Below are 72,089 nucleotides of genomic sequence, written 5' to 3' on the forward strand. Positions count from 1 at the left end.
AGTAATCCCATGTGTAAAAACTAATGATATCTCGAGAATTTTATTGGAAAAATGGTATCTCAAGAATTTCATTGAAAATGATATCTCGAGAAATATGAGAGGTAAGGTGAGGAGGAGTGGGGCGTGTTGGTGACTGGTGGTCGAACTGGGCGGAGGCATGGGGATGGATGGCGCATTATGTCTAGGTTTGTATCTCTCTCACACACACCCACTTAGGTGGGGGCGTGCACGAAGAGAAGAGGTGCACGCACGGCGCACGTACTCCCGTCTCTTTCCCAACCACACCCGCGCGGGTACACGGTGGAGCTCATTTCTGTATGAAAAGGTAGCCCACGTGGTAATTTGACACGTGTACTGGTTGTCCACTTGATGGAGGATCATCTACCATGGGTGAACAAACAAATTGCGACTTGACGCATTATGTTAAAAAAGAGGCAAACCATGTGGGGCCTACCTTAGAGGCAAGCTCTATACACTCGAGATGCTCTGTACGTATTACGTACTTTTGATGTGTCCCATCAACTCGCGGAACGAGGAGAAGCTTGCTTAGTACGCCATCTCCCCCGCCCCCGGGCGCGGTGGCTCGCAGGACGAGATGAATATGAGATCATCTATTAACTAGCTAGACCTCGGTTTATATAACACACCAGATGCCTAGGGTTTTAGGAGAGTCCTCGGCTTGTGCGCCAAGTCTTGTGGAAACCTCCTTTGTATGCGGAATGGGCTTGCCCGAAGTGGCCCATTAGTGAACCGCCATGGGGTTTCTGAGGCCGATCCACCTGGTCGGGATACGACGTGGTGAGTGCCCCCTAGTCCAGGACACCATCACATGGGAGAAGTCATGTTGCAGGTAATCATGTGAATTTGATATTCGTTCGATATTTTGATGATATGTATGTTGTGATTCCCTTAGTGGTGTTGTGTGAATGTCGACTACATGACACTTCACCATCTTTGGGCCTAAGGAATTGCATTGTGGAGTAGTTATTAGATGATGGGTTGCTAGAGTGACAGAAGCTTAAACCCTAGTTTATGCGCTATTCCGTAAGGGGCTGATTTGGATCCACATGTTTAATGCTATGGTTAGATTTTATCTTAATTCTTCTTTCATAGTTGCGGATGCTTGCGAGAGGGTTAATCATAAGTGGTAGGCTTGTTTCAAGTAAGAATAACACCCAAGCACTGGTCCACCCACATATCAAATTATCAAAGTAGCGAACGCGAATCAAACCAACATGATGAAAGTGACTAGATGAAATTCTCGTGCGTCCTCGAGAACGTTTTACTTATTATCAGAGACCGTTCCGGCCTGTCCTTTGCTACAAAAGGGATTGGGCTACCTTGCTGCAATTATTGTTACTATTGTTACTCGTTACTTTTTGCAAATTATCTTGCTATCAAACTATCTGCTATCGACAATTTCAGTGCTTGCAGAAATTACCTTGCTGAAAACCGCTTGTCATTTCCTTCTGCTCCTCGTTGGGTTCAACACTCTTACTTATTGAAAGGACTACGATTGATCCCCTATACTTGTGGGTCATCACCCCCCGGGGCGCCCCCTGAGCTTGTGGCCACCTCGTGGCTCTTCTGGCCTCCCGCCGAAACTTCCAGGGTGTCTTGTGGTCCAAGAAAAATCGTCAAAAAAGTATCATTCCATTTGGACTCCATTTGGTATTGATTTTTTGTGAAAAAAAATAAGGAAAAAAACAGCAACTGGCACTGGGCACTAGGTTAATAAGTTAGTCCCAAAAATGATGTAAAATAGCATAATAATGCATATAAAACATCCAAGTTTGATAATATAATAGCATAGAACAATCAAAAATTATAGATACGTTGGAGACGTATCAACCGGCGCCAGCTAAAAGAGGACGGTGCGCATCGGCTTCCTCTATCGCTGACGGCCACAATGTCAACGCTGCACCTCCTCACCTCCCGCAGCGGACAGGATCCAGTCAGATCTGTGACCACCGGTGAGGAAAGAGATAGAGTGGACATTGTCGTCTTGTTTAGATATGGAGTGGGTGAGAGAGCGAGACGCGTGAAACCCTATCAAACAAGAGGCTACATATACAATAGAGTAAAAAAATCTCCATAACAGTGGTTTTAAATAGAATATGCGCGTTCTCGGAAAAAAGAAACAAAAACTGACGGGCATTAACGTACCAAGAAAGAAAACTCGATCAATAACACGCCCCCACTTCCAGGTCGCACTTTGTATCGCTCACGTGTGGTCCCCGACCCTCCATTATTAAGTGAAGAAATAAAGGGTCAAATTATTACGTAAGCTGCCTCTTCGTGTACAAATGCGCTCCATCGTGTACTTGCGGGTATGTCGGAGGCAGAGTGAGTGCATGTACATTTCTTCTTGTGCGTAGTATTCCATTTATCTCACCTCCTATTGTTTCCCATTCCTATGATATTCCTATCCTAGGAACAAAATGAGGTCGTACTAAGTTTTTGTGTGTGTAGGGAGAACGGGACATCGATGATGTTTATGAGTAGTCGCGAGAGTCGTCACTATGTGTATGTGTGCGTACATAGACATACATATCCGTGTTTACGTAAAATTCTTACTTTCATCTCCATCTCCATCTCCAATCATATTTGTCCAACTGGCACATTATTTTATGTTAATTCAGTAGCAATATTTTGTATGTCCAGCATCTCTCGTTTGCGGTCGTCCGGACCGCTGCCACGCCCTGACCGCCCTGGCCAACCCAAACCCTCTTCATCACGCGCGCGCTTCCTGCCCGAAATGTTCAATGCTGCATTCATGCCCGGCCAGAGAGAGCGCCGCCCGCGCCGCTCCCCGGTGCACGCGACTGCTCCGCGTTCAACGACACCACGGCCAGCCACAACATGCATGCAAAAAAGTTGTTGGGAGTTCGTGCTACAACTAGTTGTCCTCGCCTCCTCGTCTATCTCTTACAGTAGTAGAGTACTAATACTCCATGGCGCAATCCATCGACAAGCGGGCGAGAAAGTTTGTGTTTGTTGGTTTGTGGTGAGTGACATGCCGAGCGACCGTGTGGGGTGAGATGCGAACACGACAGACGTTGGTTTTGCTCCATGGCGCGATCAACCGAAACGAAACATTGGTTTCCAAAAGAATATGTAGTATACTGTACCGCATGAGGGAGAAGCGGATTCAACGAAGAGTGGTGGTTGCTTCGTTCGTCCAACTTATTGCCGGGTCTATGTGATTTGACGGCTCATTGGTCATTGTTACTGCGGTGGTAGAGCGTTGTAGAGTGTCTGCACTCTTTATCTTTTTATTCTGTGATAAAACTAATTTTCTTCACTCTTACACCGGAGGAGTGCAAAACACGGCAGCCTGGTGAGTACATGGCCCACCTCACACTATCACCATATTCCTCAGACATCGTGGGACACCTTCGGTCCCTTTTTCTTTGCGTTTAACACCTATGTAGTAGCCCACATGCGAAGGACACAAGCGCTCGGAAAAAATTACTACACCGGAGTAGTAGACTATTTGCCGCCAGATTTGCTATGGAGGAAATGTTGGATAGTTACGTGCATGCAAAGTATTGGCTCAGCCTGCAACCCTCAATTCTTGTGCACAATTACTCCTCTCTCCTCTTCATCTACATGCATCTCTCTCTCCGGTTTTGCATGCATGCAACTCTCTCTCTCTCTATATATATATATGCAAGCATGCCTTGGGAAGGGACGAGGAATATGGGAGAGAGGGATGGGAAGTATTGTGGTTGCGTGTGCGGTACTATTGGAAAGAGCAGTACAAAGATGCTAAGGCGCAGACCATTGCGGGAAAAATGAGATTATCTTATACGCATACAAAAAAGGACCGGAGAGACTACTACAATGCTATGAAGCTTTCAGCTTCTGTTTCATGTATGTATCTTGACTTCAAGGTTGCCCCGTTACAACATTCCATAAAATACAAAGGAAAACTAACACGCATGCTGATGCATCTCAATGATTCATAGATCATAGCCAATATTTACTTCATAACTAAAGACAAAATTTTTGAGAGTGTGTACAAATAAAGAAAAAAATGATTGATGCAGTCCCTATGCCTTAAACCCTACACCCTAAACAGGCTTTAATTTCCTGGCGAGGTAGAACTTGTCGAAGGAAAGAAGCCTGGAACCCATGGACCATCCGATGATCTTGTGCAGTTTCACTAAAATCGAGCTGGGCATCCCTGTTGGCAAAGATATCGAAGAAGTGTGATTAGAATAATAGTAGTGGCACTAGTTGATGAGACATAAACTCATCACAAATAGAAGTTGGTAGAGAAGTAGAGAAAGATCCACATGGATATGAGCTACATGGGGAGCTGCGGTAGTGGAGCAAGCCGGCTCCAAAAGGAAGTTGTACCTAAGGGACGTCAAGACGTAGCTAGGAAGGCGGTGGGAGGCGGCATCAACCCATACCGTGGGGAGCCCCGATCCGGACGCACCGATAGTGGGTTTTCTCCATCGCCGCTGTCGACCACGTCTACGTAGAACATCCTCCACTTCCCCGGGCGGCGGGATCCGATATGTGACCAGCGGTGTGGCCACCGTCGTTATATGTGAGAGAGTGTGAAGAGAGCAACCCCCAGCAAGCAGGCATGTAGCTTAGGCTCCTGGCCAGTATTATGTTATTATGTACTAGTGTATATGTAATGGAGAACTGTTTTCTTTTTCTCTCCATACCAACATTTTTATATTGCGTACGTGTCATTGAAGAGTGAAATGATGGTTGCTTCGTTCGACCAACTTACTGTGTGATTTGACTGCCCATTAGTCATATTACTGCGATCCTTGCACGTACTCCCCCTACGTGTATGACCGTTCCTGAGTCTCACTTGTACTTATCTCTATATTTTCTTGCATGACACGTGGACCCGGATGATGGATGTCCCACATGTCAGCGAAATGAAGAAGAACGAGTTCCGACGACCAAGAGGTAGTATTTCTATGCAAAATGGTCTTACGCTGCATGAGTTGTTTGTTGTGTTATTGACCAAAATACCCCTACCGCCCTACGTGCAGGTTTGTCTCACTCCTATGTGCCCTACTTGCTCTAACATCCATCATTTCAGCAAGGGGTAATGCCGTCTAAGACTACATCCACGCAGTACATTATGGGATTTTGGCCAAAAGCATAGGCTGGTCGTAGTGGGGAGTATCATATGCATGATACTAGTGTATGATACTACCTCCTTAATGCATAATATCATAGACTAGTATCTTAGGTGGTCTTATTTATTTCCATGCATGACACATACTAGCATATAATTTATTATGATACGGTATTGTAATATGATACTTAACCATCTCTTTCCTGATTTAATTCTATGCCACATCATGAAAATTTCCTAGTTAGCATGCATGATACTAGCTATGATACTCCCATTACGACCAGCCTTATGCGCACTATAAAACGGAACAGAGGGAGTATGTTGCATGTTGTGGCGCGGTGTTTTCTTATGCATGTTCATGTGGAAGCATTGTGAATTAAAACCCACTGATAATGCACTAATGCATGTTGCGTGGTAGAGGATTCTTGAGCATACTACATCAAACGGATGGTAGTGGATCTAGATAGTAATCCGTCTATACCGGGCCCATGTGTCAGTTAATTGAAGAAAGAGGTGTGTAAGCGTAATTTCGGAAGCGTGCTCAACTGGCAGACATGATGGCATTAGAGAGTAAGGCATGCATTGTCACTTCACTGTGAAGACTGGTTGAATAGTTTTCTCTGGCCGATGGGAACAATGCCTCCACGCGCATCCTGTCCAATAACAACAACCACTTGCCAAGGCTCCGGGCACCAATCACGTACCTACTCCCTCCTTCCGGTTTACTACTAGAGTACTAGTAGATGATGAGTCCTGAAATACTTTTTTGTACTACTTTTTTTTACATCTTTTCATCTTTTTTTTGTACTACTACTTTGCAAAAGTACTCAATTCACGGGCTCGGTTTCCTCAAGAAATTATCTTTACCAATGTATTAATATCAGCAATGCATGGATGCATGCGTTAATAACGAATGATTAAATCTTGCATGCAACGTTTTAACGAAGCTTTGACATGTGATGCTGTGAACATGTGAATGTGACGGACTACAACCCTCATGCATGCATGCAACGGTCACACGTATACATGCACACAAAAACGCGTGTGACGCCCTAATGCATGCAACACGCAAACGTACACATGCACACACTCATGCATGCGTACAACACACGACGGAACACAAACGCTCACGCTCAAGTGCTCAACCTACGCGTGCATGCACACACATACACACCTAGTGTGAGCTAGTGACCGTATAAACACCGAAAAATGTATATATTGACCGCAATGAGCATATTATGAAGTCCACTGACCGTATTTTTACAAATATACAGTGACCGTCAGTGTATTTTTCAAATTAAGCCATATTAACCGGAAAGGAGGCAGTACTGGCTAGCACTACTTTGTTGTATCCTGTCAACTCACAGAACGAGGAGAAGCTTGCAGGACAAGGTGAAGCTTCCTTACTATGCCCTCTCCATGTACCACATGCACGGTGGCTCGTAGGACAAGGAGAAGCTTTTGACTAATGCAACTCTCCCTCGTCCAGGCGGTGGACATGCAACAGTTCATTTGATGTCAGATTGCCAGAAGCATACACTGTAGTGCCATCATTGTTCGGCTTCCCGAAGAGGCGAAGAGCCAAGCACAAGGTTTAGTAGTACGAGTAGTACTAGTATTTAGGTACTAGGAACCGCATGGTGGAGCGTCTACACTCTTATTTTTTTTATTTTGTGATAAAGTACACATTTATTCCGGAGAAGTGCGGAAAACGTCAGCCCAATGAAGTGGTACTATTCAAAAACATCGAACATGTATAGATGACATCCATCAACCATGCTCTAATATTTCTTGGCCTCTGTGCGACACCTAGCCCGTCTGTGTTATCGCTCCTCGTCTCTCCCAGAGCCCGTCTGCGTTCTCGCTCCTCGTCTCTCTCAAGGAGTGGCGGGTTGGCCATTTTGCCGTCAATTTAGATTGGTTTGCTCACACTCCGGTCCCACATATCAGTGATATGCCAAGAGGAAGCGCGTTGACCGACAGGCCATACACGCACTTGGTTTTGCACCTTCATACTAGTAGGAACGGATTCAAAGAAGTGTGTATTGATGGATGCTTCATGTGAGCAACTTCTATGGGAAAGGTGGAGCTTATGATTTGACTGCTCATTACTCACCATTACTGCGGCGCAATGACTGGGCTGAGTTTACCATGCGGTTGTGCACACTAATTTGGTGCATGGCACATGGACCTAGATGTTGAATGGCTTCTGGCAATGCTATCAAGCTTCCAGCATTTGTCTACATAATTGATGTACACATAATATTCCAGCGCCATAAAATTGTACGATCCTCTGAAGCTTTCAACGTTTGTTTCATGTGTGTTGCCAGCTAGAAGGTTGTCTCGTTACAACATCAATCAAATAGAAAGGAAACTAGCATCCATGCTCTTTCGCAAAAAAAATTAACTTCCTTGCTAATGCATCTCAATGATCAGAAGACCAGAGCCAGTATTTACATCACAACTGGAGACAAAGTTGTGAGAAGTTGTTATAAAGAAAAAAATAAAATTGATCCATGCCTACATTGGTAGCAACTTTACCGTAGCTCTGTCTAAATCAACAAGACATGTTGGAAAAAAAGTAGTTGTCAGGAGCATGAAACATTTCGATCATTTTGTGCAGTTCCACTAAAATAGAGCTGAGCGTCCCTGTTCCAAAGATATTGAGTAAGTGTGATTACAATAATAAAGGATTGTTGTACAATAAACACATAAATAGAAGCCGGACACCTTTGCAACCTCTCTTAAGACTAACTAGTTAGAGAAGATTAAGCAAATAGTTGAAGAAGATTAGGCTCGGAGTTGGATGAGGAGGATAGAGCAAAACCAATCTCCCTTTTTGTGGTCCCACTGAAATGTACAAACGTTGCCCGTGTGACATTTTAGCAAAACTGCACAAAACAGTGTTAAGAAAAAAGTGATTTGTGCAGTTTGCCAAAAGGTTGCAATAGCAACGAGGTGAAATGGATAGCCCTATTTGCAAAAAGCAGGTAGAAAGGAATCAATTACTGGCCAATAACAGTTGAGACACATACGCCAACAAAAAAGAAGCATATTCCTTGTCCTAAGGGAAGATAGCAGCACGACTGATTATCTAAAATGGTGCGAGGACGAGATTGCAACATGAAAAGTACGCAGGTTGAGCTACGTTTTAGGCAAAGAACTAGGGAAGACCCACATACAGGATTTTCCACATGCAACGATGCGGGAAGATGGGCAGTGGAGCTAGGACAGAGCGGAGGACTGTACCTGGGGGTCATCGAGATGTAACTAGGAGGGCGTCGGTGGGCGGGATCTGCCCTACCGCGTCGAAGCTTGGTCCGAGAGAATGACGGGTACCGCAGATTGGGACGTGCTGTTGGGGAACGTTGCATGGGAAACAAAAAAATTCCTACGCTCACCAAGATCCAATCTAAGCGAGATGACCAACTACGAGAGGAGAGATTGGATCTACATACCCTTGTAGATTGCTAAGCGGAAGCGTTAAGAAACGCGGTTGATGTAGTCGAATGTCTTCGCGATCCAACCACGATCCGTCCCGCGAACGTCTTCGCGATCCAATCATAATCCGTCCCGCGAACTCCCAATCCAAGTGCCGAACAGACGGCACCTCCGCGTTCAACACACGTATGGCTTGATGACGCCTTCACCTCCTTGATCCAGCGAGCGATGGCGAAGTAGTAGCTCGAGTCCTCCGGCAGCACGACGGCCTGGTGGCGGTGGTGGCGGCGGAATCTCAGCAGAGCTTCGCTAAGCACTACGGAGAGGAAAAAGGCTACGAGAGAGAGGAGGGGCAACGCCGTGGCGTATAGATGTGTTCTAGGGTGTGGCTGCCCTCTCTCTACCTCTCGATATATAGGGGGGAGGGAGGAGGAGGAGGCGCCCTAGATCCAATCTAGGAGTGGCGGCCAAGGCAGATGGGATCTCTCCCAGGGTGACTTGCCCCCCAAGCTGGGAGGTGGGAAGCCCTAGGGGGCACCCCCACCCCTCCTGGTTACGTGAGATGGGGTGAGGAGGGCGCTCAGCCCCTTAGTGGGCCGGTTTGCCCCCTCCTCTTGGCCGATGGGGCCCCCCAACACTTGCTGGGGCCCCCCGAAACCCCTTTCGGTTACGCTGGTCATCACCCGGTACCCCCGGAACAATTCCGGACTCCGATACCCTTCGTCCAATATATCGTTCTTCACCTACGAACCATTCCGGAGTTCCTCGTCACGTCCAGGATCTCATTCGGGACTCCGAAAAACCTTCGGTAACCACCATAATGACTCAACTATACTTATATCGTCACCAAACGTTAAGTGTGTAGACCCTGCGGGTTCGAGAACTATGCGGACATGACCGAGACACCTCTACGGTCAATAACCAATAGCGGGACCTGGATGCCCATATTGGTTCCTACATATTATACGAAGATCTTATCGGTCGAACCTCGATGTCAAGGATTCAACTAATCCCGTATGTAGTTCCCTTTGTCTATCAGTATGTTACTTGCCCGAGATTCGATCGCCGGTGTCTCCATACCTAGTTCAATCTTGTTACCGGCAAGTCTCTTTACTCGTTCCGTAATACAAGATCCCGTGACTAACTCATTGGTCACACTGCTTGCAAGCTCATTGTGATGTTGTATTACCGAGTGGGCCCTGAGATACCTCTCCATCACACGGAGTGACAAATCCCAGTCTTGATCCATGCCAACTCAACAGACACCCTTGAAGATACCTGTAGAGCACCTTTATAGTCACCCAGTTACGTTGCGACATTTGGTACACAAAAGGTACTCCTCCGGTGTCAGTGAGTTGCATGATCTCATGGTCATAGGAGCATATACTTGACATGCAGAAAACGATAGCAATAAGCTTGACACGATCATATGCTAAATTCATAGTTTGGGTCTTGTCCATCACATCATTCTCCTAATGATGTGATCCCGTTACCAAATGACAACCCATGTCCATGACTAGGAAACCATAGCCATCTTTGGTCAACGAGCTAGTCCGGTAGAGGCTCACTAGAGACACGTTGTTGTCTATGTATCCACACATGTATTTGAGTTTCCGATCAATACAATTATAGCATGGATAATAAACGATTATCATGAACAAGGAAATATGATAATAACCAATTTATTATTGTGTCTAGGGCATATTTCCAACAGTCTCCCACACTAGAGTCAACAATCTAGTTCACATGGCCGTGTGATCAACACTCATAGTTCACATCGCCATGTAACTAACACCCAAAGAGATTACTAGAGCCAATAATCTAGTTCACATTACCATGGGATTAACACTCAATGAGTTTTGGGGTTTGATCATGTTATGCTTGTGAGAGAGGTTTTAGTCAATGGGTCTGGAACATTCAGATCCGCACGTACTTCACAAATCTCTATGTCATATTGTAGATGATGTTACCACGCTCCACTTGGAGCTATTCCAAATGGTTGCTCCACTATACGTATCCGGTTTGCTACTTCGAGTTATCTAGATAGGTGTTAAATCTTGCATCGACGTAACCCTTTACGCAGAACTCTTTATCACCTCCATAACCGAGAAACATTTCCTTATTCCTCCAAGGATAATTTTGACCACTGTCCAGTGATCCACTCCTAGATCACTCTTGTACCCCCTTGCCAGACACGTGGCAAGGCACACATCAGGTGCGGTACACTACATGGCATACTATATAGAGCCTATGGCTGAGGCATAGGGGACGACCTTCATCCTTTTCCTTTCTTTCGTCGTGGTCGAGCTTTGAGTCTTACTCAACTTCACACCTTACAACTCAGGCAAGAACTCCTTCTTTGACTGATCCATTTTGAACTCCTTCAAAATCATGTCAAGGTATGTGCTCTGTGAAAGTCTTTATCAGGCATCTTGATCTATCTCTATAGATCTTGTTGCCCAATATGTAAGCAGCTTTACCCAGGTCTTCCTTTGAAAAACTCCTTTCAAACAACCCTTTATGCTTTTCAGAAATTCTACATCATTTCCGATCAACAATATGTCATCCACATATACTTATTAGAAATGTTGTAGTGCTCCCACTCACTTTGTGGTAAATACAAGTTTCTTGCAAACTTTGTACAAAACCAAAAAGCTTTGATCACCTCATCAAAGCATATGATCCAACTCCGAGATGCTTGCTCCAGTCCATAGAAGGATCGCTGGAGCTTGCATTCCTTTTAGCATCCTTAGGATCGACAAAACCTTCTGGTTGTATCACATACAACCTTTCCTCACGGAAACCGTCAAGGAAACTTTGTTTTGACATCCATCTGCCAGATTTCGTAATTGAAAATGCAGCAACTGCTAAGATAATTCCAACAGACTTTAGCATCGCTATGAGTGATAAAGTCTCATCATAGTCAACTCTTGAACTTGTCGGAAACTTCTTTGCGACAAGTCGAGCTTCACAAATGGTGACATTACCATTAGCATATGTCTTCTTCTTAAAGATCCATTTATTCTCAATGGCTAGCCGATCATCGGGCAAGTCCACCAAAGTCCATACTTTGTTCTCATACATGGATCCTATCTCGAATTTCATGGCTCCTAGACATTTGTTGGAATCTGGGCCAACCATCGCTTCTCCATAGCTCGTAGGTTCACCGTTGTCCAACAACATGACCTCTAAGACAAGGTTATCGTACCACTTAGGAGCTGTACGTACCCTTTTCGACCTACGAGGTTCGATAGTAACTTGATCCAAAGCTTCATGATCATCATCATTAGTTTCCTCTTCAACTGAAGTAGGTGCCACAGAAACATCTTTCTGTGCTGTGATGCTCTCTGGTTGAAGTAAAGGTTCAACAACCTCATCAAGTTCTATCTTCCTCCCACTCAATTCTTTCGAGAGAAACTCTTTCTCGAGAAAGGACCCATTCCTAGTGGCAAACACTTTGCCCTCGGATCTGAGATAGAAGGCATACCCAACCGTCTCTTTTGGGTATCCTATGAAGACGCATTTGTCCACTTTGGGTTTGAGCTTTTCCGGCTGAAGCCTTTTGACATAAGCACCGCAGCCCCAAACCTTAAGAAACGACAACTTGGGTTTCTTGTCAAACCACAATTCATACGGTGTCGTCTCCACGAACTTAGATGGTGCCCTATTTAAAGTGAATATAGTTGTCTCTAATGCATAACCCCAAAACGATAGTGGTAGATCGGCAAGAGACATCATAGAGCGCACCATATCCAATAAGGTATGATTACAACGTTCGGACATACCATTACGTTGTGGTGTTCCAGGTGGCGTCAACTGTGAAACAATTCCACATTGTCTTAAGTGATTGCCAAACTCATAACTCAGATATTCTCCCCTTCGATCGGATCGTAGGAATTTAATCTTCTTATTACGATGATTCTAAACTTCACTCTGAAATTGCTTGAACTTTTCAAATGTTTCAGACTTATGCTTTATTAAGTAAATATAACCATATCTACTCAAGTCATCGGTGAAGATGAGGAAATAACGATATCCACTGCACGCGTCAACACTCATCGGACCGCACACATCAGCATGTATGATTTCCAACAAATCACTTGCCCGTTCCGTTGTTCTGGAAAACGGGGTTTTAGTCATCTTGCCAATGAGGCATGGTTCACATGTGTCAAGTGATTCAAAATCAAGTGACTCCAAAATTCCATCAACATGGAGTTTCTTCATGCACTTTACACCAATATGACTTAAGCAGTAGTGCCACAAGTATGTGGTACTATCATTATTAACTTCACATCTTTCGGCATCAATATTATGAACATGTGTATCACTACGATCGAGATTCAATAAACCATTCACATTGGGTGCATGACCATAGAAGGTATTATTCATGTAAACAGAATAAAACCATTATTCCCTGACTTAAATGAATAACCGCATTACAATAAACATGATCTCATCATGTTCATGCTCAACGCAGACACCAAATAGTATTTATCTAGGTTTAACACTAATCCTGAAGGGAGAGGGAGCGTGCGATGGTGATCACATCAACCTTGGAAACACTTCCAACACACATCGTCACCTTGCCCTTAGCTAGTCTCCGTTTGTTCTGCAGCTTTTGTTTCAAGTTACCAATATCAGCAATTGAACCGGTATCTAATAACCAGGTGCTACTAGGAGTACTAGTAAGATACACATCAATAACACGTATATCAAATATACTTTTGTTGAAGTTGCCAGCCTTCTTATCTACCAAGTATTTGGGGTAGTTCCGCTACCAGTGACCATTCCCCTTACAATAGAAGCACTTAGTCTCAGGTTTGGGTTCAACCTTGGTTTTCTTCACTGGAGCGGCAACTGGCTTGCCATTCATGAAGTTTTCCTTCTTGCCCTTGCCCTTCTTGAGACCAGTGGTCTTGTTAACCATCAACATTTGATGCTCCTTCTTGATTTCTACCTCCGCGGCCTACCGCGAACAGCTCCGGGATCATCTCCATCCCTTGCATGTTATAGTTCATCACGAAGTTCTAGTAGCTTAGTGATAGCTAGTGTCTGGAGAACTCTGTCAATCACTATCTTATCTGGAAGATTAACTCCCACTTGATTCAAGCAATTGTAGCACCCAGACATTCCGAGCACATGCTCACTGGCTGAGCTATTCTCCTCCATCTTGTAGGCAAAGAACTTGTCAGAGGTCTCATACCTCCCAACATGGGCATGAGCCTGAAATACCAATTTCAGCTCTTGGAACATCTCATATGTTCCATGGCATTCAAAAAACGTCTTTGGAACCCCGATTCTAAGCCGTAAAGCATGGCGCACTAAACTATCAAGTAGTCATCTAAACGTGTCTGCCAGATGTTCATAACATCCACAGATGACGCTAGAGGGGTTGGCACACCAAGCGGTGCATCAAGGACATAAGCCTTCTGTGCAACAGTGAGGACAATCCTCAGACTACGACCCTAGTCCGCATAATTCCTTACAATATCTTTCAACTTAGTCTTTCTCTAGGAACGTATTAAAACAGGGAGCTACAGCGTGAGCTATTGATCTACAACATAATTTGCAAAGACAACTTAGACTATTGTTCATGCTAAATGAGTTCAACTAATCATATTACTTAAGAACTCCCACTCAAATTGACATCCCTCCGATTATCCGAGTGTAACATGATCCAAATTTACCAACCCAAGTCTGATCATCACGTGAGATGAGGTGGTTTCAATGGTGAACATCTCCATGATGATCATATCTACTATATGACTCATGTTCGACCTTTCAGTCTCTTGTGTTCCGAGGCCATGTTTGTACATGCTAGGCTCGTCAAGTTTAACCCAAGTGTTCCGCATGTGCAACACTAGCTTGCACCCGTTGTATGTGAACGTAGAGTCTATCACACCCGATCATCACGTGGTGCTTCGAAACGACGAACTTTGGCAACAGTGCACACTTGGGGAGAACACGATTTTATCTTGAATTTTTAGTGAGGGATCACCTTATAATGCTACCGTCGTTATAAGTAAAATAAGATGCATAAAAGGATTAACATCACATGCAAATCATAAGTGACATGATATGGCCATCAACTTGTGCTTTTGATCTCCATCATCAAAGCACCGGCATGATCTCCATCGTCACCGGCATGACACCATGATCTCCATCATCGTGTCGCCATCGGGGTTGTCACGCCAACCATGCTTCTACTACTATTGCTACCGCTTAGCGATAAAGTAAAGCATTACATAGCGCTTAATGATTGACACGCAGGTCATACAATAATTAAAGACAACCCTATGGCTCCTGCCGGTTGCCGTATGCATCGACATGCAAGTCGATATAAACTATTACAAACATGATCATCTCATACATCAAATATATTTCATCATGTCTTTGGCCATATCATATCACAACATACCCTGCAAAAACAAGTTAGACGTCCTCTAATTGTTGTTGCATGTTTTACGTGGCTGCTATGGGTATCTAGCAAGAATGATTCTTACCTACGCAAAGCCACAACGGTGATATGCAAGTTGCTATTTAACCTTCTACAAGGACCGCCTTTGTCGAATCCGATTCAACTAAGGTGGGAGAGGCACACACCCACCAGCCATCTTTATGCAACAAAGTCACATGTCTGTCGATGGAACCGGTCTCATGTACGTGGACATGTAAGGTTGGTCCGGGATGCTTCATCCCACAATACCGCTGAATCAAGAAAAGACCAAGGAAGGAAGCAATCTGAATATCAACGCCCACAAACTCCTTTGTGTTCTACTCGTGATGTCATCTACGCATAGACCTAGCTCATGATGCCACTGTTGGGGAACGTTGCATGGGAAACAAAAAATTTCCTACGCTCACCAAGATCCAATCTAGGAGATGACCATCTACGAGAGGAGAGATTGGATCTACATACCCTTGTAGATCGCTAAGCGGAAGCATTAAGAAACGTGGTTGATGTAGTCAAACGTCTTCGCGATCCAATCACGATCCGTCCCGCGAACTCCCGATCCAAGTGCCGAACGGACGGCACCTCCGCGTTCAACACACGTATGGCTTGATGATGCCTTCACCTCCTCGATCCAGCGAGCGATGGTGAAGTAGTAGCTCGAGTCCTCCGGCAGCACGACGATGTGGTGGCGGTGGTGGTGGCGGAATCTCAGCAGAGCTTCGCTAAGCTCTACGGAGAGGAAGAAGGCTATGAGAGAGAGGATGGGCGGCTCCGTGGCGTATAGATGTGTTCTAGGGTGCGACTGCTCTCTCTCTACCTCTTTATATATAGGGGGAAGGGAGGAGGAGGAGGCGCCCTAGATCCAATCTAGGAGTGGCAGCCAAGGCAGATGGGATCTCCCCTAGGGTGACTTGCCCCCCCAAGCCGGGAGGTGGGAAGCCCTAGGGGGCGCCCCAACCCTCCTCGTTACGTGAGATGGGGTGAGGGGGGCGCTCAGCCCCTTAGTGGGCTGGTTTGCCCCCTCCCCTTGGCCCATGCCCCCCCAACACTTGTCGGGGTCCCCCGAAACCCCTTTCGGGGACGCTGGTCATCACCCGGTACCCCCGGAACAATTCCGGACTCCAATACCCTTCGTCCAATATATCGATCTTCACTTCCGGACCATTCCGGAGTTCCTCGTCATGTCCAGGATCTCATCTGAGACTCCAAACAACCTTCGGTAACCACCATAATGGCTCAACTATACTTATATCGTCACCAAACGTCAAGTGTGTAGACCCTACGGGTTCGAGAACTATGCAGACATGATCGAGACACCTCTACGGTCAATAACCAACAGCGGGACCTGGATGCCCATATTGGTTCCGACATATTATACGAAGATCTTATCGGTCAAACCTCGATGTCAAGGATTCAGCTAATCCCGTATGTAGTTCCCTTTGTCTATCGGTATGTTACTTGTCCAAGATTCGATCATCGGTATCTCCATACTAGTTCAATATCGTTACCGGCAAGTCTCTTTACTCGTTCCGTAATACAAGATCCCGTGACTAACTCATTGGTCACACTACTTGCAAGCTCATTGTGATGATGTATTACCGAGTGGGCCCTGAGATACCTCTCCGTCATACGGAGTGACAAATCCCAGTCTTGATCCATGCCAACTCAACAGACACCCTCGAAGATACCTGTAGAGCACCTTTATAGTCACCCAGTTACGTTGTGACGTTTGGTACACACAAGGTACTCCTCCGGTGTCAGTGAGTTGCATGATCTCATGGTCATAGGAACATATACTTGACATGCAGAAAACGATAGCAATAAACTTGACACGATCATATGCTACATTCATAGTTTGGGTCTTATCCATCACATCATTCTCCTAATGATGTGATCCCGTTACCAAATGACAACTCATGTCCGTGACTAGGAAACCATAGCCATCTTTGGTCAACGAGCTAGTCCGGTAGAGGCTCACTAGGGGCACGTCGTTGTCTATGAATCCACGCATGTATTTGAGTTTCCGATCAATACAATTATAGCATGGATAATAAACGATTATCATGAACAAGGAAATATGATAATAACCAGTTTATTATTGCCTCTAGGGCATGTTTTCCAACACGTGTTGCCTCAATGCCATCGAGCGGAGCAATGATGCACGTCCTCCCTTTCCGCCGGCGGACGGGATTGGGCCGGATCAGTGACCATCGATGAGAGAGAGAGAGAGGCCACCACCGTCTTGTGTGAGAGACTGTGAAGACAGACCGACCCCAGCAGGCAAGCTCCATTGTATATTGTGGAGCGGATTACTTTTTTCTCGATAACAATCGTTTTATATTCTGTACGTGCCATTGAGTAATATAACTTTATTGAAAAATAATGCGCCAATGCATCAAGTCGAACTTTGGTTCGTGCACGCGTGGTACACGACCCTTCGTCAAGTAAATAACGGCTGCACGCTCACAAATTAGCACGTGGGCTGCCTTTTCGTACAGAAATGAACTCCGTCGTGTACGCGCACGCAATTGCCCGCACGGGTGTGGCTGGGAACAAGACGTGAGTACGTGCGTCGTGCGTGCACCTATTCTCTTCATGTAAGTACACCACCTACGTGTGTGTGTGTGAGAGAGAGAGATGGTGTGTGGGTTCGTGAGTGTTTTTTGGGGGTGTGTGAGAGATAGACAGGGAATATGTGTTGATGATATCTCAAATAAAAAATGTAACATATGCAATGTGTGTGAAACAGACGCCTAGATATATCATATATAGAGGGGGCGATCCACGAGAAGAGTGTGGAGGGATCATCGGCGTGAGATATTGATAGAATCAAAGAGAGGGATGAAGTGTATGGGCGCGCGATTGATAAAGAGAGCCAACTAAATTATGTGTGCCCACGTCAAAGATATAGGGAGGCTTGCCTACTGGAACATGAGAGGGGAGAGTTGCAGTTTGTCTGTGTGGCATGGATACCTACCTACAACGTTCTACTATCGGTGTATGTGTGTGTGTGTGTTGGGGGGGGGGGAAGAGACCTAACTATAGAGAGGTAGATCGACTGGTATATGTGTGAGAAGGAGAGAGACCTAGGTATGTATTGAGGGAGATCGATCGACATCCATGCATATTTGTAGGAGAGGAACAAGGTTGGGAGAGAGACAAAGCTAGAGTGTCGGAGGGTTGATGGTGGAGTTGCTTCTCACATAGGGTGGGAGAGGCCTGCTAGACAAACGGAGGGTACGACTGCAATAACAATAAGAGAGGGGATGCGTGTTTGTGTGTGCACGTGCATGTGAGAGACGAGTCGGGAGGCATGCATGGATGATGAGAGGGGCCGATATGTCCGTGGTAAGCACACCTAACTACATAGGTAAATCAATCGCCGTGTATCGGAGAAAGTGAGAGACATAACTAGTGAGGTAATCAATCGGTGCGTGGGGGAAAAAGAGTTACAGTCGACCTAGCTATATGTAGGGAGATTGACCGGTATGCATGCATCTGTTAGAGGCAAATAAGGGTCGGGGAGACGGATAGAGAGAGAGAGGTATGCGGCTAGGAGATGGTGCGAGAGGCCTACTATGTCGAGAGGGGAAGGAGTGTACGAGTGCGAGATCGATGAAATGAGGGGCGAGAGTGTGCATGTGTGTGGGACCGTATTAGATACAGGGAGGCATGGACAGTGAGAAGAGAAGAGGAAAAGCGTGTGTTTGTGGTAGGCAGACCTGGCTAGAGAGGTATAACGATCGGTGTGTGCCGAAAAGAAGGGGCCGAAGACACTTGCAAACACCGTGGGAGAACGACCTAAAGAAAGATGGAGATAAAAATATATTAGCTTTCACTCAAAAAATATTTCTCGGGTTGTTTTAATGAGGTGAGGAAGGGATATGGTTGATTTCAGGATATTTTCAGGAAATTAGAGTAGAGAAGTGAGGTTTTGTTGCAACAATGTCACAATTTCGCCCATAATTATTAGGGAAGTGTTTGTGGCCGGGGCGCCGGCCGAACCGTTGCGCCGGTCCCGCGCGAGCCACTCGATCGAGGCCATCGTATGCCTCGCGCGAGCCCCTGCCCCCACCTTATCTTCTTTTCTCCAATCCCCTTCTCTCTTAGCCGCATCCACGCACGGGGGGTCGCCGCGCTCCTGGTCTTCCTCCTTCGGGGGTAGCCGTGCTCCTGGTCTTCCTCCTTCAGATCCCGTTGTCGCCATGGATGCGTCTGTCATCATGCCCGCTCCCTTCGCCATGGCCGTGCGCAACAAGGCCAAGCACCGGGATGCCTCTGACAAGCAAGCGGTGCTACAACCAGCATCCAAATATGCTACGATCGGTGAGCCAAAGTGCTACAACGGGCATAATTTTTGCTACTACGGACGGTGACCGCTGTGACCACACCTGCAGATGCTGCAACTGTCTGGCTAGATGTTGGAACCGGCATGATTTTTTGCTACTACAAGGTGGTGACCGCGGGGACCACGTGCCCACAGATGCTGTACCCCGCTCTCGCTAGATGCTGGAACCGGCAACGAAAAATGTTGAAACCACGGTGTTCATTTGCTGGAACCGGCGAGGTGATTTGCTACAACCGAAGACCATTTGCTACAACCGAAGACCCTAATGTTCACGACTTGCACGATGACTACAACTAGCGGGCGACGACCATGATGTTCTTTTGCTACAACCAGGGATTAGGATTGCTGGAACCGGCGCAGTGTTTTGCTGGAAGTAGCACCAAAAAATGCTTCCATCAAAGTCTTCTTTGCTGGACAAGCAATTGTTCGCTTCATCCGGCATCTTTTTTTGCTACACCCGGCATCGTTTTTTGCTGGAACCAGTTGACTGTCCGCTACGAACGCCAACGCGATAGAAGCTGCAACCAGGGTAGAGAAATGCTACAACCGGTGTATAAAGTTGCTACTAGCGGCAATGGAAAAGCTTCTGAGCGGCATGAGGAGAAATCTGCCACCGCGGGAAAAAGGCTTCAATGGTGGAAAAAGCTTCAAGCCGCAGTGGAAAAGCTTCAACGGGCGGAAGGAAAAGCTTCAAGAGCTAATGACAAGAAAAGCTTCAACCAGGGGTGCCGGGCGGCGACTGGGGGCGAGGCCGGCGATGAGGACGGCGACCGGGGGCGAGGACGGCGACCGGGCGGCGACGAGGACGGCGACCGGGCGGCGAGGACGGCGACCGGCGGCGAGCTGGTGATTCTTCAAGGCCAGGCCTCGCAGCGTCCATGGCGGATGGATGAAGGCGATGCTGCTGTTCGTGCGTGCGAGAAAGGGGCGATGCTGCTGTTCGTGCGTGTGTGATCTAACGGCTCCAGGCAAAGCGATCTGACGGTGGGCAGGCGACCGGCCGAATCGTTCGGCCGGCGCACCGGCGCAGATCACTGCCCTAATTATTAGATGCAATCTGATGATCAGAAATGATGGATGACAGACATACTATCATGAGCAATTAAGTGTTTTATAGGATAGAGAAAAGATGAGTATATGTACTTATGTATAAACGTTTGTGTGTGTTAGAAAACACAATTATTCTTGATGTAAAAAAAAGTATTCTTCTTTAGAAAAACAGGCCATAGTGTAAAAGCGAGCCCACATTTTCGAATCGATCCCCAAATCCGAAAACGCGGAGCCTTCACTCCCTCCGAAAGCCGAAAATTTCCGAATTCCTCCCGCCCTCCCTGCTGTCGCCGCTATCCCTTCCCGCACAACAAAACACCCAAATCCAAATCCAAGTCCAAACCCCCCTCCGCCATTCCTCCAATTTTCCATTTTCGATATTCATGCTGCAATGGTGCGTGAGCTCCGCGCCGACTCCTTCTACGCCCGCCTCCGCGCCGCCGCCGCCGCCGCGGCAGCGGTTTCCTCCGCCTCCGCCTCCCCTCTCCTGATCCTCCCGTCCGCGGCCGACGCCGACTCACTCTGCGCGCTCAGGATCCTCGCCCACGTCCTCTCCGCCGACTCCGTCCGCTTTTCCGTCTACCCCGTCGCCTCCACCGCCGATGCCGCCGAACTCCTCGCCTCCTTCTCGGGCGCCACTGCGTCCTCACCCCTGTCGCCGCCGCCGCTCTGCGTATTACTTATCAACTGGGGCGCGCGCTCCGACCTCCTCCGCGGCATCCTGCCGCGCGGCTCCACCGCCTTCGTCGTGGATTCGCACCGCCCCGTGAACCTCCGCAACCTCGCCGCGGGGAACGACCGCGTCATCGTGCTCTTCACCGCTGATGACGAGCGCGCCGCCGACCTGTCGTATGACTTCGACGCGTCCTCCCTTGCCGACGCCTCCGACCTAACGGCCGAGGGGGACGCGGACGACGACCACCTCCGCGCCTCCGAGGAGGAGGAGTCAGATACCTCGGATTACGATTCCGGCGCCGAGGGCGGGAGGAGGAAGAGACGGTGGGCGTCCGATGACGCGGAGGCGGACGGTGACGATCCGGTGAGGCTGTTCGGGAGGCTGCGGCGGGAGTACTACCGGCTCGGCACCTTCCACGGGAAGCCGTCGGGGTGCCTCATGTACGACCTCGCCCACAAGCTGCGCAGGAACACCAACGAGCTCCTCTGGCTTGCCTGCGTCTCCCTCACCGACCAGTTCGTCCACGAGCGCATCACCAACGAGCGCTACCAGGACGCGGGCATGGAGCTCGAGCAGCACATCAACGGATCCGGCAACCTCGATCCGTCCGGCGTCGGCTCCGTGGTCACCCTCAAGGACGGGACCAGGATCCGTGCGCCCGAGACCTCCCGCATCGCCTACGAGGACGAGCCGAGGCTTATGCTGCTGCGGGAGTGGACCTTGTTCGACTCCATGGTCTGCTCCTCTTATGTCGCGACGAGGCTCAAGACGTGGAGCGACAACGGGCTCAAGAAGCTGAAGCTTCTTCTGGCGAGGATGGGGTTCCCGCTCGCCGACTGCCAGAAGGGGTTCCAGTACATGAGCATGGAGGTCAAGAGGAAGATGCGCGATGAGTTTGACCGCTTCCTGCCGGAGTATGGGCTCACCGAGTTCTACTACAGAAGCTTCCTGCGGGTGCACGGGTACAAGTCCAAGGTCTCTGCTGCGGATGTTGTGTATGGCGTCACAGCTTTGCTTGAATGTATGAGTGCCGAGTCCAACGATTCGAAGGAGTGTTCTGCTGCTGAGCAATTCTGGGTTGCATACTCTGCGCTGTCTCCGAGCAATGTGGATCAGCTGCAAAAAGGAATGCAATCTGCAATTGAGATACAGAGGGCTATATTGAGGCAAGGGAGCTCGGCAATCACCAAGAGCGGCTTCATACGGAGTGCAAAGAAGTTCAGGTGGGTGAAGCTCGATGACCCAGTGGACACGAGCAAGCTGTGCCACCCTCAGGCGCTTACCAAGTTCTGCTTCTTCCTGATGGATGCACTGAAGGAACGGGGTGCAAGGACGAAGCCACTGGTGTGTGCTTGCTTAGGGAGGGAGCCTGAGAAGGTGCTGGTAGTTGGGGTATGGGGGAAGCCCAGGCTTGGGGCAGTTCAGGGGAATTCGTTCGGTAATGCATTTAGGTCAGCGGCAGGGGAGATTGGCGCAGACTATTTCCATGACATGTTTGAGTCATCATGGATTGTTCTTGACGTTGTTGCTGTCAGTTCTTTCATGATTCGGTTAACGGAGAAGCTGTAATGATGGCATGCGCTGTCTATGCTAGTTATCCTTTTAGTCCCAAAACAAGAAGGGACTTGAGGCTTGATTCTGCCTCCAAATATAGGAGCTTCAGTCCTGGCGGTACATGACATGTATTCTCTCCTTATCCACCTGAACTTTTTCATGATCATGTTTTGCAGCGAGAAAGGAGGTTTTCCCACTGTTTAGCCAATTCAATTAGCAAATGATAGATCAATAAAATTCAGATGCAAACCTTGTCACAATATGGAGATGGACAAGGTATATGGTACTGTTGACCTGATAGTGTACCTTGTATCTGTGCTTGCATAAGTACGTGCCTTCTGATTATAGAAAAGTGTCGTCTCCTCTTTTTGTGCCACTAGAGTTACTTGAAGTTCTTGAAGTGTGTAAACTAACGAGCCTTTTTTTGAATATGTGGTGTTAATGTGTTATTAGCACAAGCTAACTTAAATGCATATTTGTTTTAAATTAAAATCATGTGGATGCATTTGGTTGTCTCTTGATCAGGATAGATGTTAATAAATGTATAATACTTCTGGTGGTTGATTTTACATTAATATCCTTCCACAAATTCAGTAGATCATTGTAAGAATTTCATTTACCCAATCCTCCTCTCCCATATATTTCTTAGTTCTTACAATGCAAAGACGATGCTATGGAAAACAAAGCCCTTCTGTTGCAGCAAATAATTTATTTTGTTGTTCCACAAAGATATAATCAATTTGTTGAATGCTCTCACTCAAATGTGTTAGTTGTTGCAAACTTGATTAGTCTGAAAGAATAGACTTCAATTTTTTTTATCAAGCATGAAACTGTGTGATTCAGACCATGTTGGTTGATATGCCAGTTGCACTGCGCTAACCAAGTTCCATAATATGGAAATCTTGGCACCTTAATCAACTATATTACAAATTCATAGGCCCATAAGGAGTACAGTATAAAAATATATACATGCAGTGTTTGTTATCTGTGTGGATCATCTCAATTATCTATGACTTGATAAATAAGTAGATGATCTTTTTGTACGGTAACTCTTGCATCCTATGTTGACATCTATTTATAAAGAGAGAAAACGACTGACAGTCCAGCACTCCCACAAGACTTGTGAGTTGTGATTAAGGACCTTGGGTTCTTCTTCTCCTAGAGCGTTTCTTGTTCAAAGTGGTTATGTGGGTTTGCTTCTTTGCAATACACCATGTTTGTATGTAATTTTGCCATCTGAATCTGAGTTTTATTTGAATTTTAACTCTTCCCTGGAGGTGTCCCAGAACAGCTACAAGTTAACAGAGCCTTTTCTGCCTTTCCTGACGTAGCCTGCACCCATGCTCAAATCCTCAATTGTAAGTTTCTCTTCTTACCATACCTGCTTGATTTTGGGTTGTTAGGAACAAACAGATCTTCATTTGTATCACCACGTCAGTATTACAAAATTTACAGTATTCTCAGGTGAATTTTCCCTCCCCTTTTACTGCGGTTCTTTGGTAAGTCAGGCTACCAGGGAGTAAAAAAACATTTGGTTTTTTCGTCCTTGCTCTACTGGTTTACCTAAACAGGCCATGCACTTTACAACCTCTGCCTATTTCTGTCACGTGCAACACATATTTTCCTGTACTTAGGTCAAGTTAGGAAGTTAGAATGGCCCATCAACTGTTGACAAAGGTCAAGGCGTGCTGAATAACCATTTAACTAACTTTGATGCATTCTTCCATACAACTGCATTACTTCTGGAGTTAATGCATTCACTGATTCACATGGGCGATATGAACAATTGAAGTTTGACAGCGGCATCAAATTATGTCTTCTTTTTCGAGAAGGGGATGACCCTGGCCTCTGCATGAAACGATGCACACAGCCATTTTATTCAAAATGAAAAGTCAAAGTCACTGAGTACCAAAATGTTTACTGCAAAATACGACTAAACTGGTAAAAAACAAGATTACTAGCTCATAGCTCATCCACAATCAAATTATTTATTTTGTAATGATTACTCCATCAATACTTCATTCTAGTGTTTTCTTAAGGAAAAAGTCTAAATAAAAAAAACGATATCGACTGCTGTTGCTATCAGATTGTATTGTTTTGATTTGAAAGAGTGAACCATTTCTGATCACATCTTGAAGAGAGAGCTTTGTACTGTCTCTGTTCAGTTTGCACCTATCAGAAATGCCACTTCAGAGTTCCTTACTAATATATCGACATGTAACTTGTTGCCTAGGGTTTGCTTCTGTGGCAGTGTTGCCTGACGTCCTTAGGTTAAGCCTGTCCTTCTCAATTACCGAACCACAAAAGAATTGTCCAATTTCATGCTTTTGTTCCTGTAGGTATTGCAATCAATTGGTGGACCCATGCCAATTGCTTGTGCCAGAATAGTTAGTGTGATGCAACCCTTTTATTTCTGATTAAGGCTACTAAAAATGGTCAACAACAGAAGCTGCTGCTATGAATTGGTATTGCACCTCTGACTCATTTTCCGAATGAATATGAAACTTGTCATCTACCTTGCTTGCTTCATGGAAATAGGTACTGGTTCCAAATGCAGCTAACCTGAGCATAAAGCCACACATACTCAGATTTCAGACTGACCGCATGAAAACTATATAAGGGGTTTGTCTAGTGAATAGTCATCAACATGAATCAACTTCCATTCTTGCTGAATCAAGCAATCAATAAGATTAATCCTTCGCGACACTAGATTTGCCCATATTTCTGAAATTTCTTTTCTTTGCATTGCTGCTTCAACTGATTTCCTTTTTATGTTCAGTTGCAAAAATAATCTTAAGCATTGTTCAACCTTTAGGATTTGCCCTCTTAAAGGCATGCTTATAACAATCTCATGGGAGCTTTGCTTCAATTTCCAAATGAACAGTTCAATTCCTGCATTCCATGTGTTGATGGTTCCAGAGAAAAGCAGTAGTGTTATTTGGAATGATTTGAAGACAGAACAGTATGAAAATTAGAGTTTACCACAATTCATTGTGAACTGAAGAGATATTGGCTTTGTCTTCCATAACCTCAACAGGAAATTCGAAATTGATTTTCCTGACCGCTTACAGCATTTTAGACTGCTATCATAACTGGCAATTGGCAGTTACTTCCCCAGATTTTCTTTTCTAAAAGCGTACAATAACTGATGGAGCTGCATCTCTCATTAATTTTTTTTAAAATATGGACCTGGAACAACGAGTTCGCATTAATTTTCCTAACAGGCAGATAGTGCTACATTTCTGTATGAGTGAATATATACCCTAAATCATGCCAAATGAATTGGCATCTTAATCAAGTCCTCTGATGTAGCATAGGGCCTCTACACATTGGCAGGAACGCATGGCTGGCAGTGTGACATGTTGCATAGCCTCTTGTCCACCATATCAAGGGGGCTTACTGATAGCACACTTGTGGGGAAAATGTTCATTAAATAATTGGTTACAATTCTTTTTTGCCATTAAATGTAGACATGCCTATGATGCGACAGGTAACATACAATTATGAGGATCATGTTGTAATTTTGTTTGTTTTTATGTGTGCATCACTGAGTTACCTAATGACGTTTCTCATCGCTCAAACAGTGGCATCCTGCATTGGACTTGCTATGTGACTGAATGAAAGCTCTGCAATGATTACTGGTATTTCAGAGGATTTAGGGGTGTGAATAGCTAAAAGGCTCCTGGTTTGCTTCTAATTCTAGGTTTTAGTTATATTTTTTTTGCACAAATATCATAGCAGGTGCATATTTAAAAGAATCCAAATGAACGTGCTCATTTTGTTTGTATCCTCTTGATGCTTCATTGTGTCAATAAATCCACCCTTTATTGAAAAGAATTGCCAGGGAAAGTATATAAATGTAACTTTTGGTTAAAAGTGTGATTATTTGTGATTTGTGCAGAAACAAAAGTAAATAGTAAATATGTTACTCCCTCCGATCCATATTAATTGTCGCTAATTTAGTACAAAGTTGTAATAAATCAGTGACAATTCATATGGATCGGAGGGAGTACCTTTTTGGCATAGTAAACTGTAAAATTTTAACTGAATTTTAGATACCCCCTCCGTGACTACTTTTAAATACAAATTCAATGGCATGAATTTTGGTTAAAAATGTGAATATTTTAAAACACAAATTCAATGGTATGTTATTGTTGACAGATAACCCAAGTTTCTGCTCTTTTTTCTTCTTCAAATAGTAAGAACCCAAATTCACGTCCATGAGGACTTGAGCCCAAGTGGTGGGTTTGTACATCCAATTCCCCGACCAAGTGAGGGAGTGAGGCAAGACAATTGTTTAGGGGCGCACATTTGACCTTTTTCTTTTTAGTAAACTTTACAGCTATCTGTAATTTATGCATCTCCTTTTACACTATGCTATCATTCATACAGATATATGTGAGGTCCAGCAACTCGAAGCAGCTACTGGTGTAAGCACTGTACCCTGTAAATAGCTACCTTTCTGTCAGTCAGGAATATATGTGCACCGTTATGCTGCAATTTGTTGCTCTGTGTACACTTATAGACTAATCTTCTGAGTTTGATAACATTTGTTAGAGAATGGTATCCATCACATTCTTGCCACAATAAGATGCAAGTAACAGGTGTCAAGTCTCAACTGAAGACTGAGGGCATTGCCGGTGGTGCCTTTGGGTCAAGTCCTCAACTACAAAAGAGTTGGCTGGCTGAGGTGGTCCTTGTGGTGTTGATTTGGTTAGTGGTTGGGAGGTAAGCAGCTAACTCTGTGAGCTGATCATATTGTACACTAGTACTTTCATGTGAACTAAGATATGAACAAGTTAAAGCACTGTTTAGGGGTGTCCTTTTTGTGACCACCTTTTGAGCCATTAGCTCTGGTTGTTCACTTGTGAGTAATGTGTATCCCAGGCTCTTTAATTTTGTATCAGCAGCTGCGTATGGTCTACACAGCTGGTTCCAGTCTTGCTTTTGATTAGATGAAGTATTCTATCACTGGAAATCCTTTTTTTTACACAAGTAATTAGTGCTTTGGTTGCAGATTAAATAAATGTACAATACTTTTTAAGCATTTAAGTGTTGATACTCACTAGTTTTAACCCGCGCGGAATGTGGCAGACATTGTTACATCTGTCTGTCTACACGCGTCGTTTTAGTACTACCTAATCAAGTCATCTACTGTCATGTGCCTGTGCAATGTTTCCTCCTTATATCACCTTTAATCCAAGGCAAAATCTGGACCAGCGAGTACCTATTGCACTAATGGGTCATTAGTACTCTGACAGAGATATTTGGAAATAGGAATTCTAAAGCGCATACTATTCGGAGCAGAACGGTAATTTCTTGAATGAAGTAGGTGACTGTAATTTGTCTAATAACCACGCAGGCTACTTTAATCAATGTTTCCACTTTTCTTTGATTAAATGGTTCAGTTTTGATTAGTAACTCATTAGATTTTAAATATGATAGTAAGAAGTTGCAACGGCGCTATGTGGCGTTTGCACAAATTCCTTGATTTTCTAGCATAGCAGGTGTTGGGACTTGTCAAACAAGAGCTTAGTTTCCATAAAAGTATACACAGTTATATGAGATACTTTGGTTGGCATAGTAAACCAAACCATGTTACATAATTTTTGTATTAGAAAACTGACAAATACCCCCTCCGTTCCATAATAAGTGTCGTGGTTTTAGTTCAAAACCACAACACTTAGTATGGAACGGAGGGGGTAGTAGTTTTAAAAAACTGGAAAGCGAAGTTTCCTCCAGTCAATGGCAATTGTTCATCAATTCAAAGATTGATTCATGACACTTGTGTGTGCCTTCAGATCTCCCCTTAGTTCATACATCACCTGTCTATTAAAGAGCAATTAAATACTTGATGATGACATTATCCTTACACTACTATATGCCCCTCCTTCAATGCATAATTGTATGCTTGCTCCTGAGGATATCTCTTAGGGTCCCCTCCACCCCCACACCCCAAATTGGTGAACCAGGGCTCAACTTGGAGCCTATGCCTTCATTCCTGAAGGAGATGGCAACTTATGTCTGTCAATGAATGACATCTGAATATGTGCATGGTACAAATATATGCAGGCACGCGAAGATCGATTACTTTTGATGTTGGTGCTGGCAAACTACTTCAGGTATAGCTTAGCACAAAACATGTGTTACTTGAAATGGCAGGAAGTAATAAAATAAGAAAATATATTGCTATACGGGTTGATGAATGGTCAAAAATGGCCTTGTACAGGTCTCGTCCTCCTCCACCGCTTCCACTCGCCGTCTTCGCTTTGATATGCGCCCGTAGCCCCCTCGCGTCGCCTCCCCCTAGGCGACGCCAGGGGCCCTCGAACCCTAGCGCCGTAGGCCTCCTCTCGCGCCTCCCTCTGCCGCCGCTGCCGCCGGCGAGGGCCGCGGTGGCGGTGGGCCCGACGCCGAAGGCACCTGGGCGGGTGGATGCAGCGAGATCTCATCTGAGGCGGCAGGGGCGGCCCTTCTCGTGGGATCCGAAGGCGGTGGTTGGGGTGGCGATCCCTTGCCGTGCGGCGGTGGCCGAAGCGCCATAAGCCGGCGGAGCGGTGGCCCTGAGATGGACAGCGGCGGTGGCAGCGCCCCATCCGACGGGGTGCCTGATCTGCGCGAAGATGGTGGCGGCGGCGACTGCGGATCCAATGCCCCGATCGGATCCGCCGCGGGGTGGCCTTCCCCCGACCGGCGGCGCGTGGAGGGACCGGTGAGGAGATGTCGGATCTCCGCCGGTTTACCGACAGCGGCGTTCGTCTTCGTGGCGTGACTCCGCTCGGTTCCAGCCAACCGCGAGATCGGGACGACGTGGCTTCCGGTGAAAATCGCGCCTGGCCGCGGTCATGGCGGACGATGCCGGCGTCTTGGACGTCGTTCCCTTCTCGAGGTATCGTCATTGCAGGTCACGTCAACCTGATCGGAAGGTTCCGGGAGAAACCCTAGATCTGGGTCTACCAGATCGGACGATGACGACGTTTCGATATCGTTCTCCCTCCTGGGGGCATCGTTTTGGAGCAAGTGTTGGCTGGAGGGGACAAGAGGAGGAGCGGCGTGGTATCTGACATGTCGACAACGGCGGGTCTCAGCGGCATGGAGCAGCGGGGTCTCGCCGGTGGGCGTGTGATGATGGATGAGCGCAGGATGGTGGCGTTGTCTGGCGTCGTGGTGGCGTCGACGGCTGCTAGACCGGGCAAGGTACATGCAGCAGTACAGCACTAAAGATGAATTGGTGGCAGGTGGCTGCGGCGGCCTCATACCCGGCAGGTGTCTTGGTTGAGGAGTGCGCCGGACTGGTGGGTGCCCCATACCCGACAGGCGTCCTGGTTGGGACCTCAGGTCTTAGATGTTAGGTTTGGCTGCAGGGTTTGTTTGGTATTAGGCCCAGACTATCAGCATCCCTTCATCAACTGGATAGGAGTAGCGACAGATGTTGTCTAGACGGTGGCTTTAGTCTTAGTTTTGTATGACTTTGTAAGGTCTTGTGTGAATAATTAATAAAGTGGCTGCATGCATCATCCAGATGCAGAGGCCGGGGGTCCTCCTCCATTTCGAAAAAAAAATCACTCCATTGAATGCTTTGCTTTTTCTGGGGATGATTTTATTCAGAAATTTAGATTATTCCCATTTCCTCAATTGACCATCAGTTTCACTGCAGCGACAACACAGATATACACAAGACTCTTTGAAAAGGCTGGGACTGGTCTTCTAGTGCCAAGGTTAGAACACTGGCTTTATTTTATCTTGAATCCTTGGTTAGGAGAGTTTGAAGCTGTTGGCGTATTCTGAACTAATTTATCGTGTTTTGCGGCCTAGCGGGACCGGCACCTGCATCCTTACTGTACAACCAAAAAGGTTTCCTGGAAGGGTCAATGTAGCTTGTTCATGGGCTCCGGTGAGGTAACATGGATCGATCTTTCGTACTTGATTGCTAGCTGCTGGTTGGTTGTCCAGTCCTGGCACTCCGTTGGCACCCTTAAACTACACGTGCACCAGTAGCCTTAGGCCCCATCCTGTACCGTGAATGATGGCTACATCAAATCGAGACGTATACCCCTACTTGATTCTTATGCCTCTACTCGATTCTTATCATGTTCTGAAGTCTGATGATCATCTTTGGCTTAGATGAGTTAAACACAGTAATATACCAACAAGATGATGTAGTACTATTACCGTTACCTGACTTTTGAGATAGATGAATTTGAATTACATCCAGATGGTGTTTCGTATCGCTTGATGCAGAGGTCGGGAATAATCCTCCTTTTTGAAAAAAAAGATGATGTTTCGTATTAGTAACTAATTTGTCAGCTCTGAATCTACATCGGAGTTTGCAGAGATTGAATTTATACCGGAGGGTTCAAAGGGACGTGTAACGGAGAAGGACGTGACGGCCCATGTCTTGATCATTTTTTTTGAAAAGGGGGGTCGCCCCGGCCTCTGCATCAGAGTGATGCATACGGCCATCTTATTAACCAAATGAAAAGGTTCCAACAAGGTTCCAAAATCTCCGACTGAAAAAAACTAAAAAGACAGCTCACATAGAGCTAAAAAGGCTAGAGACACAAACTAGCCAAGATAAAACGCCACAACCGGCTGGCTAAGGATAGATAGGTAAACTAATTGCCTATCCTATTACATGACCGCCATCCAAACCGGTTGAAGATATCCCGAGCTACCATCTCCCAGCGGATAGATCCAGTAACCAAATGCTCCCTGGCCTCCATCGGAGTGAGTAGCGACCATGAACGGATCACGGCCGAGGCTCGGAAAATAACCTGCAAAAAATGAATACGTGATGTTCTGTTAAAAACCAAATCATTTCTGCAAGTCCATATAGTCCACAACAAAGCACAAACTCCAACACGAATATGTCTCGCTAAGTCAGGCTCAATCCCAGTGAGCCATGTCCCAAATAACGTGGTGACAGAATTCGGTGGAGTAATATTAAAGGCTATGTGAACCGTCCGCCAAAGGACTCTGGCAAACGGGCAATCAAGAAAGAGATGTTTGATCGTCTCGTCCCGATCACAGAAGCTACACCTCGTAGGTCCTGTCCAATTACGCTTAATTAAGTTATCCTTGGTTAAAATAACTTGTTTATGGACAAACCACATAAACACTTTTATTTTCAAAGGAACTTTGACAGCCCAAACATGCTTGGAGGTAGGAATGGAGCTCGAATTAATAACATCAATATACATTGATTTAACCGTGAATACTCCAGACCTAGTCAGTTTCCAGCGTAATTCATCGGGTTGTTGAGAAAGCTGTACGTCCATTAGTCTCCGCACTAGAAGGAGCCATTCTTCCCAACGATTGCCCACTAACGACCGTCTGAACTGAATATTAAGGGGGATAGATTGAAATACCGTTGCAACGAACACCTCACGTCGCTGAACAATGCGATATAAAGACGGATATTGAATGGCCAAGCGTGTCTCGCCGAGCCAAGTATCCTCCCAGAAGCGTGTACTAGCGCCGTTGCCAATAACAACCTTTGTCCTATTAAACAAAGATTGTTTGACTTTCATCAGTCCTTGCCAGAAAGGCGAGTCAGTTGGCCTGACTGTGACCTGGGACAAGGATTTTGTCTGTAGGTACTTGCTGCGAAGGATTTGGGCCCACATGGCATTAGTCTCAAAAGAGAGCTTCCACAGCCACTTACTAAGAAGGCATCTGTTCTTAACTTCAAGATTTTCAATACCAAGACCCCCTTGGTCTTTCGGTCTACAGATGATATCCCATTTTGCAAGTCTGTATTTTCTTTTTAGATCATCACCCTGCCAAAAGAAACGCGATCGATAAAAGTCCAGTCTTTTCCTAACACCAACTGGGACTTGAAAGAACGATAAGAGAAACATAGGCATACTCGTGAGCACCGAATTAATCAGAATTAATCGGCCTCCGTATGACATGAGTTTGCCCTTCCAGCAACTCAGTTTCTTCTCAAACCGGTCTTCAATGCACTTCCATTCTCTGTTAGTCAGCTTTCGATGGTGGATTGGAATACCTAGGTAAGAGAAAGGTAAATCCCCCAAGTCGCACCCAAACAATTGCCTATAAGCCTCTTGTTCGTCTTTGGCTCTACCAAAGCAGAACAACTCGCTCTTATGAAAGTTAATCTTTAACCCGGTCAATTGTTCGAAAAGGCATAACACCAGCTTCATATTTCTCGCCTTGGCCAAGTCATGCTCCATAAAGATGATTGTATCATCAGCGTACTGAAGGATGGATACACCTCCATCAACCAGATGAGGTACCAAGCCACCTACTTGACCATTCTCCTTAGCCCTTCCTATCAAAATGGCTAACATATCAACCACAATGTTAAACAGGATAGGGGACATCGGATCTCCTTGTCTTAGGCCTTTATGTGTCTGGAAGTAATGACCAATATCGTCATCACTTTAATTCCCACACTCCCTTTTTGCGTAAATGATTCAACCTGGCGGCGCCAGGCTTCATCAAAACCTTTCATACGCAATGCCTGTTGGAGAAATGGCCATTTGACCTTATCGTACGCTTTCTCGAAATCCACCTTAAAAATTACGCCATCTAATTTTTTGGAATGGATTTCATGGAGCGTTTCATGAAGGACGACCACCCCTTCAAGGATGTTTCTGTCCGGCATGAAAGCAGTTTGGGATTGATGCACCACAGAATGCGCAATCTGTGTGAGCCTATTAGTCCCGACCTTGGTGAAGATTTTAAAACTAACATTGAGAAGGCAGATCGGCCTGAACTGCTCAATTCTCACAGCATCCGTTTTCTTAGGAAGCAGTGTGATCGTTCCAAAATTCAAGTGAAATAATTGAAGCTGTCCAGAGAACAGATCATGAAACATAGGTAGAAAATCCCCCTTAATAATATGCCAGCACTTCTTGTAGAACTCAACCGGGAATCCATCCGGTCCAGGAGCCTTATTATTTTTCAACTGTGCAATAGCATCAAACACCTCCTTCTCTGAGAACGGGGCAACCAGAACATCATTATCAGCAGCCGATAGTTGGGGCACATCCTCAGTCCTGGACTCATCGAGGGATACACAATTATCCTCCGGAGATCCAAATAACTGCCTATAATACTCGGTTATATAGGTTTTTAGGTTATCCTGTCCTAAAATAGTGCCCTCATCTTGTTCAAGTTGGAATATTCTCTTCTTTCTGTGCTTACCATTAGCAATCAGATGAAAGAATTGAGTATTCGCGTCCCCTTGGACCACTTTGCGGACCTTAGCCCGCAAAGCCCACTTCAATTCTTCTTCGCGGAGAAGTTCTTTCAACCTCTTCTCTGCCTCAGTTTTAACCTGGATCTCAGCAGGCATCAAAATCGTGGATTCGGCCTTAATGTCAAGGGTCTGTATAAGAGAAAGGAGCCTGTCCTTTTCAATCTTATACACCCCACTAAGGTGCTTAGCCCAACCCCGCAAGAAACTTCTCAAATTCCTAATCTTATTCTGCCAACGCTCGACCGCAGTCCTACCTCCTACACCCTTCGCCCATTCCCTAGCGACCAGGTCCAAGAACCCTTCGCTTTCGAACCAGGCCATCTCGAATGAAAAGGTGTTTTTGTTTCCCACGTGGTTCGGCTCCCCTGAGTCCACGAACAAGGGTGTGTGATCGGAAAAGCCCCGCGAGAGAGCTTGCACCGTAACAAGAGGGAACTTCTGTTCCCACTCCACACTCGCGAGAACTCGATCAAGCTTTTCGTAAGTCGGGTTTGGCAAAGAATTAGCCCAGGTAAACTTTCTACCAGAAAGCTCTATCTCCCTCAGATCCAAGCTTTCAATAATAGTATTGAACATGAACGACCACCTGCCGTCAAAGTTATCATTATTCTTCTCCTCTCTCCTCCTAATGATATTGAAATCACCCCCAACTAAGATTGGAAGCTGCTCGGACCCACAAATCCGAACAAGGTCCGCCAAAAACTCCGGTTTAAGCTCGGGCTGTGCGGCACCATAAACCGCCACCAACGCCCAGTTGAAACCATCAACCTTAGACCTGACTCGAAACTTAACCGCGAAGTCGCCCATCACTACACTACGGACTTCAAGCGAATCGCATCTCACACCCAGTAAGATACCACCCGATCTTCCTCGCGGAGGGAGGCAATGCCAATCAAAATCAACACCACCCGCAAGAGAGGAAAGAAACTGGGGCGCAAAGTTATCTCTACCAGTTTCCGATAGAGCAATAAAATCTAGACGATGCTCCAGAGATGCCTCAGCAAGAAACCTTCTTTTAGCCAAGTCTTTCAGACCTCTGCTATTCCAAAAGATTCCTTTCATCACTCATCATGAAATTTTTAGTAGTCCGAATCCTAGCACTCCTACGAACTACAGAATCGGGATAAATTTTCCATTTCCACTTGCGCTTTGGTTTACTAGGTTCAGTCTCCCGATCCTCATAACCGGGCTCAGCGGTACAAACAACTGCATTATCTATGGGCATATCATCGTCCTCAGACTCATGATTGGAGGGTGCTAGATCCATACACATATTATCGAGCACTCTGACCCCTAACGCATCAATCTCATTATCATTCATGGGTTTAACCGCGGCAAGATTAGGAATAGTCTCTAAGGCACGCTCCGCCTCCAAATCTAACAAATCATTCACCGAATTGGAAATCTCACTATCAGTAGCCCCTAGTGAAACTCCTAATTGGTTTGCATTATTTATAATTTCCTCATTAGAAAAATGCAATAAAGAATTAGATATGTTGACGGACATACCAGTAGAGATCTCAGCCGCATGAAGCTTGGCCGCCCTCATAGCGCACCTCTGCTGCATGTCATCAACCTCCGGAAGCTCCTGAATGCGAGCACTCATCCGCCTCCCCGTCGAGGCCGGGTCCGGGATCCCGCCAAAAGCAACGACCTCCTCCCTAGTAACTCCTCGTGCTGAAACCCGCGAAGGGTCAACCAAGGTTACCGGAGGAGGCGGCTGCGGGCTCCCATACCCCTCGGACAAGTGCCCCAAGCCGAGACCCATAGCCACGGGTACGCTGGGAGAGAGGATGGCGGGGGCCGCCTGCCCGAGCCCTCCTCCCGCCCCACCCTTCGGCGAAGAATGGGTCGTCGTCGCAGGAGACGCGGTCCTCCTGACCGCCGAAAAGGGAGGAGGAGCCAGGGCCACCTGCCCCAAATCCCCCACCCCCAGCGCCTCTGAAGGCGCGGGTGCCGCCGCCACGACCGGAGGAGACGCGGTCCTCCTGACCGCCGACGAGGAAGGAGGAGTCAGGGCCACCTGCCCCAAACCCCCCTCCCCCAACGCCTCAGAAGGCGCGGGCGCCGCCACGACCGGAGGAGACGCGGTCCTCCTGACCGCCGACGAGGAAGGAGGAGTCAGGGCCACCTGCCCCAAACCCCCCTCCCCCAACGCCTCAGAAGGCGCGGCCGCCGCCGCCACGACCGGAGGAAAAAGAGCCGAAGCCGCCTGCCTCGGGCCCCCTCTCCCAGCACCCGCCGATCCCGCCACGACCGGCGACGCCGACGTCGGGATAGTGAAGAGGGAAGTCGAAGCCACCTGCCCCGAATCCCCTCCCCCGCGCCCCACCTCGGCCGCAGCCGTCATCTCCGAAACCTCGACTTCAGGTGAAGCCAGGGAAATGGAAGCAACCACCGACTCCCCGTCCCCAGAGCCAACCAAAGTCCTCGCCGACGATGCCCTCGCCAAGCATCCAGCCAGGGCCCCGCCGGCACCCTCGAACTCCAACAAAGGTAGTGAATGCTCAAACACATCATCAGAATCTACCCGGTCACTCCATAGTCTGGGAGGGGCAGAGGCTGGCTCAAAGGACCCAAACCGCAACGAAGTCATAGGCACCGATGGTGAGGGTGCCGGCTCAACCCCGGTCCCATCCCCGGACTGAGCATCAGGACGAGAACCGTTAGTCCCCTCACGAGTCGACTCATCAGTCGGTGCTCCCTCGGCTCCCGCACTGTCGTCCCCCTCGTGCATATCAACATCATTCCCATTCATTGCCTCGGCAAACAGGGCAGCGTCCTCAAACTCGATCTCAAGTGGAAACACCTCTCCCCTATAAGTCCAGTTAACCACATCAGGCATGAACTCAATATCCAAAACGCTCACTAAGATGCGAGCCACTCCATGTGCACGGGTAAAGGCCATATCCACTTTCTCCGTCTTGCCCACCATAATACCCATACTGGCCACAACTCGAACATCCTGCAAAGGCTTAGATGGAGCCCCCGAAAACCTCAACCAGACCTGCGTAAGCGGCTTTCCCTTAGGCTCCACCTTCTGCCACTCATGAACTCCAGAATGCACCTAGTGCCAGGAACTCTACACAAGCCAAAACTCAACAGTCTCTGCAGATCATCCACAGATGGGAACTCAACCTTAAAAACATTGGCCTCGAGAGTAACCAGCTCCCATTGGAAGTTCCCCGGTGCCAGTTCCTGAAGCCTCTGCACAATCTGAGCCTCCGAAACCTCACCCTGAGTAGCTTTGACAACCCCGGTGGTCAAGCTCAAAGTCTCCTCCGAAATCTCTCTCGCGGCCGGGGACTCAATGAACATTAGCTCAGCACAATAAACTCCATACATTGTCAAAGTCGGAGCCTGGTCACGCAACAACGGGCAATCCCCCGAGGCATGTGCTGGCTTACCACACGACTCACACAGCTCTGCCACGCATTCAACAATGAAGTGGCCTTTCTCACCACAACGGTAGCAAAGCATCCTTTCCTTCTTACGCGCCCACTTGGACGCCCTCTCAGCATCAGTCATATCGGTAGCCTCAGCCACAATCCCAGTCGCAGGAACCTCAACATTGGCTAAAGCCGTCACCACCTCCATCGCCTGGGTAGGGAGCTCCGTGGAATCGGTCTCCACTGCTGACGCCGCATGGTCAACAACTGCCGGAGGCGGAGGCGGCCTGCGATACCTCCCGCGGCCACCGCCCCGGCCACCACGATGTCCACGGTAGCCACCTCTCTGGCGGTGATCCGGACCGGAGGCACCCTCGACAAAACCTCCTGGAGGGCCGAGAAAAGGTCTCTCAGTAGACCCGTCACTCTGCCAGGCATAACCACGACCTCCTCCCGTGGAAGAGGAACCATGATGTTGTCCATCACCATACACATCTAACCCATCGTCCCCCCACTGGCCTCGGGGCGGAACACGGGACTCTTTAGAGCTTGAATTCAGCCTCGTCTGAGACGGTCCCGACCGGTTTTGAGCCGGCCTCGCGACGAAGTGAGGCGGAGGCGCGGCATGAGGCTGACCGCCCGCATGCGACGACACGACCCCAGGGGCAGCACCACCTCTGCCATCACCCGCTACACTGGCCACGCCCGGTGCTGGAGGCCTAGGCCCGCCTCGACCCGCTGCCGGTGGAGCGCCGGACGCCGGAGGCCTGAGCCCGCCCTTTCCAGCCGCCGTTTGCATGGGCACCCCCGGCGCTGGAGGCCTAGGCCCACCTCGACCCGCTGCCGACTGAGCGACGGGCGCCGGCGGCCTCACGCCCAAGTTAGCATTACCACGGCCCGGGTTACCCAGATGAGCACCCCTGCCCGCCTGCTGCCTCTGGCCTAGCGGCACCAGGGCTCCACGCCCGGCACCCGCCGCCGGCGGCGGATCCTCCCCGCCCCGCCCTGCTGGAGCGGACGAAGCCAGCTTCTTGGTTGGCGGCGGCGCAACCCCGCGGCCGGCCATGTCCAGGAGAGGCCGGATCCTCCTTGCCCGATGAGCACCACACACCGGGAATCCTCTGATCCCGCGCCTGTGAACCCTAGGAGCAACAAGAGACGGCGCACGACAGGAAGAAGATCGATCACCCTCGTACGTGCATGCGATAGCGATACGGGCAGGACTATGGTCCGGTACAGCATGGGCCTCATACCCATCTGACCCAGGCCCATCTCCTCATGGACCCGGCTCCCTCCGAGCCGGCCCAACAGAGCCCAGCAGGCTATTCAAACGCAGCGATCGCTCCTCCGAGATCCCCATCGCCGGCGTAGCCAAGACAGGCGCCGCCGGTGCCTGACGAACGCCGATCCGCCTCGCATGTTTCCTCTTCTTAACCGTAATCCAAGACTGCGGATGAATTAAATCGAAGATCGTAAGATTCGGGAGACAAACCTTAGGCAAGGGGCCCTTCCATGGCCTGATCGCAGCAGCCGCCGTCCTTCGATGAACGACACGACGAACCATCTCCTTCTTCTCACCCGCGTGTAATCCAACCCTAGCCGGATCGTCGGGAGGCAGGATCGCGTCGACCGTGGATGCCACCTCGTCACCTCGCGTCGGGATGCAGGCCTTCTCAGCATGATGTCACCCCGTCGCCCTCACTCTCTCTCATGATGTAACCAGCAGCCACCATGTCTTGATCATGCAATTACTAAGCATTTCCCTGGGTATTAATGCCCATTCCGTGTAGTACTGCCTATGCTCAATTTTGACCTATAACACTAACAAGTTTTTTTTTTCGGGCTATAACACTAACAAGTCAACAATTCATTTCCAGTAATGCTGATGTCCCTAAACGTAGGCGCCATCAAATGTGAAATTTTGTACAATTTTCTAACTGAAGCTTGTAGTTGCTTAATTATTAGTTTGCACATTTCTCTGCAGAGCTTTTCTGCGTGAAGAACAAAACAAGCACCCACTGTGCTGATGTTCTGCTTCTTGTGATTGATAAAACCAGAAATAACATGATCAGAGTGCTCTCCAGCCTCCAATTTTTTTTCACCATCAGAGACAATTTGTTCAAGGTCAAGTGACATAAATATATGCAGGCCTTTTCTTCCCTTTTTGAGCATAGATAACCTTGGTTACATCATGCCTACGGAATGCAGATGACACAGTTCGCCACTTCTGCTAAATCCCTGTCGCTGTCTCTAGCCCTTCGACGTTTCAGCCTACAAGGAGGTGCGTGCATGCGTATGCGTAATGTCGGCTATGGACGCTAGGAAATTACCAACAGAGGCTTGACTCGTTACTTGTGTGTATCAAACATGGATGCATAGGTAGAGTATCAAACATGGAGTAACATAAATTAATTAACCTAATTAACACAGTATGTTTGTGCGCGCGCGTGTGGGCTGTGACGCCATCGGCCATTGTTTCTTAATTTACTTTCCCAGCTAGCTAGCTAGAACAGCATTGGAACGGAGTAGCACTCATCGGACAGCTCCAGCTCCGCGGCCTCATCAAACAGCCACTTCTCGATCGAAGACAGCGGCGCCTGCTGCTGCTGTTTCGTCTCGTGGTCGTACTCGTACGCGACGCGTCCCCCCATCAACGCCGGCTGCTGCACGCTGGCGGTGAAGCTCAGCTCGGCGCTGCCGGTGCCGGACATACTGTCCAAGGGCAGCAGAGGCTTGACGTCGTCGCCGTCGTAGTTGCTGTGCGGCGGCGGCGGCGGGGAGCTCTTCATGAAGCCGCCGAGCAGCTTGGATATGTTGTCCACGCTCGAAGCGTAGGACGACGAGGAGCAGACCTCGGCGGCAGCGTCGGCGAACGGCGAGTGACCACGCCCAGCGATCAGCTGCGAGACCTCCGTGTTCATGTACGCCTGGCCGGCCCCGTAGCCGTCGGCCCTGGAGACCATGTCATGGTGGTGCTGGTGGTCGAAACTGTCGCCTGCTGTGCCGGGGGAGGATGCCGCCGGCGGCGCGAAGATGGCTCCCATGGCTTGCTGCTTCCTGAGCTTCTTCTTGAGGTGCGTGTTCCAGTAGTTCTTGATGTCGTTGTCCGTCCTCCGCGGCAGGTAGGACGCGATCGCCGCCCATCTACATTCAAAGCAAGAGATGGAATTGTTAGCTGAATCGATCGCCATGGACGCCAGGCCACTGCCCCAGCCCCCCATTGATCGATGATATGAAGTTCATCAGTGGTAAGTATACCTGTTGCCGAGGAGTGACTGGAGGTGGACGATGACGCCTTCCTCGTGGCTTGTGAAGTTGCCGCGCTTGATGCCGGGGCGGAGGTAGTTGGTCCAGCGGAGGCGGCAGCTCTTGCTGCAGCGCATGAGGCCGGTGCTCACCGGCACAGACCGCCAGTTGCCGGGGCCGTGCTCCTGGATGTAGGAGACCAGGATGATGTCCTCCTCCGGCGTCCACGGACCCTTCTTCACGCCCAACTTGTCGCAGCACGGCGGCCTCCCCATCACTACTGTTCGATCACTCTCTCTGGATCCCCCGCTTGATTTGATCTCGTCTTTTTCTGGCCGTGCACTGTCTCAAGCGTGTCGTGTGTATATATAGCAAGGAGCTTGGAGCTGAATGGGAGTGAGTGAGTGAGCTCCTTTTCACTTGTTGCCGTCTACGTACGTACACCTGTGACGCTCTCGCTACTGTGATTTTCACTTTCTTGCTAGCTGCTGATCGGTCTGTAGTACACACGCTTTCTCTTTCCATCAACAGCATCACATGAATGATATAGGAACCCATCGATCCACCTGGCCCACGCCTTAAAGGGTGGACGGGATAGCCATATAGCCAGAGGTGTACTGCCTACTGTGTGAAATTTTAAGGCTCCGGCATTTGCATCGCGTGCAAGAGGCCGACGGCAGATGGCTCATCCAGCTTGATTCATCGAGGCATTTCGTTCCGCAATAACATGCACAAATCACGCATAGCCATGAACCCATAATATTTTTGCGAAAGGTGTTGAACCCATAATAAATCTTGAAATTCCGTCAAACTTTCTATAAGGAAATCACCATTTTAAAACTTTTTCATACAGAAGACAGTAAAATTACCAGTGTTATTAACACCAGTAATGCTACACCTACGTAAGGATTTCTACGTAATTACCGTAACTGATTACATGGCACGTTTAGGCTAGAGGAAATAAGGGGAGGGCCCCACCCCCGGTTGAAATAGGGGGGGGGGGGGGGGAGGGGGTGCGAAGAGATAAGTTAAGGCAAGTTACGTAACTTTACGTAGGCCTAGCATTTTTCTATTAACACTGGAGGCATAGTATTGAGCATGGAGAAAAATCAAGCTACAAAAAGTGAAACTAGAGATGGTGACTTCGACGAAACTTGATGTAACTTTTTGTTTTTATCATGGATTTTTATTGTCGGTGTTTATTTTGGTTTATCCGACTACTTTGTTTGAATGATCAACAAAACCAAACTATTCACTTGAAAAATAATAATAAGTGATGCCTAATGTTAACTTTTTTTTTGCGGGTGATGCCTAATGTTAACTACCTTTTGTAAAAATGTGATCTAAACGCTTTTATATTTCTTTACGGAGGGAGTAGAAAACATAAATGGCACTTCATGGTTTGGTTCCTTTTGGTGAAACCAGCTCACACAAGGTCAGGTCTCAGGCCTGGCATGTTTGCTCGCATTTTTTTAAAATATTTATTTTAGACTTTTCAATGATGTACATTTCGGTGACCGATGACATTCTAGTCGACTATGAGATGTATATGATGACTCCGAAAATACCAAAATTTGCCAACAACCTAGCCAATGTGCTCATAGAGATACATGTGTGTGCATTCATTCATACACATACATGTTTGTGAGCGTAAACGTGTGTATCTCGTGTTCCTTAAAAAAATAGATTGATACATCACGTAGCATTGATAATCTTATCTATCCGGTCAACAAATAAACCACTATTAATATTGTGGAGGTCATATACATTTCGCACGCAGGTAGGTCCACCTTGTCCATATTATTTGCAAGGCTCATCTGCGTAGGCAACACCAGCAGCAATGTGCCAACACCTGAGCCACACATCTCTTATTAAAAAAAGTGATAAACGCAAGAAACACAATCTGATGCTACCAACTATGCATTCACCATTGTTTCTTGTGGGTGTTGCAATAAAGTCAATCACCTCTGATTAGTTTTTTTTGCAGGAAAACTTCCGATCTATTCATCTTCAATCATGGTAATACAACGAACACCAGAAATAAAAATTACATCCAGATCCGTAGATCACCTAGCGACGACTATAAGCACTGAAGCGAGCCGAAGGCGCGCCGCCGTCATCGCCCCTCCATCGCCGGAGTCGGGCACAACTTGTTGTAGTAGACAGTCGGGAAGTCGTCGTGCTAAGGCCCCATAGGACCAGCACCCCAGAACAGCGACCGCCGTCGATGAAGAATAACGTAGATTGGAAGGATCCAAACCGAAGACAGACCAACGTAGATGAACAACGACGAGATCCGAGTAAATCCACCAAAAATAGATCCGCCGGAGACACACCTCCACACGCCCACCAATGATGCTAGACGCACCGCCGGAAAGGGGACTAGGCAGGGAGACCTTTATTCCATCTTCAGGGAGCCGCCGTCGTCTCGCCTTCCTAAGTAGGACACAAACCCTAACAAGATTGAAAAAAACCCGACTAAAACCGGAGCCCTCCCGCCGGCCCTTGCCCGGATCCTCCGCGCCTCCATGGCCCTAGGGCCACCGGAGACGAGGCGGACCTGCGTCGGCGCCCGCGGGAGGCACAAACCCTAACTTTCTTTCTTGGAGGAGGAGCACCTCTGATTAGTTAGTTAAATACAGCTCCATGTAGATCTCGAGCCAGGCGCTAGGCATTGGGCCCTACCAATGGGAGCTTCAGTGAAGATGGGCCAGGGGTCGTGGGTGCTGCAGTCACGAGGGGTACGACACTCTGGTTCTTGGCCAGTGATTCAATCTACCTTTCGTGCTCCATGGCCGGATCCGGGCTGGGCTCTATTCAGCGAGGTGGTAGTCAGCGGTGAGGTGCTTCGCGTGTTGGTCCGTGCGATGACCACTTAGACCCACGTCAGCGGTCACTGTGAATTGCAATGGCCATCGAAAAATCTTTACAAGGGCTATCCCTCTAGATTCGGTGGTTGCCTTTTGACTTTGACGATGAGATGCAATTTATGGACAATGACTTGACCTAGAGGGATGGTTGTGTAGTGGCGGGAGTCGGTTTCTAGCCCAGCGCCTTGCAGCTACTATGATCGTGGAAAAATGATGACGTCAACACATGATTGACTCCGATGGTGGTGCTTGACGAGTACTCGGTCTCGAGCTCCGGTGCGAAAACCCAAGTCTGACGCTAATATGTTATACCTGACAATGACGATGTTTTTGCGTCATTACCTTGTTGAAGGCATTGTTTGGATATGCTCGGATTGGTTTTTCATGGTGAAAAGCTAGACGACCTTTTGTGGTTGGATCTGGTGACGACGACGCTCAAGCTTCGCTATTGAAGAATCTCATTGTCCTTGTGTTGTCATGAGATGATTGGTGCGGATATGATCATTGATGTAGTTTGTCGATCGTGGATTTAATCGCTCAGTTTTTTCTCGTTTAGGCATAGCTTTGATTTTATATGACTTTACTATTTGTCGACGATTTCTTTTATTGATGTTGGCTGTGTGCATTCTAACTATGCAGAGGTCGGTTGTGCTCTTATTGTGTTTGTATCTACTTGATGCTCCATTTGAGCCAACAAAATTGACTCTGTCGAAAAAACTGTACTAGATCTTAAGCCTTTCATTGCTGTAGCGAACTGCAAATGCACAGCAGTTCTGATGCTACACCTCGGGGCCAGGTCAACTTAAGTAAGTAACTCTTCCCAAGGATGTCGTTTTGGTGTTGGGGAGCATCTGCTCCTAGTGATGAACAACAAATCAAAATTAAAATGAAAAATAAAAAATATTTTTTGGCACAAAAGATGCACAAGTTTTCTAGGTGTATGAAAAACATTCGTGGCGATGGGTGCTCTGACAAAAAGACCAGAGTTTTGAGCAAGGTTCAGAATTTTTGATTCTGGAGCATTGATTTTATTTTTTTCGTCCCGAGTTCCCCTATCTCACATTGCCATGAAACTTTGCACGCCCGCAGAAAACTTGTTCATTTTTGATGTATAAAAATTTCAGAAATATTTGAATTTACCGTTCATCCGGGCGCAGGTGTGCTCGTGTTCAGCTATGGATTTTTGACTCTTCCCCACCAAAAATAAAATAGTTTCTCCAAAATTTTAAATTTAAATTAAAATAACTCTGGTGCAGGGTAGCTAATCCTGCACGAGAGTTTAGAAAACTCAACATTGTTTTATCTTGCTTAAAAAAACACCCGCGTTGCTTTCTAGGGGGTGGCATGAGCAAACCCTTGCCGCCGCCGCCCTGTCCCATCCCACCTCACTCTCCAGCCTGGCCATTGCCGGAGGAGGCCGACGGGCGAAGCCCATCTCGATGGAAGGCAGCGGCAGGGGGAGCTTCTCTCGTGGCGTGCTGCTTCGTCCCTGGCCGACGTGGATTGCTTGCGGAACGAGGACAGAAGTCAGAGCAGCGGCCTCAGGCGGAGGTGCCGATGGCGGACCTACTCGCCTGCATGATGGGGAGGCCGAGCGCGGCGAATCATGTGGTGGTTCGACACATGAGGGATTTGGGCTCTGGTGCCCACATTCCTTGGCCACGACGAAGTCCTGTTGTGCTCGTAGGGATGACGACCGACCAACGTGGTGGTGGGCGTTGCTGTAGCGCACGGATTCGGGGCGGTGGCTCTAGTGGGTCATGGCGGTTTGTCAAGCTATGGGGCGGCTAAACATCTGGCGGATTTGGGCCCAGATGTCTAGCTTGGTTGGCGACGGCAGTGCTCGTCGGATGCGTGGGGTTGGCGGGAATGCGGCGTGTCGTTATGGTGGTTCTGCTACTTGCGATGGTCGGTGCTCTGGAGGTCGTCGGCCTCAGGGATGCTTGTGGAAGTTGGGGCATGGGCGGTGGTTATGTGTCAATCCAGGTGAAAGATCCTTTTGAGTTCCATGTTAGAACCGACAATGGCGACGCCTTTGGGTACCACTCACCTCCATGGAGGCATTGTTCGATGGAGCTGTGACACTTCCTCCTGGTCTGCAAGTCTTTGGGGAAAACCTCAAATTCATCCAGATCCATTGACGGTGGCGCTTCAAACGTCACTCCCCTCCTTGAGGCATCGATATTGAGTTGCTCTATTTGCCATCTAGCTGACATCATCCAGGGTCAAGTGGCTTGTTTGTGGTGGTGTGATTTCTATTCTTCTCTGTCTGTCCCGGTGGTGATGGAGTTTACCTTCTACCAACTCGGTGGTTGATGTGTACGGTGAAGCGATCCGGGTGTGGACTCGGCTCCTTGATGCCCTTCGGCTTTGCGGTGCCGTTGTTGTGTTGTAGCCTCGACCGCATGTGGCTCTACGTCTGGGTATGGACTCGTTTGATCATTTCCTTTTGACTGCGCCAATAGACATGAGGCATCATGGACGGTCTCGGTTGATGGAACTCTTCGTCTATGGTGGTGGTGTTCCTCGTGCACCCTCTCGTCCGTGAGAACAATGGAAGATGATGGCACTCTGGTGTTGGGATACATAGTAGGAAACAAAAAAATCATCCTACGAATAACGTTCCCAGGATCACCATGAAGATGCATACAAGATTAAATCTGATTGTTACCAACTTTGAATTGCAGCAGAAGAAGAGTTAGTGAAGATTGTTCTTGAATTCCCTCGAACCATCCCATGAAGAAGAATCGAACATACGATCCCTCTATGGATTGCACGCATTCAACACCAGTGATACAGCAGTGCTTCGCCGCCTAGAGCTAGACGATGACGGGGTAGAAGACGAGGGAGGAGCAGCCCTTCGGGAGGAACAATTTTGGTGTAAGAATGAGAGAGCCAGAGAGAGAGAGAGCCAGAGAGAGAGAGAGAGAGAGAGAGAGAGAGAGAGAGAGAGGATGCAGCTTTGCACAGAAAATTCTATGCAAAAGAGGTTCTACCCCCTCCACTATATATAGGCAGAGGGGAAGGGGAGGCGCCTCGGGAAAGGGGGCAGCCCCAAGGGTTGCGCCCCCATCTAGGGCCGGCGTCCACCCAAGGGGTGCGTCGCCTTCCAACCCTAGCCACACCTAGGGGGCTTGGCCCCAAAGCAAAAGGGGCGGTGCCACCAATAATGGGCCTAAAGGCCCATGTGGGCCTGCCCACTTCGGACATGCGAAGTGGCATCCCCCTTTGGCTCCCTACGAAAAATTCCAGAAGGTTCCAGACACTTCTAGTACCATCTCATATATTTCGGATACTAGTTAGGGTTCTTCAATATTTTTCCTGCTTCTCGGTTTAATCCGGTTTTCTCTGAAACACCTTCGGGTATCTTCGAAACATTTTCGGTTTCTCCGATAGGAGCCAAGGGGGCAAGGGGGCAGTCAACTACAAGGAGCACCTAGTTCGACCCAACTAAGGAGAGACTCCTCCCCCACCTCCTCCCAATTCGTCCCACCCCTTCCATATAAAGGGGGCGCCCCCTTTTGGGCCTTTTCCCACTATAGGCTGCCCTCTTGGTTCGGACCAAGAGTGACTTCTCTCCCAAAAAATATTCCGGAACCTCTCGAAAACTTTCCATATAAAGATTCAAAACTTTTTTGGCCATGTTATACCTTTCTGAAATTCCCGAAACCCTTCCGGCACCATCCGAAACACTTTCAGTGCTCATTCTCTCCTTTCTCTAGTTATCATAATTACTAGTTGTTAAGCATGTGACCCTACAGATTCGGAAATAAGCGAACATGACCTGCATCACTTTCCGGTTAATAGTTAATTGTTGGATCTAGACACCCTTGTTAACTCTTGCATATTCACAAAGTTTTCAAGTGAACCTTTTGTTCCCGAGTATCATTCCATTTGCTTCCTGATATGTTATAAAACCTGAGGCGAGATATTATCGGTATCCTTGTGATTAACTCCTTGATCACTATGCATGTTACCCTGGTTACTGGTTTTGTTCTCTTTACTCGTATTTGTATTCCGGTATCCCTGTGATCTCCATCACAAGTGTCTGGACAGACGATAATGATACCGTAACACCGAGTGGTCCCAAAGAGTATTTTTCATCGTCGGAGGACGAAATCCTAGTATTGAACTATTGATACCGAGACATACGTTTTTGATATACCCGTAAGTTACTTTTATTGTCACCCAGTTATAGAGTGACGTTCGATAACCCCAAAGTAACCATCTGGTATGTTGGCATATGATATTCCCATGGTCTAAGAGACTAGCCAAGCATTAACACTTTATATGAAAATACCGACAACATAATAAATATTTGATCTCTCAGTAATTCATAAGTTGGGTCTATCGAACACCATTGTTTTGATAACAATGTGTTCTCATTGTTGATAGCATCCTTGTTACTATAATAATGCTCGGGATCAGGAACACAAGATCATCATCAATACATGAGCTAGTCTCAGAGGCATGACCAGGGATTATATTGCTGTTTATGTTTCCACACATGAAATTGTGCTTTCCTCTAGATCCCATATTGAAGAACCAATACAATTATATCATAGAAATATAAACTTAATTATGAATATGGAAATATAATAATACATTTATTATTGCCTATAGAGCATATTCCAACAAATACACCATTTCGAGTTCCATGTTCAAATTTGAGACTTTCCTAGATTTAATACGATGTATTTAGGGCATTTAATTCATTTCTAGATATATTTTTGACTGAATACTGTGAGGCAAAAGCCCCACAACCCTTTATTCAAAACCTCCACCACAAAGTCCAACACAGTCTCTATTCATTTCTAGATATTTGATGGAGATAAATCAAATTTGAAGTACATGTACATTAAAAAGGCTAAAAATTGGTGCAAAAAAGAAACCCATTTTAGTTCTTTAGTGTGTAGTTAGGTCATATATGTGAGAAACAACTACATGTTCATTAATTTTATATGCGGGGCGGCACATCGTCTTCACTTTCAAGCAACCTACATCATCATAGCCTATTCAAATATTTTTCAAATTTTAACCACATACTCTGCATGTCATGTGATGACACCATGTAAAGTTTCACAGTTTCCAGACAATATTTAAATTTGTTGTAAATTCAAAAAACCATTTTACATAATTAAAATTGGTTTGTGTGTTTGAATTTTCACATACACATATTTGAAAGCACCAACCTTTTGTTTCAGAGGCCCTAAGTATGTGCTAAATACGTCGATAACTCCAAATGGTGCCCAGGATCATCTACACTCGATGCACTGTATTTTTGTGTGTGTAAAAGGTCAAAAAAAACTGGAACTTTTAGGCATCTAAGATGCTCATATACGCAAGGTGCGTGCAAATTTCAGATTGGTCCGACATCTGAGGAGTTCATGCAAAAACAAATCGGCTCTAAATAGTGTTCTTTTTCAAAATTTCTCAGACACAAAGTTTTGTCTTTTTTGGCACGAGGTCCAATCACCACAAAATTTTACACGCACCTTGCGCACAAGAGTATTATCTTTGAATTCACTATTCACGCCCATGCATAGATGAGTCTGGGTGCAGAATAGTCGATCTCCTAATTACATTATCCATGATCTTTCTCCCAGTTAATTTTTTTTTAAACATAAGTTCAAAGTTGAAAGATATCCGATGAAATACAAATTTATTCATAAAATGCATAAAATATAGGAAATAATGAAACCTACAAAGTTCAAACCATTTTTCATACAATGCCATAAAAAATTAAACACAAATAAAAATAAAAATACACAAAACAACTCAATATCACAACTATGCTACAGAAGTTCGACACCGTGAGAGCGATGCTCAACCGATCTCGCTACCGTCATGGTGATGCCCAGGCACTTGCAGAACTACCAGAGCTCTGCTCCAAAGCTTGTGTGTCATCATAACTGTTTCTCTGATGAGCTGATTGCCGTGAGGGTGGTGCCCCAACATCTGTGGGCCCTTCAGAGCTGTGCTTCTTTAGTTGCGGAACCGCCAGAGGCCTTTTGAGCCATATTCGATCAAAACAATCATTAACGCATAACACCTTCAGGTTAGACTCAAACAATCAAACTGGTCTAAGCCCGTTCCAAGGGACCGGGGCTCGAAGACTCACTTGGTCTGGTTCAAACGAGTCAAATCAAGTCAAAAGGAGCAGAAAGAGGCACACCAGCTATGCGTGACGTCAACGGTCGTTGTACATGCCCAGTAACTTCCTCGACCGTGGGACGTGTCAAAGGAATGCCCGGACATGTGGCGAGCAATTAGCAGCGGAAGATTCGGTGCCGTCGGTTATAAGATAACCAAGTGGGAAAAGTTTACTATTCACCGTTGTCACTTGCCCTCGTCTTCCTCGAGTTCGTCTTTGCCATTCCAGTACTTCGAGCCCGTGCTTCCACCAAATCCAATGGCCCTCTGCCACCACCGCATCTCACTCTACTCGGGTGCGCAATAACAAGGGCTAATCTTCTATCGGCCCCGCCTTTAGTTTTTTATATAGATGAGGCTGAAGGCTGCCCTTGTATTTATATATGTGCACCGTGCACCCGATCAACATATCGAAAGTTGCATTGCTTTCAACATGGTATCAGGTTTCTTCCCGATCCAACCCTAACTTCCGCTCCTCCCTAGCCGCCGCCGCCGCCGCCACCATCCACCCGCGCCGCCGCCGCACCCGAACCCCGCCGCCGCGTGCGCCTCTCCACCCCGATCTCCCTCCCCTCTCCCGAGCCGTCTCTCTATCCCGCGCCGCCTCCCCACCCGATCCCCCTCCACACCCGATCGCCACCACCGCGCCGCCACCACCTCGGTCGTCGCGCCGCACCAATGGCCTCTCCCCACGCCGCCGCCTCCCTTCCCTCCAACCCCTTCGAAGGTCCGGCCCCTCCCCCGGTGGAGGTCGTTCGCGATCTCGACATCTTCGCCCGCATGCCCGTCATCCTCGACTACGCCAACTCCACCTACTACGCTTGGAAGACTTACTTCTCCCTCGTCTTCCGCGAGTACCACCTCATCGATCACGTTGATGGCTCCGTCGACTCCGACGTCATGTTCGCGGATGACGACTGACTAACCATCGACGCCACCATCACCCGCTGGCTGTACCAAACCATCTCCAAGGACATCTTCCACACCATCGTTTGCGACACCGATGACGCGCAGACGGTGTGGGCGAAGCTGAACGGGCTCTTCCTCGATAACGCCCTCCAGCGCCGTGTGTTCCTTCAGCAAGAGTTTTTTGGCTGCCACCAGCTTGACTCGTCTATCGACGATTATTGCATGCGCCTTAAGAAACTTGCCAACGAACTTCGCGACCTCGGGGAGCGGGTCTCCGACGACCTCCTTCTCAGCACGCTCACTGCCGGCCTGAACGAGGAGTTCAGCAACGCGGCCTCCAACCTCACGTTTCTTCCGGACCCGACCTTTCCTCGGGTTGTGGCCTATCTTCGGTTGGAGGAGAGGAGGATGAAGATGGTGAAGTCCTGGGCCACGCACACGGCCCTTGCCGCGGGCACCTCCCGCGCCGCCCCTCCCACGGCTCCGCAGCCGTCGCGGCCTCCGCCGCCACCGGCGACCTACTTCCAGGCGCCTCCACTGCCGGTGTACCAGCCGCCACCCCTGCCCCCGATCGTCGCCGCGGGGGGCGTCGCGGCAAGAAGCAGCAGTAGCAGCACGGCGCGGGGGGGGGGGGGGGGGCGCCAGCCACAGCAGCAGGCGTTGCCCCCGGCCCCCTGGGCCGCCGCGACCAACCCTTGGACGGGGGTGGTCCACGCGTACACCATGCCGGTGCCACGGGCCCCCGCCTCGGCGCCCATCAGGCGATGTTCGCCGCCCCAGGCAGCTGCCCCGCCACGCCCCCTGCCGCGGCCGCCGCACTCCCACCGGCACCCTGGGATCCGGCCCTTCTCGCGACGCTTCACTCCGCTCCTACACCCAACACATACACCGGAGGCGGCGGCTGGTATATGGACACCGGGGCTACCGCCCACATGACTTCCAACCCTGGTAACTTCAACTCCGCATATCCAATTTCTACCGCATGTCGTATCACTGTTGGGGACGGTTCATCCCTTCCCATTACTCATGTCGGTCATGGTTCATTTCCGTCTAACTCCATGCCTATACATCTATCTAATGTCTTAGTTTCACCTGAGTTAGTTACCAATCTTGTTTCCGTTCGTTCTCTTACACGTGAAAATCCTATAACTGTTGAATTTGATGAAGTGGGTTTTTCTGTCAAGGACGCTCGTACCCGGATGGTACTCCACCGATGTGATAGCCCGGCGGCCTCTACCCGGTGAACTCCACCAGCACCTCCACATCCGCTCCGGTCGCTCTCTCCGCCATGGTGGATCTTTGGCATGCTCGGCTGGGACATCCGAACCCGGCCACCCTTCGTCATATTCTTAGGACTTTTTCATTCACGTGTAATAAAACCGATGATCATACTTGTCATGCTTGTCGTCTCGGCAAGCACGTCCGTCTTCCGCTTAGTGCGTCCTCATCGATGGCGTCGTATCCATTTGAGTTGATTCATAGTGATTTATGGACATCTCCTGTATCCAGTAATACGGGTTTTTTTATACTATCTTGTCATACTTGATGATTTTTCGCATTATGTGTGGACCTTCCCGTTGCGGAGAAAATCCGATGCACTCTCCGTTCTCACTACCTTTTACTCCTATGTCGCTACGTAGTTTGGGCGTCCTATTCATGCCTTGCAGACTGACAACGGGAAGGAGTTCGACAACGTCGGGGTTCGTACCCTCCTTGCCACACATGGCACGATTCTTCGTCTCACTTGCCCGTATACCTCGCAACAAAATAGTCGCGCCGAACGGATCCTTCGCACTCTCAATGATTGTGTGCACACTCTTCTCTTCCACGCTAATGTCCCGCCCCGGTTTTGGCCGGACGCCCTCTCCACCGCCTCTCTCCTCGTCAACATTCGTCCGAGTCGTGCTCGTGGGAACTTTGCACCACATCATCTCCTCTTCGGTAGCCCTCCCTCCTATGACGACCTTCGTGTTTTTGGGTGTCTCTGTTATCCAAGCATCGCCTCCACTACTCCTCATAAACTCGCACCTCGCTCCGTGGCATGCATCTTTCTCGGATACCCACCAAACACCAAAGGTTATCGTTGCTATGATCCGGTTTCCCACCGAGTTTTCACTTCACGGCACGTTTACTTTGACGAGAGGTCTTTTCCCTTTCACCAGGTACCACCGCCGGTCGACTCGCCATCGTCACCCGCGCCTCCTGGTGCCCCTCGAGGCGGCCGCTCACTTGCGCTCGGGCCTCCTCCCGGCTTCGGGTTCCCTGCAGCGCGTGGGCCTCCCCTGGCTTCGACGCTCCCTCCGCGCCTGGGCTCCGGTCTGGGTCCGTGGCATCGGACCCGGCCCGTCACCCGCCGCCCCAGGCTCTCCCGCCGGCCCGGCCGCTTCCTCGCCGGCGGCCACGGCGCCCCCGACTCCCGTTGAGTCCGTAGCCCGGTCAGCGAGCGCATCTCATGCGCCTGACCCTGGCTCCTCGACGGCTTCCCCGGTGATCCCGATGGGCTCTTCGTCAACTCCGCCCTCGGTCTATCCCCCCTCGCCGGCCTCGTCAGCCCCGCCGGCCGCGCCAGCCGCCCCGGACACCCGCATGGTCACCCGTGCTCGCGCCGGTATTCACTGACCCAGCACGCGCTATTCCGCGGATGAGTACCTCCTCGCTGCCTCGACGTCTGCACCGTCACCTCTCCCGTCGTCAGCTCGAGCCGCGCTTCGCGATCCGCATTGGCTCGCTGCGATGCAGGAGGAGTTCGACGCGCTGGTGCGCAACCGCACCTGGCAGCTTGTTTTGCGGCCCGCCCATGCCAACGTCATCACTGGCAAGTGGGTCTTCCGGCATAAGACTCATCCTGACGGGTCTCTCGAGCGCTATAAGGCTCGGTGGGTGGTACGCGGGTTCCGGCACCGTGCTGATTTCACCGACACCTTCGCCCCGGTTGTCAAACCGGGCACGATTCGCGCGGTCCTTCAGCTCGCGGTCTCTCGCACCTAGCCGATGCATCAGATGGATGTGTCGAACGCGTTCTTGCATGGCCATCTCTCGGAGCAGGTCTTCTGTCAGCAGCCTACTGGCTTCGTCGACGCGGCTCGTCCTGACCACGTGTGCTTGCTCTCCCGCTCCTTATACGGGTTGAAGCAGGCCCCTCGAGCCTGGTACCAGCGGATCACCGGCTTCCTTCAGCAGCTTGGGTTCCGAGCTACTCGCTCCGACGCCTCGCTGTTTGTCTACCACCAGGCTCCGGCGACTGCTTACCTGCTCCTCTACGTCGACGACATCATCTTGACGGCCTCCTCGCATATTGCTCGCCTCAGCGCCGAGTTCGCCATTAAGGACCTCGGCCCGTTGCACTACTTCCTCGGTATTGAGGTGGTACGCCGCACCGGCGGGTTCTTTCTACGCCAGCAGCAGTATGCGCAGGACCTTCTTGAGCGGGCGGGCATGCTTAACTGCAAGCCCGTCCCCACGCCTATCGACACGAAGACCAAGGTTTCTGCGCTCGACGGCTCACCCGCGCCGGATGCGGCGTTCTACCGCTCCATCGTCGGCGCCCTTCAGTACTTGACACTCACTCGGCCGGACCTACAGTACGCCGTCCAGCAGGTGTGTCTCCACATGCACGCCCCTCGCGACACTCACTGGAACCTGGTGAAGCGGATTCTTCGGTACATCCGCGGCACCACGGCTCTGGGTCTTACGTTGACGGCCTCGCCCTCGACCGACCTTGTAGCCTACAGTGACGCCGATTGGGCCGGCTGTCCGGACACCCGTCGCTCTACTTCCGGCTATTGCGTCTACCTGGGGCCCTCGCTCATATCGTGGTCATCTAAACGACAACCGACGGTATACCGCTCCAGTGCCGAGGCTGAGTATCGTGCTGTGGCCAATGCCGTCGCCGAGTGCTCGTGGCTCCGGCAGCTTCTCCAGGAGTTGCTTCTTGATGTTCCGAAGGCCACCATTGTCTACTGTGACAATGTCTCTGCAGTCTACCTCTCCGCCAACCCCGTTCATCATCGTCGCACGAAGCATATTGAGCTCGACATTCACTTCGTGCGAGAGCAGGTGGCTCTTGGGCGCATCCGTGTCCTTCATGTTCCCACCGCTCAGCAGTTTGTCGATGTCATGACCAAGGGTTTACCGACGCCTACATTTGAGGAGTTCCGGTCTAGTCTATGCGTCACTGGTGGCGTATCGACTGCGGGAGGGGGAGGGAGGGGGGTGTTGAACATATTATGTGCATGTATCTGTTAGGATAATTTCCTACCGGCCCCGCCTCTAGTTTTCTTGTATAGATGAGGCTGAGGGCTGCCCTTGTATTTATATACGTGCACCGTGCACCCGATCAATATATCGAGAGTTGCATTGCCTTCAACAAGGGCAAAGGGGAGATGAGTGCAACATCAAGGAGGTTCGACTTTGGGGCTACAAAGTGGAGACGATCCCGTGGAAGACCTAACACTGCATTTCATGGTTTCCAACATCACCATCCGCGACCTCGATGTCCTTCAGGTGGATAGACTCCTTCCACATATGATGTTCATGTTGCGGCACATCGTTCTGGGCACCGGGGCATCGCTCTAATGAGCCACTTTTCTCCACCACCACCATCGTTCGTGGCCTGTGGCAACCTGTGCACAACTTCCCGCGGGGGCTACGGTTCTTCTACGGGCTGGACTCACACAACCTGAACCACAACTCCATCCTCTACGTGGTGAACTTTGTCATGTTCTGCGAAAGTGCGAATGGTTCATCAGAGTACGCGTACCCAATCGTAACATCTCATTTCGGAGACACACATACACTCATCATGGGCTACGGTTCTTCTACGGGCTGGGGTTGCACAGCCTCAATCCCAACTCCATCCTTTGCGTGGTGAACTTTGTCACGTTCTGCGAGTGTTTCATCGGAGTACGCGTACCCAAACCCAATAGTAACATCTCATTTCATACCCACACATCACGATGCAAATACTAAACCCTCCAAAATAACAGCAACCACGTTGAAACGGGATTATGTGAATAATCCAAGACGACTTTTCTTGTAATAATCCAAGGGAGTATAAGTCAGTGTTTAGCTCTCTATGAATAATCCAAGACGACTTTTCTTGCAATAATCGAAGGGAGTATAAGTCAGTGTTTCCCAAAAAAAAAAGTCGTACGTGTTCCCTGCGTCTTGTGGTCATTTGCCGTTCCACGTCACTTACACGGCTCGTCCAATTGCCACCACCATGTAGCTAGTACGAGCCATTCCTGGTGCAGTCGCTATTTTCCGATTTACAACCCCACGTGCATGCGGTACGAAACACTATTCGAGCTTTATCTACGCACATACGCACAGATTGATCCACTGCGGACAGAAGAGGACTCGCGGCTTAATTTAGATGTCTGTGATCCATCCATCCATCCATCGATGTATCATATCGCGAAATTAATTAAGGACCACCGTGTGGGGGAGCAAGCAATTTAAGGGCGGAAAAAGAGCCGCGTACCGCCACACTTGATATCTTATATGCCGACTTGGACTTGACACAATTATGTCATAAATGGAAAACGTGCACGTTTTCGTTCTCCTTTCAAGGCATATGGCACCGCCTAACCGATCCATTTATACATACATTTGCCAATTGCGCGTCGACGCGTTTACCCCGATGAGGCACCAGGCCTCTCTAGCCCACGCAATGACACAAACCATCTGTCTCCTCATCTCGTAGGTCGGTCCCGAGCTCCAGGAGACACATCACCAGTGGTGGTGTCACGACTTGAATCATGAGTAGTCAATTCAAAACTCTCTAGGCTAATATTTGTGTTTACATGAATTCTGCATTATTATTTTTGCATGACAAGTGTATATGATGTTTTTGCCCAAAAGTTGTGTAGGCAATGTAGTACCACTTAAAGAATAGTGCTGAAAGGTCTATAATACAATGTAGGAATATGCGAGCACACTCTAGAACTTGGATCATGGTGGCCTAGTTCCACCACAAAGAACCTAATCATTTAAGCTATTTTTAGTTCTCAAACAGTGCATTATTTTTTATTGTCATTTCTAACCATTCAATGTTTGGAGATCCTAGATAGAATTATGGGCAATTAAAATTAACTCTAAAAGCGAGTGAATAAGAGAAGAAATCTCATACAGTGAAGATAAATGTCTTATCTTTCTTCCTCAAAGATAATATCTTAGCTGCGAGAAGGCAATCCTAACTCATTCACTATGATAGCTCTATTCACACACTCTAAGGGTATCTCCAACGATAACCCGTAAATTTTCTCACACATCCGTCCGCGGACAAAGGGGGTTGCTACCTCTTGAGCATGTGTTGGTTTTCTCTTGAAAAGGAAAGGGTGATGCAGCAAAGTAGCGTAAGTATTTCCCTCAGTTTTTGAGAACCAAGGTATCAATCCAGTAGGAGACCACACGCAAGTCCCTCGTACCTACACAAACAAATAAGAATCTTGCAACCAATGCGATAAAGGGGTTATCAATCCCTTCACGGCCACTTGCAAAAGTGAGATCTGATAGAGATGATAAGATAATATTTTTGGTATTTTTATGATAAAGATTGAAAGTAAAGATTGCAAAATAAAATAGATTGAAAACTTATATGATGGAAAATAGACCCGGGGGCCATAGGTTTCACTAGTGGCTCCTCTCAAGATAGCATAAGTATTACGGTGGGTGAACAAATTACTGTCGAGCAATTGATAGAGAAGTGCATAATTATGAGAATATCTAGGCATGATCATGTATATAGGCATCACGTCCGCGACAAGTAGGCCGAAACGATTCTGCATCTACTACTATTACTCCACACATCGACCGCTATCCAGCATGCATCTAGACTATTAAGTTCATAAGAACAGAGTAACGCATTAGGCAAGATGACATGATGTAGAGGGATAAACTCAAGCAATATGATATAAACCCCATCTTTTTATTCTCGATGGCAACAATACAATACGTGTCGTTTCCCCTACTGTCACTGGGATCGAACAACACAAGATTGGACCCAAAGCTAAGCACTTCTCCCATTACAAGAAAGATCAATTTAGTAGGCCAAACCAAACTGATAATTTGAAGAGACTTGCAAAGATAACAAATCATACATAAAAGAATTCAGAGGAGATTCAAATATTGTTCATAGATAATCTTGATCATAAACCCATAATTCATCGGATCTCGACAAACACACCGCAAAAAGAGTTACATCGAATAGATCTCCAAGAGAATCGAGGAGAACTTTGTATTGAGATCCAAAAAGAGAGAATATGCCATCTAGCTAATAACTATGGACCCGAAGGTCTGTGGTAAACTACTCACACATCATCGAAGAGGCTATGGTGTTGATGTAGAAGCCCTCCGTGATCGATTCCCCCCGGCGGAGCGCTGGAAAAGCCCCCAAGATGGGATCTCACAAGTACAGAAGGTTGCGGCGGTGGAAATAGGGTTTCGTGGTGCTCCTGGATGGTTTCTGGGTATATGTGTATATATAGGAGGAAGAAGTAGGTCGGTGGAGCTGCGAGGGACCCACGAGGGTGGGGGCGCGCCCAGGGGGGCATGCGCGCCTCCCTGCCTCGTGGCCTCCTCGCTCATTTCTTGACGTCCACTCCAAGTCCTCTGGATCACGTTTGTTCTAAAAATCACTCTCCCGAAGGTTTCATTCCGTTTGATATTCCTTTTCAGCGAAACACTGAAATAGGCAAAAAAAAATTGCACTGGGCCTTGGGTTAGTAGGTTAGTCCTAAAATTAATATAGAAGTATATAATAAAGCCCATTAAACATCCAAAACAGATAATATAATAGCATGGAACAATAAAAAATTATAGATACGTTGGAGACGTATCAGGGGTCAGTCCGCGGACACGGATGCGGGCGACCGTCATCAAATTGTAGCCGTATACATTTTAACAACAATTCAAACCAACTGAGCGAAACTCGTTCAAACATGTCCGGATTTCATATAAACACGTTCAGATTTCATATAAACACGTTCGGATTTCATATAAACATGATGGATTTCATATAAACATGACTAATTTCATTACATTTACATCAAAGCGGTGCCAGTCCGGCTATAGAGGTATAACTAATACCTAATCTGAATGGTCGCCGGCGCCCGTTCCCCGTGTCCGGCCATGAGCCCGAGAACTGAAGCTTCGTCGTCTCCAGTTTCGCCTTGGTGCTCTCTAGCTCCGCCTCCGTAACATCGTAAACATGATGGATTTCATATAAACATGACTAATTTCATTACATTTACATCAAAGCGGTGCTAGTCCGGCTATAGAGGTATAACTAATACCTAATCTAAATGGTCGCCGGCGCCCGTTCCCCGTGTCCGGCCATGAGCCCGAGAACTGAAGCTTCGTCGTCTCCAGTTTTGCCTTGGGCTCTCTAGCTCTGTCTCCATAACCTCCGCCTCCCGAAACCCCGGAAGTGAAGCTGTCCGCCTCCACATTGCCGCCAAGCGACTAATCGGCCGCTGATGCTGAGCCCACCAAGCTTGCCATCGGCGGGAGGGGAGGAGTGGTGGCCTTCCTAGCACACGAGCGGCGGTCTTCCTGGGACACGAGCGGCAGCGACCTACCATGCACTACTCTTCCTCGCCGTTGGCGACGCCCGCGGACGTGTCGACTTCATGGTCGTCGTGGCGAGGCGCGGACTCGGCAATGTCCTCCTCCTCCTCGTTGGTCTTGCCGAACACCGCCTCGCCCGCGGCGTCGCTCTCCTGTAGGTGGCTGCCACCTCCCTCCACCTGCTAGCAGTACCGCCAGCGGGCGAGGCGGATCTTGCGGGCGGAGCGGTAGGATTCGGGCAGCGCCTCCTGCTCTACCAGGTCCGCATCCGACGCGACCGCCCTGCCGACGGTGAGCTCCTCCTCCACCTGCACGTGCTCCTAGAGGAGGTGTTTGTTGTGGGCGGCATTGGCCCGTGCCTCCCAGAACTGCTCCTCCTGCACCATGTCCATGTAATGGGCACGGGCCTTGTCGATGGTCATGGTGCAATGCACTGGTGAGGGTGGCGCGAAGGAGGAGGGTGGCGCCGGTTCGTCGTCGGCAGCGTTCTCCATTGGGACGTCGTCGTCCTTCGGCTGCCAGCTAGCCAGCCAACCGGCAGCGATGGCGGCCATCTCCTTCTTTTGGTCCGACGGCAGCCCGTCTGATGTCTACTACACAACTTATTCTTGTAGACTCGTGTTGGGCCTTCAAGCGCAGAGTTTTGTAGGACAATAGCAATTTTCCCTCAAGTAGATGAACTAAAATTTATCAATCCATGGGAGGCGTAGGATGAAGATGATCTCTCTCGAACAACCCTGCAACCAAATACAAGAAATCTCTTGTGTCCCCAACACACCCAATACAATGACAAATTGTATAGGTGCACTAGTTCGGCGAAGAGATGGTGATCAAGTGTAGTATGGATAGTAGATATAGGCTTTTTGTAATCTGAAAATATAAAAACAGCAAAGTAGCAAGTAACAAAAGTGAGCACAAATGGTATTGCAATGCTTAGAAAGAAGACCTAGGGTGCATACTTTCACTAGTGCTATCTCTCAACGGTGCTAACATAATTGAATCATATAACAATCCTTCAACGTGTGACAAAGAGTCACTCCAAAGTTCCTATCTAGCGGAAAACATAAGATGAAATTGTTGTAGGGTGCGAAACCACCTCAAAGTTATCTTTTCCGATCAATCTATTGAGCCATCCCTATAAGTGTCACAAACAACCCTAGAGTTCCTACTAGAGTAACATCATATGATACACACCAACCAACTCTAATGTCACCTAGATACTCCAATGTCACTCACAAGTATCTGTGAGTTGATTATTCGATATGCATTAAACAACTCCAGATTCATAATATTCAGTCCAACACAAAGAACTTCAAAGAGTGCCCCAAGGTTTCTACCGGAGAAAGAAGGACGAAAACGTGTATCAACCCCTATGAATAGATTACCCCAATGTCACGATAATCCGCAAGTTGAATACCAAAACATATATCAACTGAATCAATAGAACACCCCATTGTCACCACGGGTATCCATATGCAACACATACATCAAGTGCTCTCAAATCCAAAATGTATTCAATCGATAATAGTGAAACCTCAAAGGTAAAAACTCAATTCATCACAACAAGATAGAGAGGGAGAAACACCAAATGATCCAACTATATTAACAAAGCTCACGGTACATCAATATCGTGCCAAATCAAGAACACGAGGGAGAGAGAGAGAGAGAGATCAAACACATAGCTACTGGTACATACCCTCAGCCCCGAGGGTGCGTGAACTACTCCTTCCTCGTCATGGTGGCCGCCGGGATGATGAAGATGGCCTCCGGTGATGATTTTCCCATCCGCCAGGGTACCGGAATAGGGCTACAAATGAGATCGCTCCGGTACAAAGGCTTGCGGCAGCGGAGCGAAAGTTCTCGGTTAAGTTTTGGGGTTTTCTAGATTTATAGGATTTTTGGGTGTCGGTTTCACGCCAGGGAGGTGCTCGAGGGCCCCACAAGCTCGGGGGGCGTGCCCTAGGGGGGGCACCCCTAGGCTTGTGGCTTCCCGACCATCCCCTGGTACTCCTCTGGCACTCTGTGGGCCTCTTTTTTCCATAAAAAAACACCAAAAAGTTTCAGCTCATTCTGAGAACTTTTATTTCTGCACAAAAAATAACACCACAGTAATTGTGCTGAAAACAACGTCAGTCTAGGTTAGTTCCATTCAAATCATACGAAAACCATATAAAATTGTTATAAACATGGCATGAATACTTCATAAATTATAGATATGTTGGAGACTTATCACCGTCCGAGAGAGCTTTGGTGGGGGAGGAATCCATGATGGGAGTGGTGCGGAGAGGGATCAGAGGCGGATGGCTGCGGCTATGGCCGGGGCAGCGGTTTATATAGCAGTGGTGGGCGGCAGAGGGATGGATGGGTTGCATAGGAGAAGACGCCTTGGCAACCGCATGCCATCAATGTGGCGGCAGATGGATGGACGGGCTGTCGTCGTGTCGTTTGAACACGTAGTAGTTGCCTGCACCAAGAAGCGGCGCGGCCGGCGCCCTACTTCAATGGCAGCGCCAGTGAGTGGTCGCGTCCGCTCTGGACGGGCATGAATGTGGGCACTGACGCTCTGGAGCAGCGCTGACTGAAAACACGCGGGAGGGGGGAGGGGTTTTGGGTGGGCTAGGGTGGTCGAAAGAGGGCTTGGGAGCGAACCGGACTCCCACAAAGCCCCCCTGTTTGTCTCCGATTCGTGGGAGAAAACACGCCCGGACCGCTTCACGGACCAATACAAGACCGCATTGGATGGCTTTCACAGTCCGGACAGCGCGAACCGGATGCATGCGAGATGTTTGCAGGTCGACGTTGGAGATGCCCTAGTTCCTCCGTTGGACCATGTCTACATGGTCTGCTATGCCTCCTCCACTCATCCCCATATTGCGTGTGGTTCAACATTGTTTCTACCATGACCATGTGTGTGATCTCAGGAGCCGCCAGTATGGGGGTACTTCTCCATGGTCACCTTGCGGCGTACCAAGTGTCACAGTTCCTATTGTTGTCGTGTCCGGGGGAGTTGTCGGTGCCGCCATTACCACCGATGCCGATAACGATCGTGGATGAGCCGTCGGTGTGATCATGTGAATCGAGCGGGATCTCCTGCAAAAGAAGCCTATACCATGCCTTGATGAACATGTGGTATGACACCTGCATTTGGAGGACGATCGCCATCACTTGCAAGCGACTGGAGAGGCCACATATGAGTTGTGGCATCAGGGTCATGTCGATGACTGGTTTTTTGACGTCGATAAGGGTGTCTGTGTAGGCCTTGATCCAAGTACTCTGCGGTCCTCATGTCTCTTTGCATAAGATTATGGAAGTTGGCACCGAGGTGGATGGCTTGGTCAAGCTAATTATCGATGAAGAAGGCATTGAGCTGCTTACAAGCGGTGTTGTCAGTAGACTAGATGACATCATACATCTCATCTGAGATCGTTCCAAACATCCAAGGGAAGATGGTGATGTCGATGTGTTGCTGCACAACAACCAACTCCAACAACATGTGCCGTGTGACTTGGTCCTCCGCCTCGTGCATGGGACATCACACAACGCAGGATGTCCTTCCACTTGGAGTAGTTGCCCACGAAGAAGATCATCTTAAAGGGGATGAAGTGTCCAATTCGCAAATGGTGCATGGAGGGGGTACCTTTAGTGGTGTTGGGAGCAGTGGGAGCACGGAATTGTTAGTGGAGTGCTGGCCACAACGAGGTGTAGCTCATCAGTGAGAGGAGTTGTGGTCGGTAGTGCAGGAGTTGTAACCTCGCTAGTAGGGAGCGTCGTTGAAGAGGTTGGGGCACCGACGGCGTTAGCATGGACAATGGAGATCACGGGAAGAAACTGTTCCGATGCCAAGAACATCAGAACTCTTTGTGGTTCTATTACTGTGCATATGCATGGTATAAATACATGCACAACATGTATGAATTACAATAGTTAATAGTTAGTGCTGGTACGTCTCAAACGTATATAAATTGTTGATTGTTTCATGCTATTATATTATTATTTTTATATTAGTTTATATTATTTTTATGGACTAACCTATTAATTTAGTGCCAAGTGCCAGTTTCTATTTTTTCTTGTTTTTGGTCTCGCAAGAAATCAATACCTACGGAGGTCAAAATACATTGCCGATTTAACACATTTTTGGCAACAAGAAACACTAGAATCTTCGGGAGAGATCGAGACAAGCCATGAGGGGGCCATAAGGCCAGGTGGAGCGGCCAGGGGGTGGCCGCCTCCCAGACCTTGTGGGGGCCCCAGTTACCGCCTTGACCTGTTTCCACCGCTATAAATTGCTATAAATACCGAAACCATCCGTAGTACCTCCATAAGGATTTTATCGCCGCCGCAAGCCTATGTTCCGAAGAGATCCCTCTGGAGCCCTATTCCGGAGTTCTGCTAGAGGCGTCTTCATCAACCTTGTCAATACCATGTTCCCCTTCTTTCTTGTATGATTGAGATCAATCCAATGTAATTCTATGGTGTGTATGTTGGGATCCGATGAATTGTGAGTTTATGTTCAGATTGTTCATTGAATATTATTAAATCTTTTGAAGTGTCTTTGTTGTACAATTATAAGTAGCTATATATGCTTTCCGATATATTTGTCTTCTCTCGCCAAGATTGACGGGTAGTTCTCCAGAGGAAGTGGTGCATAGTAGTGGGTTCAATCTTGCGGTGCTATAACCTAGTGACAATAAGGGCCAAGACACGTATTGTATTGTTGCCACTAAGGATAAAATGAAGGGATTTAATATTATTGCTACCATTTCTTCCTGTCTACATTAAGTTATCTTACTTATTGCATTACTTCGTTTCTTGTAAACTTAATATTTTGAGTTGCATGCTGGATAACGGTTTTGGGTGGAGTATTAGTAGTAGATGTCAGTAAGTTTAACGATCTACTTATCACGGATGTAATGCCTATATGAGATTATGCCATGAACTATCATAGTCATAAAGATTGCTTTTTCTGTTAATTGCCCAACTATAATTTGTTTACCATGTCATTTTCCTACTTTCGATAGTGAGATGCCACTAGTGAACCTATGCCCCCTGGTACATTCTCCGTTAACATTTTCTTCTACAAAATTACCTCTTCATTTGCCTTTTACTATTTGCTGTTTCACTATGCCATTACTATCTATCTATTTACTTTTAACCCTGTAACTAGCAAGACAAGGGGCTTGACAACCCCCTTGCCACATTGGGTGCAAGTATTTTATTTTGTTTCTGTGTATGTGCTACTTATCTTGTTGGATAGTTGACTCCTATTGGTTTGATTAAATCTTGGTTCGTAACTGAGGAAAGTACTTCTACTCTACATCACCCTTCCTCTTTGGGGAATCCCGACAACCCATACAGGAGTGGGTGTACAACAAAGCATAAGCCAACTATGGGTAGGTGTGCGCCATGCACGCACACAACATAAGTGTGGCACGCGCATGGGAGCTAGCCGAGGAGAGGCCGGTCTCGGTCAGTCATGTACCGTTGACATCTTCCAATAAATCCAACAAACATATCATTGGATTTTGTACGCATCATCCAGCCATACTCACATAATCTTGATAAAAATGGGAGCCAATCCTTGGTTGAATGGTTTTTAAATGTGATTGTAGGGCTAGTACACTAGAAATGCTCGGTGTGTCTCATTAAACAAACTATTTTTCAGTGGAAAACTATGTTTCGGTGGCTAAAGAGACGACTATGGAAACTTCATATATTTTGCAACACTGAGGTGACTGCTTGGTGCCCTACACTGTAATTTCTACTTGGGAACGATGAAGACGAGTTGTAAATTTTATGAAGACTTTGTGTGTGGCATTTGTATTGCTGTACTAACAACCTTCTGTTCTTGAGCTTCTTGTTCTCCATTGGAGGTTCCTAATTCAGTTTACACTTTTGGACCACTTGAATCCACTTGTACAGACAACATCATATATCGTATCATGACCCGTGGATGAGACAACAATCAGCTATGGCATGTGCCTCATGAAGACGTGATGCTTCCTCACAAATAAATCTAGTTATACAAGTTGCAAAGACATCAACTATATGCCAAATGTATTCATTCCTTTAAGCCAAACTGTAATATTTCATGTCTGGTCTGGGCATAAGGAATTAGCTGAATCACAATGTTCAGCGACCTATGAAGTGGCATAGGTGTTGGAGATATGCCCTAGAGGCAATCCTGTATGATGATATTTTCTATATGTTTATGAATAAAGATAGTCCTTGGACATTATCAATGATATGTATCAACAAGTACGTGACTTGTTTGTGGGACTATGCATTGTATGATGACTGTCCTAAAAGGTCCCTAGTCGAAAGGGTTGTGTGGACGCAGAGCCGACTAGACTAGCATATGACACGGTGGATGGCTCGGTCTCGCTAGCCATGGAGCATTGGATGCTAGCCGGATAATATGGACTCGGAAGGATCTGGTCGTATTTGACGTAGTCGGATCCGAGTCAAGATAAGGTCCGAGTCGGACAGACCCACCTATGAGACGCAACGATATGTCATCTGTGAGTATCTAGTATAATATACGTTCTATGTCCTAAGACCTGAGCTGGCGCATGTACTCGGGATGGTGACATACCTGCTTTGAGCCGACTAAACGCTACTCCGTGCCTAGGTAGTTACAAAGGTAGGTTTCAGGCTTGTCTAGACCCATGCTGCAAGACATGGTCGAGCGAGATGGGAATTGCCCCTCCGAGAGATATACTCTGGGCCCCTCATGTGATCCGACCAAGATAAGCATGGCTATGCGACAAGGATTATGAGATAATCCAGTTTGTGGTCGGCATCACTGGAACGAGAAAGAGGTTGGGCTAGCACAAGGATGAAAAACTCGCCTTAAGCCCGACAACATATATCGTGTGGCAAAGGAAACAGAAGTGTGACATGTTGTACAGGTTCGCCAACCGGCTTCATTGTCTACTTGATGGTCGGCACGCCTTGCTAGAGGCCACAATCAGCCAGCAGGTCGGAGGTGATCCAACCTGCGATCAAGCCGACTTGAACCTAAGGGGTCGCATGCTTAAGGGAAGGAACCTGTGAGGCTCGATCTGACTCCACGAGTCAAATGTGATCCTACTCGGACTCGGATCCCGGCCGAACAGATTTTGGACTTTAGGGTACATGCGAGGCCGAAGTGTTAAGCCCGCGAAGGACGCCTATATATAGTGGAGGTGCGGCACACCCATTCGATTTGATCACTTCGGCGCTGTCACTAGGTTTTGCATGTGTTGCGAATAGCCACCTTCACTCACCGCCGATTGTGTGATCGGACCTAGCAGCTCGCCGCACGGTGTTCCTCCTGCATGCGCGGATACCGTTAGAGGCGGTGCACTTGCGACCGCTCCGGCGAACCAATACGCCGGATCCGACGACCGGGTGTTCGAGGGAGATCAGACGAGGAGGAGATGAACCATGCGTACGCGCTGCCCCAACTCTTCTTCCGCTGCACGACACCGCGCATCTAGTGGTAACGACCAGTGATCCATCTCTGTTAGCATGTTCCTGGTTGATCTGCGCATAGGAGAAAATTTATTTGCAGTCGACGCACCCTACCGTAGATCCCAACAATAGGCGCCCAGATACTCCCTCTGTTTCAAAATAATTGAAGTTCTAGATTTGTCGTAAGTTAACTTTGTTTAAGTCTGGCCAATTTTATAGAACAGAATTTCCATTTCACATCTAGATGTGAAATACTACCTCACATCTAAGTCCCTCACCGTCGGGTCTATCGTTGCTTTTCTTTCATGCAAGCTGTTTTTTTTAGCATATCATATGAGTTGTTGATTCTCGTTGCCGCTTGTGTCCCCCATGTTGTCTTCGTCGGGCTTTTTGTCAGCCCACTATTCCTGTGTCCGGGCTGTTTTTAGGTCTGTTTTTTGTGCTTTCTGCCGCTTTCTTTAACCATAGCGTCATTGTTTCTATTATGTTATGCTCCAAATTCAAGTATAAAAAGAAAAGGCTAATTTCTCACAAGCAAGCGGAGCGAGGCTCGTAGCCGGTAGGCTGGGGCCGAAGCAAAGCGTACGAGTCTGACCTAGGTCACCTGTGTTATATATACTTCTTGTAAGCCGCCGCACGGGATAAGTCGATCAGTTGTAAATCCCCGGCGTTTGTAACCTCCCCCGATATAGTGAAGTTTGGATGGCTGGCGCCCATGATTTTTTCTCCTTCGTGTTGGAGGGGCTTTCCACGTTAAAATCTCGTATCCCCTGCTTGTTCTTCGTCGAGTTGATTTGCTTGTTGTATCTCTAACCCTCGTTTTAGTTTTGTGTTGTTTTTTCATGTATATATACAGAGGGAACATGAAGAGCAATGTTGAAAAAAAAGAACATGAAGACTATGTGCGCACGAATAGTCTCACTGTGCGCACATAGTCTCCGTGTCGTTGGTTGATGTATTCCCATGCCGTCTTGTCATGTTTGTTCACATATAGGCGATTTCACGTCGTGCGTCTATTTTCTTTTCTTGGACCTTTTTTTCTTGTACATTTTGTTGCAAGTCCATTCTAGAGGAGAGAGAGTAACTAGTTTTGCGTTGGGGGTGTTTGACAAATGTTGTTCAAATTATTCAAAAGTTATTTAAATTTATGAATATTTCCAAAATTCATGAATAATTTTTATTCTTCTTCATTTAATTTTTGATAAATATTTTTATTGATGGAACGATTTATGAATATGCGCCTCAATTGTAAACCCACCACTGACTCACAATTTGGGGTTGATAGTTTTTGTTCCAGTTGCAAGTCAACAATCAACTCGCAACTAGGCCCGACCTTGTTTTATTTTAGTTGCAAGATAACCATCAATTCACAATTGGTCCTTTGATCTTTTTTCGCTGTAGTTGCAAGTCAGCCATTGACTCGCAACTGGCCCGACCCTTTTTTGGTTCTAGTTGCAAGTCCACCATTAACATGCAACTGGGTCCTTAATTTTTTCTCCAGTTACAAGTCCACGCGCGACCCGCAACTGGGCCTAACATTTTTTGACCCAATTGCAAGTCCACAATCGAGTTGCTACTAGGTTCAACCCTTTTTCTATCTAGTTGTAAATCCACTATCGACTTACACTGGGCCGACAATTTTCTTTTCCAGTTGCAAGTCCACCATTGACATGCAAGTGGGCACTTGATAATATTTTTTACTGATAAATATTTTTGTTGATGAACAATTTGTGAATACGCGCCTTAGTTGCAAGTTCACCACAGACTCGCAATTAGGGGTTGACTCTTTTTTTGTTCTAGTTGCAAGTCAACCATCGACTCGTAACTATGCCCACCCTTGTTTTATTTTAGTTGAAAGACCACCATCACTTTACAACTGGGCTCCTTGATATTTTTTTGCAGTTGCAAGTCAACCATCAACGCACAACTAGGCCATACTTTTTTTGTCCTATTTGCAAGTCCGTCAAAGACATGCAACTGGGTCCTTGATCTTTTTTTGCCCCACTTGCAAGTCCACCCATCACTCGTATCAGGACCCAACATATTTTGACCCAATTGCATGTCCACCGTCGACTTGCAACCGGTTCATCCTTTTTTATATAGTTCCAAATCCACTATCGACTCGCAATTAGCCGACAGTTTTCTTTTCCAACAGCAAGTCAACCATTGACATTCAAGTGGGCACTTGATCATTTTTTGTATTGATAAACATTTTTTGAATACACGGCTCGGTTGCAAGTCCACCACCGACTCGCAACTAGTGGTTGGTTTTTTTGTTCCAGTTGCAAGTCAACCATCGACTCACAACTGGACCTGCCTTGTTTTATTCAAGTTGCAAGACAACCATCGATTCACAACTGTGCCTTGTTCTTTTTCTGCTGCAGTTTCAAGTCAACCATCGACTCGCAACTAGGCCTGACCATTTTTCCATCCCAGTTGCAAGTCCCCCATTGAAATGCAACTGGGTCCTTGATCTTTTTTTTGCCCTAGTTTGCAAGCCCACGCATGACTTGCAACTGGGCCCACATTTTTTGGGCCCAACTGCAAGAGCACCATCGACATGAAATTGGGTTTGACCCTTTTTTTATCCAGTTGCGAATCCATATCAACTTGCAATTCGGCTGACAAATTTCTTTTTCAGTTGCAGGTCCACCATTGACATGCAAGTGGGCACTTGATCATTTTTCGCCCCAGTTGTGAGCCCACCCTTTGACTCACAATTGGGCTTGACTTTTTTTCCACCTCAATTGCAAATCCAGCATCGACTCGCAAATTAGGGCTGACTTTTTTGTCCTGGTTGCAAGTTAATCATCCGCTAACAACTGGGTATGACCCTTTTTGCCATACTTGCAAGTCAACCATCGGCTCACAACTGGGCTCGAATCTTTTTTCCATGCCTGTTGTAAGTCCACCCTTGACATGCAACCGGCCCATTAATCCTTTTCTTTGCCCCGATTGCAAGACCACCCTAGACTCGCAACTGGCCCTGATGTTTTTTTACCCAATTGCAACTCCACCGTCTACTTGCAACTAGGTTCGACCTTTTTTTGTCCGAATGTACATTTTTAAATTGATGACCTTTTTTTTGAATTCATGAGCATTTCTTTTATTCATGGGAATTTTTAGAAAATCATGAAGGGAGAATATCATACGGAAACCAATATTCGGTGGAAACCGGTGAAAACCACGAGAAGAAGATGTTTTGAAGTTTCAAAAAAATCTGAAAAATACGTGATTTTAAGAGGATGTTGTTTTATCGCCACACAAAATTTCAAGTTGAAACACATTACGAGATGTGAGCTATGAAAAAAATCAGCATTGAATAGTGTCGAATAGTAATGTCACTATTCAGGGTTGAATTTGTCTTTTTCATAGCTCACATCTCGTAATGTGTTTCAACTTGAAATTTTGCGTGTCAATAAAACATCACCATCTTAACATCCTGTATTTTTTCAAATTTTTCCGAAACTTTAAAATATGGTTTCCATGAAGTTTTCATTGAATATTGGTTTCCATATGATATTCTCCCAATCATGAAAAGTTAACAAATTCATGAACATCATTTTAATTCATGAATATTTATTGAATTTGTGAATACTTTTTAAGTTCTTAAGCATTTCTCAAATTCCTGAAGACTTTTTATATCGCGGATATATTTTTCCTAATATGTGACCTTTTTTAATTCATGAGCATTTTTTGAAATAATGGACACTTTCTAAGTTGCTAGACTTTTTTTTTCAAATTCTTAATTTTTTCTTTTTGTAATTTGTGATTGTAAAAAAATCACGAACTTTTTCATGTTAATGGATGGGGTAAATTGACATAAAAGACGTCAACCTAGGGACACTTTGCAAAAAAGCTGAAGGATGTGAGCCTTATCAACAATAGTGCTGCTTTTTCATTGCATGCAGACTTGTACCAATTTAAGGCCGGCGTGGAGCCCTGGCGTTGGCCAGGCAACCCACGTGTATTCAACCCAACAAGAGACAACAACGAAAAACGCCAGAAAACAAACAACAACAAAAAAGGCCATCAGGGAGGATTACAAAACATATGAGGAGAAGATGTCACCGTCGACAATGAGGTGCTTACGGTGACTTCATAAATTTCAAAATAATATGCCGGCTCAGTCTTTCGGAGGTGCTCATAGGGGTAGGATGTGCGCGTGTGCGTTCATAGGGGTGAGTGTATGCGCGTGTATATGAGCACTTGCGTCTGTACTGTGTTCAAAAAAAATTCTTAGATGTGACCTAGATGTGACATTGTCGGACCCTTTATAGAAACATTTGTTAAGATCTAAAATACCAAATACACATAATACAAAAATATATTTTAGAAAGAATCTCATTACACTAATTTGGTGTTCTAGTTGTTAATATATATTTATGTAGACTTGGCCAAACTTAAAAAGAAAAGACTTATGAAAAATCTTAAACTTCAATTATTTTGAACGGAGGGAGTACAATGTTCAAAGATCTATGAAGTGGAATAGGCGTCGATGAATGATCTAAAGATAAAGCTCGAAATGAAGGGAAATAGCATTCCTAAGCTTCCTCGTTAGAAGTTCCCTTTATATTATACAAAACAAGAAAATTACTTCCTCGAAGTCAGATCACCCATTTGACCTCAAGTTTATTTTGTAGGGTATGGTTGACCACAAATAAAATCGAGCCATAGGCTGTTGAAGTCTTGGTGACTTTCTTGTAATCTTAAGCAATTAATCTACAATTGGTCTTTGATGATTCGTAATGGCGATAGTACTATCTCCAAATTGGATGGGATCAAGCCTAATCCCCAAATCCCTAAGAAACAGAAGTTGTTCAATTCGGGAGCTTATGTTCCATGTCCAAGCACGGAACTCTACGCTCATTGCATAGGAAATTTCTATTTGGTTCTTAAGGCACCAAATAGAGTTCATTCCGTAAATAAGCGCACATCCCTCTCAGTGGTAGTAGTTCGGTAAGTCAGATGGCCCATGTGAGTTCGTTCCTATTTTTTCTTCTATTTTCCCTTTAATTCTTTTTTTTTAAATCATGAAGACTTTTTAAAATCATGTTTTTCTACAATTAATGAACAATTTTCAAAATTTATTTTTTGCACACATTGTTTTTAACTTTGCGAACATTTTTCCAAATTCATGTGTATTTTTTTTCATATTTGTGAATAATCTTTAAAACTCGTGATTTTATATAATTCAAAAAAATCATGATCTTTTTTTAAGTTCACGGACGCTTTTCATATTGAGAAAACTTTATTTATTAATTTATGAACATTACCCGTGAATGTTTTTCAAATTTACGAATTTTGCTCAACTCCTCCTACATTTTTTCTATATCATACACATTTTAAATTCATGAACATTATTTTAAATCTACAAACATTTTCAATTTTAGAAACGTCTTCAAAACAAAATAAGCAGAATAAGGTCTGTCTTTTTTACGAAACCACACACAACAGAAGCAAAAGGCTCCAAAAAGATCCAACCGTGCAAAGCGAGAGAGCAACTAGTCAAGAGTTACCCCCTTCCAGGAGCTCCGCAAGGGTCACACTGGTGGGCTGAGAGCGCGCCGCTTGGCGTGCTCTCAGCTGCTGCCATGTGTCGCATGCTGGGTGCTCGCTCAGATTTGCCTTCTTGATTT

General features: G+C 47.4%; 2 protein-coding genes across 2 annotated transcripts; one reads left to right on the forward strand and one right to left on the reverse strand.

Moving 5' to 3' along the window:
* Nucleotides 1-20,696: 20,696 nt before the first annotated feature.
* Nucleotides 20,697-24,061, forward strand: LOC123096536 (cell division control protein 45 homolog). Its single transcript, XM_044518291.1, has one exon. It carries the CDS (start codon nucleotides 20,798-20,800, stop codon nucleotides 22,649-22,651), a length of 1,854 nt encoding a protein of 617 aa, XP_044374226.1. The 5' UTR covers nucleotides 20,697-20,797; the 3' UTR covers nucleotides 22,652-24,061.
* Nucleotides 24,062-39,637: 15,576 nt separating this feature from the next.
* LOC123099745 (transcription factor MYB60) lies at nucleotides 39,638-40,852 on the reverse strand. Its single transcript, XM_044521847.1, has 2 exons — nucleotides 40,511-40,852; nucleotides 39,638-40,396 (listed from the first exon to the last, which is right to left on the reverse strand). Exons 1-2 carry the CDS (start codon nucleotides 40,771-40,773, stop codon nucleotides 39,757-39,759), a joined length of 903 nt encoding a protein of 300 aa, XP_044377782.1. The 5' UTR covers nucleotides 40,774-40,852; the 3' UTR covers nucleotides 39,638-39,756.
* Between the last annotated feature and the right edge of the window lie 31,237 nt (nucleotides 40,853-72,089).

The sequence above is a fragment of the Triticum aestivum genome, chromosome 4D (assembly GCF_018294505.1).
Source record: "Triticum aestivum cultivar Chinese Spring chromosome 4D, IWGSC CS RefSeq v2.1, whole genome shotgun sequence".
Classification (NCBI taxonomy): domain Eukaryota; kingdom Viridiplantae; phylum Streptophyta; class Magnoliopsida; order Poales; family Poaceae; genus Triticum; species Triticum aestivum.

Excerpts from the sequence above, each read along its gene's own strand:
- LOC123099745 (XM_044521847.1), bottom strand. The coding sequence starts at position 40,773 with ATGGGGAGGCCGCCGTGCTGCGACAAGTTGGGCGTGAAGAAGGGTCCG. Across the intron at positions 40,397-40,510 it reads CAGTCACTCCTCGGCAACAG|ATGGGCGGCGATCGCGTCCT; the intron begins GTATACTTACCA and ends CTTTGAATGTAG.
- LOC123096536 (XM_044518291.1), top strand. The coding sequence starts at position 20,798 with ATGGTGCGTGAGCTCCGCGCCGACTCCTTCTACGCCCGCCTCCGCGCC.